Source organism: Pelobates fuscus, chromosome 4 (assembly GCF_036172605.1).
Source record: "Pelobates fuscus isolate aPelFus1 chromosome 4, aPelFus1.pri, whole genome shotgun sequence".
In the NCBI taxonomy this organism is placed as follows: domain Eukaryota; kingdom Metazoa; phylum Chordata; class Amphibia; order Anura; family Pelobatidae; genus Pelobates; species Pelobates fuscus.
The window spans coordinates 308,310,156-308,382,244 of NC_086320.1; the positions used below are offsets into that span (position 1 = coordinate 308,310,156).

General features: G+C 39.8%; 1 protein-coding gene across 1 annotated transcript; it reads left to right on the forward strand.

Moving 5' to 3' along the window:
* The first annotated feature begins 9,982 nt into the window (after positions 1–9,982).
* THRB (thyroid hormone receptor beta) lies at positions 9,983–35,674 on the forward strand. The gene is made up of 7 exons (XM_063450688.1): positions 9,983–10,310; positions 15,670–15,770; positions 24,937–25,084; positions 26,232–26,437; positions 27,458–27,604; positions 33,541–33,799; positions 35,239–35,674. The coding sequence occupies exons 1-7, from the start codon at positions 9,983–9,985 to the stop codon at positions 35,478–35,480; spliced, it is 1,431 nt and encodes a 476-aa protein (XP_063306758.1). The 3' UTR covers positions 35,481–35,674.
* The last annotated feature ends 36,415 nt before the right edge of the window (positions 35,675–72,089 follow it).

The window sequence follows — 72,089 nt, forward strand, 5'->3', positions numbered from 1 at the left end:
AACATGATAATAATTTCATTTGGAGTGTTACTGTGACAGTAACCAAAATCATATGCACCAAAAAGATATAAAAAAAGAAGTAAAAAAAAAAACTGCAATCCAACAGTTTTTACTGCTTAAACAGACTTCGAGATTTGGTATGTTTTTTTGTGGTTATACCTGTGTGTGTGTATGTATGTATATACATAAAATATGAGACACACACATACCCTGGTCTAAATGCCTATCCCATAGAAACATTTAGAAATTGTGAAGTACAACCAAAAGCACATTACATTTTCCATTTTCAGCAAGTGTGCTACTGTGAAAGTGTCCAAAAAGAATACAGATGACAAAATAGAGTCAGGGCACATCTTTATTTAATTTAGTATCTTATACTCAAATACATGTATTTTTACATGTAATGCTTTTAAGTGCACCACGTACCCAAAAATCTTTCTAGAAATGTCATAATGCATACCTTACAGTGTGTGCATCATCAAAGCTGACTGTTCTAACAATAACATTTAGATTTCTGTCTACAAGTATATGTACTATAATGAGAGTAGAAAAAGTCTATAACTTTTTTTGATATATATTTGTTTTTTAAAGTGTTATACTAGGAATTAAACAAAGAAATGTCTATTCAGGTGTGAATTGTCAGGAAGTCAGTGATTTTAAGGCCAAACTGAAAATTTATATAAGCTAGCTAGGCTTTCAGTTCACTATTTCTAGTTCTGGACTCAAATTTGAAATTCACTTTGAACTCACACTTTAGTAAATAAACCGCTTTGGTCCAAAATTGCTAAACTGGAAACATTTTCTGAGTCAAATATTTTTTTCGGTTCAGTTAAAAATTTCAGTTTAAGGTTGAATTCCCCACAGTTCTCGAGTAAGGCATTTATTTACTAAATTCCAGATAAAGGAAATAAAAAAAACAAAAAAAAAACAGATTGCGAAATGTAGGCTAATTTGTAAAGATCTCCATATCAGCTATAGTCACCGCAGTTACTACCGCCTAAATTTTGCTGTTAAGTAAATACGTCCCCTAAGTGAATAACCCTGTCAGATGACTTTCATCTGCAGATATAAAATCCCTCATATACGTAGCTCTCAATCCACACCAATATTTCATGAAACTGTATCATTACTGGAGAGTAAATGCACATTCCACAATACCTGAAATGATATTTCTGATTTTTAAAAAAATACATTTGATTATTTGATTGATTTCATTAGTGTGTGTGTGTGTGTGTTGTGAATGGTCCACAGTTTACTGGAATCAGAGTTTTAGTCACTTTAGTCACACAGTTATTAACTAAATACCAAAGTATAGTGAATTGAAAGCTGAATTTCAAATTTAAGGCAACAATATAACGAAAATGGTGTGTGTGTTTAAACCTGTGTCATAAAAATGTAAACATATAAATCTGTATTTTCAACTATAATTATGCAGCCGCTACCACACTGTATGTGGAATCCTCTAAAAGCATAACAAATATGTTAAAGGGAATCTCCTGTGGCACTGGAGGGTCCCTCTCCCTCCCACCCACTAATCCCCAGGTACTGAAGGGGTGAAAACCCCTTCAGTCACTTACCTGAGGCAGCGGCGATGTCCCTCGCCGCTGTCTCCTCCTCCGCGACGCTCCTCCTCTCCATTGCGTCGGCCGGTGGGCGAGACTGATCCCGCCCACCGGCCGAGGAGACCTAATGCGCATGCGCGGCAATGCCGCGCATGCGCGGCAATGCCGCGCATGCGCATTAGGTCTCCCCATAGGAAAGCATTGAAAACTAATTTCAATGCTTTCCTATGGGGATTTGAGCGACGCTGGAGGTCCTCACACAGCGTGAGGACGTCCAGCGACGCTCTAGCACAGGTTTCCTGTGCTATAGAGCAGGAAGTGACCTCTAGTGGCTGTCTAGTAGACAGCCACTAGAGGTGGAGTTAACCCTGCAAGGTAATTATTGCAGTTTATAAAAAAAACTGCAATAATTACACTTGCAGGGTTAAGAGTAGTGGGAGTTGGCACCCAGACCACTCCAATGGGCAGAAGTGGTCTGGGTGCCTGGAGTGTCCCTTTAAATAGCATAGAGAAAACAGTGTAGCGCTATGTACCCTTAGATTTAGAGTATACTCGTTTTTACGTTTATCTGTTTGCCAAAAGATGAAAACTATAGACAGTTAAGTGTCTCACAAATTTGCACTAAATCTGCACTTAAACCCCTTAAGGACCAAACTTCTGGAATAAAAGGGAATCATGACATGTCACACATGTCATGGGTCCTTAAGGGGTTAAGGGTATATAGCGCTACACTGTTTTCTATTTGTTAAGGCAACAATAGTTGATATGGAAAGATTCTCCAACTGATTAAGTTTAATTGTGCAATTTAGATTTCAGCTTACAGTTTACTGAATAGGACCCACAGTGTAATCAGTGCTGTGTGCCTTTAGAAGAAGGCACAGAAAAACATGAGTTCTTGTAATCTTTTCATGTTGTTTTTTTTTTTTTTTTTTTTGCTTGTTTCTGTCAAGAAAGGATTAAGGATTCAGGAGGGTCGTTACCTCATAAAAAGTTAAACTGGTTTAAGTACTTTGTAGCTTTGGAATTAGCTGTCATTTACCTCAGAGTGCCCCTTTCCTGACAGATGTATTGTGCTTATGGCTTTACTCTGTAATGTCTGCTGTTGCAGCTTTGCCAAGGTCAATTCATTAAACTAGAATCTTAAATACAATCAACATTTGTGATAATTGCATATTCTGGAGTAATGTTATTGCACAGCAGACTCATCTTCCTTCTTCCTTGGGAGCAATATTGATTTTTTTTTCCCCATTGTCTGGTACATCGTGTTAGCCTGACTTCCACCTGTCTTATTTTGAATGGTAAAAAAATAGAATGTGTTTATTTTTATAGGTTTGCAATGTATTTTAGGGTTTGTGCTATTTCTTCAGATATATAATATTAAGCAAGGGCAATTTGCTAACAAATAGGAAGGTAATGTTTATTTAACACGCCAACATTTCACCTGAAGCAAAATGATTTCAAATGAAACAAAATTACCTCTGGAGTTATTTTAAAAGGAGATGAAGGAGATTAAAATTCTGTTTTCAGTAGAAAAGTGGCTGGAAGTTCTAAAACAGAGCAGTTACCATGGAAACTTTGGAACATTCCATTGGTTTCCAAATTTTTTTTGACTTTGCTGTACATTGCTATTAATGATGAAAATTCTCCCCTGATGGCTGGAAACTTAGGTTCACAGGAAAAACTACCCGAAAACATTTAACACTGCACTGTAAGAATTGCAAATGTTCTTGCCACGAGTAAATTACAGATATAGTCTGACTGGTTATAATAAGCATAGCTATTTTCATTCTCAGCTGTAGTCAGAGAACTTGAAAATGAGCTTGTTGTTTCAAATTGACTGATGAATCACCATTTGCCACATTTTCACCACTTTGGTGAAGGCCTCCATTTTAGTTCATTTTAGTTTATTTTTAATACGTTATATATGGAATTAATAGTAAAATCTGTAAAAACAGTCAGTCCCAAATAATTACATATAAATGGACACTCGCCTGCTGCATTTAAATCCCTATACCAAGCAATGCCTAGGTTGTTCCAATACATTTTCTAAGGAAACTGACTACATAACAAGCCTTATGGGCACAACACTGGTTTCTGCGTGTAATATTTTAGTTATCACCTTTTTTATTTTTGCTGTTACCTAGTGAAACATTTGCCGTACTTTTTATGACATGTACTGCTTTGCTATTTGAACCAAAAGTATAGCACTACAAGATACGAAGGAGGGACAGAAAGTGTGGGATTGTGGAGCAAAATTATACGTAAAGAAAAACAACAACAAAAAAGAGATTAATTAACTAAACCCCACATGGCATAACTCACTGTAACATAACTCTGCATTTAATGTACCTGGGTTGCCCCTTTAACTCTGACTGTAGACAAAACAGAGGGATAGATATATAGAGACAACAGATGCAGAGAGTAACAAAGGAAGGCTGGCAATGTCTGGCCCAGAGGGACAAGTCCAACTGAAGTGTATGGTCCTTCTCACTCAATGCTATGCATAGCAAACACTGACTACGTTTCCTGAGACTCTATTGCCAGCAATGACAACCAGCGTTTGTTAAGAATGGAATTCACCCACTGAGAACACTTTATTGTCCTCTTTTTCTAGTAGTGCCTGCAATAATGTGTTCTTGTTCTCTGGTTACTATGAATACTGTAAATGATGAGTTGTGTGATCATATACTGCAGTACAATTATAAGTAGGAAAGAAGTATTTAGCATTAGGGAGTGGGACAGAAATTGCACAGTAAAGCTAACTATTGAGGCCAAAAGCTATGAAATGCACAAATGTTGCGTTGGTGCCAGGAGTTCCCTTTACTAATTAACTTATCAAGAGATTAAGCACTTGGAAGTATGACATTGTGCCACTAATTGATTGCACTTCACCAGTGTCTAAGACATGGTACTGATACATCTTGTTTATCTTCCAGGTTCCACTACAAAAACTATTTATGTATGTATTTGCAAAACAGAATATGATAGACTTCTTTTTGTTGTAATGTTCTGTTAGAATCACTCTTTATCGCCACTTTTATAAACGCCACCAACCTCTTTTTCTATTCTAGGCCACGCCTTCTCTTTGAGTCACAATAACAGGCCCATGTAAGTGAATTACTTGAATATGTGCCAAGTAAAAAGTCCATACCCACCCTTGTCCAATATTACTAAAGGATTGTATATATTTATGAAATATCTCACATTGTGTTGAAGTAAATAAATGGAGCCTGTCTGTCGGACTGTCTGCCCAGTGATGCAATGCAATAGATTTAGAACATTGTAAAAAAGAAATGTATCCATTTGACTTCCACCCCAAAGAGAGGAGAATCCCCATAGAAAAAGAAAACATTCGCTAGATGTCTAATAGTAAGTGCCTTTGCACTTAGGAAGTTGAGTTTTATTTGTTTGGGCTCTTCTTTTTTGCTGTACTATCTATTTTCAATAAATACCTGCATTTATTTATTTCTAAATTTTGGAGTGGAGGTCTAGTGGATATTTTTAGTTTTCTTTCACTGTCAAATGTAGTGGGAGACTCTACCCTGACCCTGTGGATGGCTGACTACTGTTAAAGGGACACTATAGTCACCGAAACAACTCTAGCATACATGAAGCAGTTTTGGTGTGTAGATCATGCCCCTGAAGTCTTACTGCTCAATTCCCAGCCATTTATGAGTTAAATTATTTTATTTATGCAGCCCTGGTCACACCACCCTGCATGTGTCTTTCACAGCCTTCCTAAACACTTCCTGTAAAGACTCATCTAATATTTACACTTCCTGCACTTTTAATAGCTTGCTAGACTCTGCAGGAACTTCCTTTATGTAATTAAAGTTCAGTTTACATAGCAGGAGATACAAATGTTTAAAGTAAATTTACATCTGATTGAAAATGAAACCATTTTGTTTCCATGCAGGCTGTGTGAGTAACAGCCAGGGAAGGTGTGGTTACAGATGATATAACTCCTAAATGGCAGGGAATTGAGCAGTGAAAATTCAGAGGCATGATCTATACACCAAAAATACTTCATTAAGCTAAAATGTTTTGGTGACTATAGTGTTCCTTTAAGGTAGGACAGATAACGACATTTTTCATATAACACTATAAACTCTAAATGGACTGTGGTGCTCTTTACTTGTCTGGATTTACTCACAACATGCAAACAAATGCACTTTTAACCCCTTAAGGACACGACATGTGTGACATGTCATGATTCCCTTTTATTCCAGAAGCTTGGTCCTTAAGGGGTTAAAGAACTATGATTTTGAAATGCAAAATGCATAAAGTATACAGAGAAAAAGGTAGTTATTGACATGTCAAGCACTTGAGATGAAAAATATGTAAAACATTTTTGTACTTTTTGAAAAAACATTTTTTTTTTGCTTTTTTTGCCGCAAACTTATAATTTTTATGTCTACCTGTCAATTTCTTCTTTGCCCAGTTATTCCTAATAGAGTGTTGATTTGTTTCCTGTAGTCACGAAGCGTTCTCTTACAGTTTGTACTTATTAACAACTTTGACTTCTAACTAGCTTATTTCTCTAGTGTTAATAATGGCATTTCTATTCTATTGACTACCAACTTAATTACTGCAATGATTGTATTCCATTCAACATATTATCTCCAATGTACACAAAAGATTCCAACATCATTTTTTTCATAATATTCATCTTCTGTTGATACATTCAGGAAAAACCTTCACAAACTCTTTACATTAAGATAGAACTTCCTCTGCATGTTTTCTATTACTAATAAATAGTCTCACACACATTCTTTCCACCTCTTATATGACCTGAAACTCCTCACCTAGCAATATCTCAATGTTCCCAATATCTACAACTCTCCACCACTAGTTCTCCAACTTTAGCCATCTAGATATTGAGTCATTAATGGCCCCAGCTCCGTCTTTCCTCAATTAAGTGGTAGAGTGAAAAATAACGAAAATCTGGACACCCCAGTCGGATGACCTTCTGAACTTTTTCCTCTGCCTCTCTCTATTGGTTTTTGCATCAATCAGAAGCACGGATAGAGGTGTTTGTTTATATTTTCCAGCACATATTCTGTCATTGCCCTCTTTGCAGTGTTGTGAGAATGGGAGGTGTACTGAGGTTTCCTTCTTACTGATGGTTCTGTGAAGTTATAATTTAATAAAAATATTCAGCAAAATAGTTGTTAAGTGAACTAGTTTTGCTTGGAATGTCCCTAAAGAGACACTATAGGCACCCAAACCACTTCATCTCATTGAAGTGGTCTGAGTACAGTGTCCCTATCCCCTTAACCCTGCAATTTACAACATTGCAGTTTTAGAGAAACAATGTTTATATTGCAGTAATTAGACAGCCTCTAGTGGTTGTCTTTCAGAGTTTAACTCCATGAAATGACGCTGGCCTCTTTCACACTTTGCATGAGGCTGTCCATTGTCTTTAAAATCCCAATAGGAAATCATTGACTCAATGCTTTCCTATGGGGAAGGCCCAATCCGCTCGCAATTCCCAGATCGCCGTGACATTGGGAGAGGAGAAGTCCGATCCGGTGCCAACTATCTCAGCGCTCAGCGCTGGAATCAGGTAAGTGAATCTTTCTTGACCTGGGGTGGGGTTATGGGAGGGGCACGAAGGCAGAGAGACACAATAGTGTTGGGAATACAGTGTTGTATTCCTAATAATATAGAATTCCTTTAATCATTTTTTTATGGTAGGCCATTGAAATCATTTACATTTTTCGGACTGGGTGCCCAAAGAAACTGAGCATGTCTCTATTACAATGTATATCTCCTTGTACTTGTAGCCACTTGTTGTTATATTGAACAGTTTATATTCCTTACTCAATCATGTATTGTGGCAGCAACCTGTTCAGTCTTTGGCCTCAATTTAAAATGCCCTCCAAATGATTCAGTAATCTTACAAAAACTTTCCATATAATTTATCTACAAAACATTCCCATATACATCATTTGGAAAGTTATGCTAACATTCTTGTATCGTTTGAAATGTGTATCAAAACAAGGCCTTTTGTTGGGTGTTCACAGTGTTGCCAATAGATGAGAAGAATAGGCTTATAAAGATTTATCTCCCACTATGTGGCCAGCACTAACATCGAATGAGTGCACCGCACATGAATCCCAGACACTTCAGGTACTAAACTGTGAACGTTTACAGCAGCTTAGGAAAATACCACACACTGCTGCCAAGTCCTCCGATTAGTGATGCTGACTTACACACAATAGGTACCATAACTTTAGGCATCTTCTAGTCTGCCAAACCTGTTTTATTTATGTCAGAACCTAGTCTCTGACTCCTGTTCTATTACCATGATACCCAGGACAAAACCCACTCTTAATTAATGTTCTGGCCTATCTAAAGGTATCTTGAAGCAATGAGTGAACATAAGGCTCAGTATGAGACATTAATTCAGTTTGTTTGACTTACATATGTTACAGAATATTCCAGGCCTCCCTTCCAAATCAAAGCTTCTCAACTCAATCAATATGAATTAAATGTTCAGGTGTCAAGTCACCATGACTGGCTGTTTAGTAAATAAACACTTTTAGTTGATTTTGTGACTGTTTGAAAGTAAAAAAAAAAAAAAAGAAAGCAGCAGGAGTTACTAAATATGTATTTTCACAATTTCATTGTGGCCAACACAAGAATCTCCCAACATTCGTCCACTGCACAATGCACATTTAAATTGGGATGGGTGGGCAGAATTCTTAGGGGGCATCATCAGTGATATAAGTCACATCATTAGTAAGACACACAATGGACAGGGCCATCCTGAAAATCGGCTTTCTTGTCCAAAAAGAGGGCGGACCAGATTTAAAAAGGGATGGGATCACCAGCTGACAGCAGCCTGGCCAGCCCCCAGCTATGAGGACAATGCAGGGAGCGTTGCTGAAGGGTCCTAGTACCCGCTGCATAGCGTGAGTGTGTTTTATGATGCACTTGCGATGTGATCCCCCATGAACAGTTTCTTGGTGCCCCCAGATGCGGGACACCAGGGAACTAAAGTGGGATGGCGGTACAGTACCCCAAAATCAAGACTGTCACACCAAAAGTGCTAGAGGATTTTTAGAGATGATAAGAGGATTGCACACAAAACAAAAACACCAACAAACAAGATTGACTGACAGGGTTGCTCACTAAAGTATGAAATTTTCAAAATTCAAAAGTGGATTGAAAGTAGATTTGAAATTTTAGACCGGAATTGTAGAACTGGAAATATGCTTGGACACTATGTGATTAACCCTCCTAGATTATTTTATAGCTCAGCTACTTATCGTTTAAAGCTGTGATTCCATCTTAATTTCTCCCAAGTTCTCATTTTCATGAATATACTCACAGATTTACTCACATTCATTATAGTTATTCATTATAGTGTGAATTCAGAGTGAATTTCAAAATGTATTTAAAAAAAAGGGGGAATGGAAAAAGTCAGCTATATAATTCCACTTCAGTTATTATGGTCTAAAATGTAAAAAATCTATTTGATTTGACTTTGAATATGCTTCAATGCACATTTCACTAAATAGCCTTGTTTGATTACCGATAATAAAAATGAAAACCATGAAATATTTTGTACTAATGTTGCCGACTCAAGAATAAATATTTTGTATTGTTCTGCTAAATTAAGCCGAAGAGAAGCCACTTATATTATACTTTTTATGGTTTATATAGTTGTGAAATACGTCTTCCAGATTGCTGGCAAAATCTAGCTTAATGCTACTGTTTTGTAGGTTAAGATTGGTAAAGATGTCAAGTAAAGCACAATCAATACCTGTCCACATCCTTCTGTTTTTTGTTTTTTTTTATAATGTTCAAGCTAATTCTGTAACACCAAATCAATAGAACCATTTGTGGATTAGGGTGCTAAATTGTTTTACCATTTAAATTCTGTGCCGGTTCATTTGGGGCCCCCTTCTGGATTTCTTAAAAGACAGAGTTAAACAAACTGACTTATTGATTTTAGGATTTCTGCAGCTCCTGTCTCACTTGGGTTTTTCCTCTTTAGTTGTCAAATAAAGTGTGTGCACTCATATGTCACCCTACTGAATAGGAGTGTGCAAAGTTATTGACCAAAACTTCAGGATTTGGCGTCAAGCACATAATGTCTTTGTATCTTTAATACCCTCTGGTATCTCCCTCTGCTGCCATCTTCCTTAGGATTTAACCATGTCTCCCAGATTACGACCTTAAACTGTCACAAATCTCTTTTCCAACATGTTCTGTTGGTGTGGCTCAGAATCACCTCTGATATAAATAGGATCTAAGCACGAATGGTGTTGCTCCAAATCGAAACACACAGCGCTCTGAGGCAGACTCGATTTGTCACTGTATATTCATCTTTGCTCGCTTTCATCCCATGTCTATGCATGTTTAAAGTGTGTCTTGTGTACATAAAATAGAAGCTGAGGCCAGATATCAAAATGAACTACTGCATGCAAGAGATATATGATGCACACCAGGCAGCCTTGTCCAACTGCTGCCTGCAGCCCCCTGAATATTGTACATATATCGAAGATAGTCAGAGCTACAATAATTCTGAATCTCAAGTCCTGCATAACAATAATATGTACATGGAGCAGGCCTGGGCGGTGAATCAGCCTTATACCTGTAGTTACCCTGGAAACATGTTTAAAAGCGAGTACTCTGAATTAGACATGGCCCTGAATCAGTACAGCCAAAACGACTATTTCCCTGAAGACAAAACTACTTTTCCACAAGGGCAATCTCCGATGTACTCTCAGAAAAAAGGTAGGGGAGGTTTATTCACTTCATTTTTTTTTTGTCTTGCTGTGGTAATTAATAGAAATTCCTTTGTTACATGTTGCTTCGCCCATCGGTGCTTTTTTTCCCCTTTTTTCAAAATTTGCAGGTCTTTTTTCTATTTGTTTATTTTTTTCCCCCCATCAACACACAAACTGCATTTTGAAGCCTGTTTGTAATGAAACAAACACAGTGATAAAAGGCTGCTAGGAGAATCGGTCATTTTTACTTTCCTATTCTGCTTTTACATGCAATTTTATACTTTCCATATTTTGTTTCACATTTGAGATTTTTCGTTTATATTAGACAGTTTAATGACAACATTAGCTCTATAGTATGCACATTTTCGTACTGTTAGTGCATTCATGAAATGATGTATTCTATGTGTACAGACAAGTGATTTTGTACGTGGGTGTTTGTGTTAATGTATGGACATATGGAAGTTATATATGTGTATATGTATGTACGTTGGTGCGTGCGTGCGTGTGTGTATATAGTGTGTGCCTAATGCAGTAGTGTATATATGCATACTGTATATGATGCATGATTATGGAAGTTTTGTTTTACTTGTTTTAATGTTTATAATACTGCGATATCACATACTAGATACTTACTTTTGTTTCTGAACTAAAAGATGATACATCCATGCCATGTAGAACTACACATTGCATTGCTTAGTCTACAATCCAAATATTTAATCTATGAGGTTTATTCTCTAAACATCGTATTGCAGTGAATAGAAAACTAAATTGCAAAACGAAGGATCAAAAAGTCACATTGTGGCTATAGTTAAGTTCTATAATTTTTCCAAATCAGCTATTTTTACCTAAAGTTAGCAATTTGGTTTTCAATTCACCAGAATTCCCTATTTAGTGAATAAACTTCCAATTTGTAAGAAAAACATCAGAGTTAAACTTAAAAACATATGAATATGTGTTTTTTTTTTTGTTTTTATACATTTATATTTTCATCTGGGCTTTATGTATTGTTTATCACTGGTAGCAAATTGTAAACAGGTGCATCCTACCAATCGACATGTTATCTGTAATTATATATTATTGTAAAATAAGTCTCTGGATACATATCTTGGAGAGATAATGCATATTTTAGACAAACGTTTGTCCTTAGAGAACTTCAAGAATCCTTTCTTGTACAGAGTTAGTCATAGTGACTTATGAATTGAACTAATTACACAGTCTGCATGGGGAAGGAAGAAAACGCTACTTTTACATTTTACTGGTGGATGGGACGAGCAGTATGAAGTCTGTACAGAATATTTTGCACTGAGAAGATTATCCAAGGAACACAATGCTGCTATTTTTCACCTATGGTGTTTGTAAATCGTGTAGATGTTCTCAGAAGATGTATATTTGTAACAGATTTTATTTTTATTTATTTACGTCATTCTTTCTTTGAACACTCCGAGATAATTCCAGTGTGAAATTGTCAGAAACAAATGTACAATTTTATTTACTAGGGTTTCACTAATTTTGGTAGTATTTTGTGTTCAATATTTTATGTTGTTCTATTAGACAAGAATATAGTTTTTTTCTACTGCATTTAATTAAATGTTTCATTACATTTTAGCATTATTTTTCCAATTCAGCATGACCAATTCATATCACTTGACACATTGTAATCATTATTGATTGTGTGGGTTAAGAGCAATATTTCAGAGACTGCTTATTCTATTACATTGTAGGCTATTTTGTTTTATCTTGCCATTATGGACGATGTCATATTTTCTTTTCTTTTTTTTACTGTTAACGTGGACAACTATAAAATTTGAATTATATCCTATTTTAGAAATGTAATTTCAAGAATATAGCATGTATTTTTTTTTTATTTTTTTACTATTTAGCAATTTTATGCTGTAACACTGGTGCATTTTCTAGAAAGAACAATAAAACAATAATCCAGGGCTTGGGACAGAAGGTGTCTCGGAGGGCTTTTCCTTATTGATCAACATTGATTTGGTCTTAATGAAGACTCAATAGCAGTCATTAAAACACAATTAAGAATAAGAACAGGTGTCTTTATTTCCAGCCATTGGAATTATAGCACTCCAGTGCCCTATAGCACTATACAAAGAATAGCAACTCTGTAATGTGCTGCAAAACCTTTATATTCTCGATTCCCACCTATGCTGTTTAAATGTATTAGTGCCAGTTTTTTTTAAAACTGTCTTACTTTTACAGAATGTTTTTTTTAAAGAAAGAATTCCATCTGGTCACATTTGTCTGAGCCCTCGTCAATAAATTGTTAGGAAGCAGTTATCACTGATTGCTTCAAATCCACAAATGTATGTGTGTGTGTGTGTATATATGTATGTGTATATGTGTGCATGTGTATATATATATATTTACATACGCTCAAATAAATATGTGTGTGTATATATATATTTATTTATTTAAATTATATATATTATTTGTTTTACATTATCTGTCCATTTTGTTCATGAATCCATTAATATAGTTCCTTTCTCATTACTAATATGTTCGTAGAATTGTTGGAAAGCCATGCATAGTGCAATAGTGCAATTCTCTTTACTCAATTCTTCTTCTGGATTATAAATGTAGAGGGGATAAATTAATAACAGCAGCCACATATAGCTGCTTGGGAGTGTAACGCCATCCAATCTCAATAACGTAAGGACCTATGTTACCCCATCTACCCTAACCCTACTTAATAGAAACAAAAAACACAAAACAGCGTCATTTATTTTCAACTTTAAATATAATGGAAAGGGAAAATAATGTCATCTTAGGCTCACACACTACATTAAAACCTGCAATGCACTGTATTAGTGACACATTGCAGTGCTGAGCCCCTAATCGTAAGGCAACATTGGGAGATATGTGTCCTAATTTGCCCAAGGTTAGTGGGAGTTACACTGCCAGGCAGCAGCTGCTATTTGTGATTACTGCCATCAACCCAGACTTTTCCCCAAACTGTAAATTGTACTCTAAGGCATTCAAAGCTCTTTCACATCATACGGTTTAGCAAAGAAACATGTTTACCAACATAAGAGTGCTCCTAGCTGATTAAATTTATATTTCAACTACTTATCATTTGGTAAAGACAATTAAGTTATTGTCTTTAGCAAATGTAAAAAAAAAAAAAAAAAAGAGAGATTCTTTGTAACAATAAAGAGGCAAGCATTTTGAGTAAGTACACTACATTTAGCCTTCTCTGAATTGTGCAAGACCGTTGTGCAAGATCGGAATAAAATTCAAGAAGCAAATCCATGCACATGCAAGTTTAATAAAAGACTACAAAACCACAGCTACAGACCATATATGTGAAATGGATCATATATATCAATACAAAAGTCAGAAAATAAACTAAGTCCATACAACCTTAAGAAGGGGGGGGGGGAGGGGGGATTGGAGTTCAGTAAAAACAAAAATATCTAGACTGAAGTGTCCCTCTAGATTTTTCTCCCTCTCCTTCTTACAGTTGTATGGGCTTAGTTTTATTTTTTTATTTTTTTTCTTATTTGTCATATATAGTCTGTAGCCATGGTTTTGTAATATTTTATAAAACTTGTACGTGCGGGCATTTACTTCGCGGATTTTCTTCGGATCTACGTGGAGTGCGGTTTTATTATCATACTATCTGTAATTAATTTTATGTGGAACTGATACCAGGACCGTATATTTGGATTTTCAATATGCATTGGATGTAAGTGACTTTATTTCTATTTACATTTATTCTATAATTTTGGAGTTATGGCACAAATGTAAACACAGCTCTACATATTATCCTGTCTTTTAGAGCTGTCATTGGGTAACAGCATTAGTAGGTGGAGTTCTTTAAACTGTTTGTTGTTTCCCACATATGTCTACGTATAGGATTATGGTTTTGAATAAGGCATGGCATTTGACTGGGTCAAAGGTTGAGTACATACCGCTATAGGGATAGATCCCAACAAGTCGGGGAGCAGAGCCCAGCCATCTTTAAACTTCACAAGCTGTCACTCTCCCCACCTATGAAGGCTGGAAAAGCCTTTATGAGGGTTTTCTCGCACTTTGAAAGCTCAATCAGAGAGCTCTGATTGGTTTGCTAGTAAGTCAACCAATCAGAGCGTTGAGGCAGGCAAGTCTCACCTCTCTTGAAACTTGCGTGAGAGTATTCCACAGGTCGAGAGAGAGGTGAGACATGAGATGTTCCCCATGTTTATTAAATAATGGCCCACCACTGACTACCTATGGGTGAGTGCAGGGAGGCACAGTTTAGCGAGGCCTGCCTTTCTTAACAACTGAGAAGCACCTGCTACCCAGTTGCTAGTTTATAATCACAGTGCGCAGTCGATGACTGCTCATTTTTTAGTAGACCTCCCACCACCTGCTGCAAAAGTTAATAGATATGGTTTTGATGCAAACTTATCTGGGCTTTCATTTTGGTCAGCCAACCTATTTATCAAGTTTGGCTGTTTGAATATTGGCTGGCAATTAAATTCAGCCAAACTTTGATACAAAATATTGGCCAAAACAGTTAATAATTATCTACTGTTTTTGGCAGATATAATTCATTTGATTCCCAAGTTTGAAATATATTTACTTAGATATCTTCCATTTATAAAAATGTCTACATCTTGGTAATTCTACTATTTAGTTGATCAACAAATACCCAAAGGAACATTTTGTTTTCTGTAATTGAATGTGTAAGATGATACAATCATTTACTGTACTTCAGCTAAACTGCTCCAAATTTTAGCAGCTAAAATGCAGCTAAAATGGTCAAGTTTTCGTTAAAGCTGAATTAGATAAAGTTTACAAACTTGCACTTTTTGCCTAACCCTGAAGTTCACTATGATTCATTGTTTCATTTAAATTTAATATATAATATCCATAAATATTTTGCTGAACACATAGAAATTCATTGCTCAAATCAGTGGCTGTAAACGACAAATTCTTGCAAACTAAAATGAATGCAAATAAGTATGACTGTTCCACAGAGGAAAACGTCCTTTCCTACAAAAACATGTATCCTTTGAGAACTAAATCTGGTCATCATTTTATTTGGATAATTTGAAATTCATTTTGAATTTCCTGCTATTCTCGTGTTAGTAAATAGCCCTGTGTATTTGTATCAAGTTAGAATGTGTTATTGACTGGAGTCAGTAACTCTCTCATATAATAATCGTTATACACCATTAATTATAATGTTCCTCTGTTTCACCTGTTTAGAAGCACTATTTGGACTTAGTTCTCAGAAGAAGATAAGAAACAAAAATACTTGCTATCTCTTGCTTCCACCCTGTTTAATTTAAGTGTTTCGTTTTAAAATTACAATGTGTTGTTTTATTACATGTGCATTGATAAACTATTATTTTTCCTTGCAGGGTACATACCCAGCTACTTGGACAAAGATGAGCTGTGTGTGGTTTGTGGAGACAAGGCTACAGGGTATCACTATAGATGTATCACCTGTGAGGGCTGCAAGGTAAACATTGGATTGTGTTGTCATGGTCATTTATTCCATCCTTGAAGAACTGTACCTCCCACGTGTGCTAATCTGGCTAGACTTGACATAAGGTTTGACCCATGATATTTGCTTGTGTCTAAGATCTAAGAGCCAAATTATTCCAGAACCAAATAACTCCACTTCCTGAAGTCAGACCCAAACATCTAATTTTCCACACACGTACTCTTATATATAGTTAGCCACTTACACACACTAATTAGCCAACCACGCATGCACACACAATTAGTCACTGACAATGCATTCACAACTAGCCCCACACACTAATTCTCAACACAGACTCACATACATAGAAAAACACACTCACTAGACAAACTGTACCCGGGCCTAGAGTAGCAGATGTAACAGGGGACGGGAGGACAAAGAGTAGTGTGTTTCAATTGCAGATTCCAAGGAAGAGCAACAGGGCAAATTTTTCTCCCTAGAACCAGGGGCTTAGTCTGGCCAGTGCATGGGCTGAATTCAGGGTTACCTCCTCACTCTGATCCCAAATATCTGCAGCCGTATCATATTATTAAATCTTTGTATCATGGATATCTATATAAATATATGTGCAAGGGTGTAGGTGCCTGCTTTTGGGTATATGCACGAACCTGTGTATATGTGGGTTTATCTATTGGTATGTGTAATTTTGTGGTATTTTAAAATGTTCCACAACATCCAGCAAAAGCACCTCATCTGCCTCCTTTTTGTTTTATTTAAAAAAAAAAACAGTAACAAAAACCTCTAGCAGTGTCCCACCTTCTTAATAAAGTTTCCTGTTTCCTCGTTCCACCTCCACCTTGTGACCCTGTTCTCAGTATAAGTAGTGCAGCCATGACAGGCTCAACAACTTAATGCACAACTGGCCAGGCAAGTAGAGCGTCTTTACTGGGTGGAATCCTGTAGCCCAGCTTCCCAGTATATGAAGGGTTAAATATGTGTCTATTTATCGAATACTGCTCTGAGATATATGTATGTATTAATGGGCACACATTAACAAATACTAGGACATTCACTAGTACAAGCCTGGAATATTGATTTTATATGTTTTGAAAGCCTCTAGTGGGATGTACAGGGAGCTGTTTGTGGTGTGTAAATAGGTCATATTTTGTATGTGTTTGTGGTGCGGCATGTGTGTCTTGGGGGTGTAATTAATATTTAGGGGCAGTAAAGAGAGAGCGTTTTTGTCTAGGGGCTGTAGTGTGTGTCTATGGGCTGTAGTGTGTGTATAGATGCAGGGGACGTCTGGTACCCTCCCTCCCACCTTCTAGCATGCAAACACACCTTCCACCCAAAGACACACGTAAAAAAAACACAAAAAAACACACACAAATAGATCGTAGACTTAGCCACACATTTTTTTTTTACCCCTGAGAAAATACACACACTGACACACATATAGATGCAAACACTGACACAAATGCAGATACACACATACATAGGCCCAGACATACACAGGTACATACATCCAAATACACAGACATACAAAGACAGATACACAGACACACAGGTGCATACACAGATACACACTGGCACACATACAGATACACAGATACACTCACTGCTAAACATGCAGACACACACTAACACACACAGATAAACAGACAAACACACCCTGACATATATGCAGATACACACAATAACACACGTACAGATACATACATGGACACACATGCAGTTACACAGACACATACTAACACATACACACATACAGATACAGACACAGACAGATACACAGGGCACACACTGACACACATGCATATACACAAACACACATATCAAGAGATACACATACAGACACAGAGATACACATACAGACACTCTGACACACATACAGGTACACAGACACACTTAATGACAAACATTCAGATACACAGGATGACACAGGATGCAAACATTGACACAAACAGATACAGAGGGACACACACTGTCACACATACAGACACACGTACAGACAGATGTGCATACAGACTGAGATACATACAGACACACAGATACACATATAGATACACATATAGACAGATACACACACAGATACAGACACACATGCATATACACATACAGACACACATATACACATATAGACAGATACACACACAGATACACAGACACATGCATATACACAAACAGACAGGTATACTCACGGGATACACACAGATACACATACTGACAGATATACACACAGATACACATTCATATACACATACAGACACACAGATATACAGACAGATACACACACAGATAAACAGACACATGCATATTCACATACAGACAGATATACACACAGAAACACACATACAGACACACAGATACACATACAGTCAAATACCCACAAAGACTGATAAACATGCAGACAGCTATACATACACAAACAGACACACATGGAAAATATACAATTTTAGTCACCCTTCTGTTTCCTACCTGGGGTCCAGTGGCTGTCTTGGGCTGTCTCCCAGTCTGCGCTACTCCTCTCTTCGTCCCTCCCACACGGCACTCTCCGTGTTAGCTAGGAAGAAGTGACTGCACTCATCACAGGGGGCCTGGTCGCGCTTTAAAAGAGCGCAGCACTGATCGGGCCCCTGCAGACTCATTGCCATCAGGTGGCCCTAAGGGCATGGGCCACCCGATGGGACCCCTCATCATGCGGCCCGCGGTGGTAGTACCACGCAGCCTGCACACACCACGGCGGACGGCTGGTTCAAAAGGTGGCTGCTTTGGGGCCCCTAGGAATGTCTGGCCCCGGGGCAGCTTCCCCTTTTACTCCGCATTTAAGACGGCCCTGGTGGTATGGAAGTAGTGGATACAGTGTGCATATAGGAGGGAATATCGCACATGTTTGTGTATTCGTGATTAAGTGTGTGTAAGGGATGTAGTGGATGTGTGTGTAGTGGATGTATTATGTGTGTGTATTTGTGGGGTGGGAAAGGTGCTGTATTGTAATATTTTTACATTTTCTTTTATTTATTAAAAATGATTATTTCTGAAAAAAATTTGCTTTATTCCCCTATCCATGCTTCCTACCTCTGGCCATGGAGAGGGGACCTTTAGATCCCTGGTGTTCTGGTAGCGATACACTTTTACTCCAGTCTGCACCTCCACCAGGTGCAGGCTGAATAGGCTTTTCTGCACCTCCACTAGGTGCAGGCTGAATAGGCTTTTTCTCTGGCTCTTGTCGGAGCATTGCCATGGTAATCATTTGCAACGATCCGAGGAATACTCTTTCTGCAGAGGTACAGAGTAGACGTACTCTCTGTGACCCTGTTTTCCACAGTAAATTGCACTGGGCTAGTAAGGGAGATTTCTGATATTCTCACCAGCAAGGCCAGTGCTCAGTTAGCGTCGGCCCTCCATGGTCTAGCTGGAGACAACCTTTAACCCTTCAACCTTGGCCCTTGGTTACCAGTCTGGGCCTGGCTGTACCACTAGTTATGCCATCAGGATCCTTATAAATGCCTATAATTTAACCATTTTTATTTATCCATTTGTCACCTCAAATGTATTGTTGCTTTTATACTAACATTTCAGACTGTTTATAAAAAATTGCAAGATTATTTTCATCTTTCCAATATCTCTATAAAGGAGGAACACATAAATTAACAATAAAAATTGTGTAATTTTACATAATTTGTATTTTTATATTTTTTTGGACATCAATATATGCACGAAATTGACGTTTTATCATATATTTATGTGCTAGCTATGCATCTCATTTTTCAAATAAATGTTTTGCTTAATATTCTTCCAAACAAAATGTGCTTGTTTGTAAAGGAGTTAAGAATCAATTTGCTGATGTCTTATTAGATTTTTAGAGTGTTTATAGGCACTGCACAGAGACTTGATTGAAGATTAGTTATTTCAATTGCCTGCATTCTTCCCAAGCTTCCGATTTCAGGTTAGAGTAACCCAAATCAATGTTGGTATGTCTCTGGCATTTATAAAAACCATGATAAACATTGTACATACCTGACCAAATGTTGATTTGTAAGTTAATAGAGTCTGAGATATAGAATTTGGCCGAACAGCCTAAATATTAGGCATGTGCATGGGGGAAATTTTCGGTTCAGTTCGGCATTCTGGAATTCGTGACTTCGGCACTTCAACACTTCGGAACTTCGGCACTTCGGAAGTTCGGAACTTCGGCATTTCAGAATTTCTGCACTTCGGGACTTCTACTGCTGCCGCTTAGTAGATAACTCCCTAATTCCCACGGTATTAGGGAGTTATCTACCAAAAGGCTGAAAGACCTAAATTGGTCTTTCAGCCAAATGTACTAATACTAAGTAAATGAGTCAAATTACACAGCGTGGGAAAATTCCAAAGAACTTTCCCACGCTGTCTAAAATGACACAGAGCACTCTGATTGGTGGATTTCAAGCCAACCAATCAGAGTGTTGTGACAGGTAAATATAGAGACTTACCTGTTGATGGCTTAAACCCACCAATCAGAGTGCTCTTAGCCTAATTGCATGGCGGGGCAAGGCTTTATAAGTCTTCCCCTGTCCTGCAGAGCTCAGTCTGCGCGGAGCCCTCCATGGGTGAAGATGGATTTGGGTTTTTTTGCGCTCGTTTTTTTTGTTTGTTTGTTTTTAAGTGCAAAGATTTTAGAAGAAAGAAAACATCAAATGGTGAGTTTTATTTTTTTTACAGGTACTTAGTTAATGCCCCCCCCCCTCATTATTTTTAGGGTGAGGGGGGTAGGTAGGGGTTAGTTTTTTTTTTGGTAGGGGAATGGCTAGGGGTTTGGGGACCCCTAGTCACCTGGGGGGGGTAACATTTTTATTTAGGGCCCCCACCCGCTGCTCAGGGGTGGGGGCCATGGGAGAGGACATTAGGTCCCCCGTTATTAATATTTAGTGCCCCCATCCACCGCTCAGGGGTGGGGGCCATGGGGGAGGACTTTAGGTCCCCCCTATTTTACGGTAGGGCCCCCACCCATCGCTCAAGGGTGGAGGCCAGGGGGAGGACGTTAGGTCCCCCCTTTATTCTAATTTAGGGCCCCCACCTGCCGTTGGCGAGGGAGTACTGATTTGTGAGCTCTCTGCTCAGCTCCCTCGCGCGCCGCAGAGTGATGCCGGTCACCTGGAGCCGGAATATGATGTCATATTCCGGCTCCCGGCATTACTCTGTGGCGCACAAGGGAGCTGAGCAGAGAGCTTGGGCTTTTTTTTTTTAAGTGAGCATCCATAGGCTGTTTAATAGACATGCCCCTACTCGCGGTATAGCAAGTAGGGGCATAATTTACTAATACTAAGTAATCTTTACTTAGTATTAGTAAATTTGGCTGAAAGACCAATTCAGGTCTTTCAGCCTTTTAGTAGATAGCTCCCTAATACCGTGGGAATTAGGGAGTTATCTACCTATTCATTCTTGTCATTACACTGACTGGCTAAGTAACTTGCATTTTATATGAATGTATGTTGCTTGATTGTTGTGTTGCAAATGCTTACAGCTGAATCCTGGCTATGTTTGTATACTTTTTATTTAAAATTGTATACAGTGTAACATTCTTCATTCTTCCACTGGGTAAGTATATTGGTTCGTAGGCAATACTGTGTTTCGGAACTTCGGCACTTCAACACTTCGGAACTTCGGCAACTTCGGCACTTCAGAACTTCGGCACTTCGACACTTCTGAAATTCAGTAATTTCGGAACTTCGGGACTTCGACCAATTCATCTATTCGGAAATTCGGAAGTACCCGAATGTCCGAAGTGCCCGAAATTCGTCCAAATTCACATTCGGACCGAAACGAATTGCACATGTCTACTAAATATGGCCGAATTGCAATTTGCTGTGTGTGTATGATAAATATTACTTGTATAGTAGATATTATGCTGCAACCTTCTAACGCAGGCCCCATCAAAGACACATGGTATACTTTGATCTGGTTTTAATATACTGCTAAAGGTGGTTAAAATATTGCCAAACTCAACACGATGTCCATATACCCTGGAGATAAATATATTCTGTTATATATTTAGCTAAAAGTTCTGGATTTCACTCTTTATGCCTTCCAGCTCATAGTGAGTGAATCAGTGCATACTAGCAGACACAAGGTCATAAAACTTTATTAATGATCACTTTCAATTTTAATTGGTGTCAACAACTGTTTAATAAATACTGAGGCCAAGTTTTCATCCAACCTGGTCCCTGTGTTTATTTTTTTATATTAATACAATAGATGATCAGCTCCAGGGCCATCTAGTGGCTAGTAATGGTATAAAATCTGACTTTTGCTTTCTAACTTCAAGTCCTGGGCTGCAATGTAACTTTTCATGGATACCTCCGTACCTTTCTTAATTTCAGATGAGTGCATAGTTATATGTAAACAAATGTTTGTATTGGCAAAGCTGTATGTGCTGCTTTACATTGTAACATAAGCAGAGATACAGACTATGTCCTAAAAACATTCAGTATATACACAAGTTATCGGAACTTTGGACAGTGAAAGGAGGGAGTAAAACTTTTAGAATCACTGCACTTATAAGAAACTGCGAGCAGGAACCCAGAAATAGAGTACATACATGCACACCTCCCAACATTTCAAATGGACAAAATTGTACACCTTCATTTTAGGAGTGTGAGTGGGTATGTGGTAAGGAAAACGGCTGCTCTGAAAAATATTTCAGGTGACTTACTAATAACATTTATGTAACTAATCTAGAAGAACAATATATCTTACTTCTACTGACTGATTTTTAAACATATTTATGTAGTTTACAGACACATTACTGTGAACATTATCGCTGTGGAGCTCTGTTATACACTCCAACAGTATGTAACTCCTAGAATAGAAGGACATTAGAATAGAAAATAGGGACTATCCCTCCTAAATAGGGACACTTGGGAAGTATGGACATGCACCATAATATATGCAGTTACCATTGTTATGATGCTTATTATCTAAGGGGGGGCAGTCATTTCCTAAGGATTTAATATTATGACTACTTCTTTATTTAACAAATATGTATTTGGGAGTTGTGAACTTAAATGTAGAAATCCACAACTCATTATATATTGCCACTAAGTGCCTCCATCTTGGCTCCTTGTAAATCATTAGTATAAGCTCTGTCCTTTGCACACGACACTCAGCATAGAGAAAAGCATACAGAGAAGGGGAGAAATTAAACAAATATTATGTTTCTCCTCTTCATTTGCAGTGTTTTCGCTGGCTGTTCCTGAACTTAGCTGGATTGTTATATGATTTTCTAAGTCTGTAATAATAATTGCAATAAAAACAGAGCTTTGCATGAATAAAGCTGGAAGGGACACTCTAGGCTCTGCAGCTACTTCATCTCAATGAAGTGGTTATAATCAGGGCCGCCATCGGGGGTGACAGCCAGTACTGTAAGGGCCCGGTCAAGTACTGTGGTTTGCATGGAGTGGACCACATTACAGTACTTCTGCATACAGGGCCACTTAATGGACTGTCTGTCTGCCCCCTCTCCTGTACTGTGTATGTTTAACAAAGCTGACAGATATTTGGTGTTATATTTAGCCTTTATTATTATTATTTTATTATTTATATAGCGCCATCATATTACGTAGCGCTGTACAAAGGGTACTTATAGGCCCAATATCTCCAAACTCCTTGGGCAGTTAGTCACAGGTTCCTAAAGGGGAAAACCATTGATTAATATTCTTTTGTATATATTCTTTTGTATATGTTCATCTGACCCTATGAAAAATTTGAAAGGGTTAAAAACCACACACAAAGGTGGCAGCATACCCGTGCAATTATATTTCGTATGATGATCAACTTCATTTAACCCCTTAAGGTTACATGACATGTGTGACATGTCATGATTCCCTTTTATTCCAGAAGTTTGGTCCTTAAGGGGTTAAAGCTGGCTAATCATCATTGAATATTTTCCCAAAACAAACAGAAGGCAGCAATCACTGTATCACAATATCAATTTGACAGGCATTAGATGTTCAGAGACCGTACTCTTGAAACTGGCATCAGTGTTAGGAGGCCTGAACAATTGTGCTTCCAATACTCAAGACTAAAACTCCATTAGCTTGTCAACAGCATGATTGTCAGGGAAATGATTTTAGTTAAAGATGTCTGTGACATCACACATTTAGACATTTTCTACACAATGAAATAGTGTGGGTAACGTCTACCTTTTACTACATTAAGTGCCCGCAAAAAAATAAAATAAAAAATAAACATATTTTTAAACCAAATAACATAAATAAAACTTAGCCCCCATTTCATCATAGCCTTCACGTATAAATTCAGTATATTTTATACACACCCTCATCACATATTAAACTGTAAATTACTGGCATTGGATTTACATTTGAATGGAAGTGGGATGAGAGCATCTGTGGATCATATACAGGAGCTGAGCTGCAAACTTATATAGCTCCTGTGAGATGCTAAGTCAGCAGCAACCATTATGCAAATGATATTTAAGTTTGGGTGTGCATTCTCATGTGTTTTGGTATTGTGTCTTTGTATTATATCACTTGCAAAGTACACAAATTTGATCGCAATGATGTGCATTGCGTCCAGATTCCATTAAAATACATACTTTGCTAATATGTTTTTCACAATGAAAACAATAGACATATGGTCTTAATGGGGCACTATAGTCACCAAACAACTTTAGCTTAAGGAAACAGTTTGTGTGTATAGATCAATTCTCTACCCTTTATGATTTAAATCACTTTTATTTCTGTTCTCTTTCCCTAAGAGTGACAGCCTGCAAAAAAAAGAAAAGTTTCATGTTCAATCAGATGTTAACTTACTTTAGATGTTTACCTCCTGCTCTGTAAATTGAACTTTAATCACACACAAGACCCTTCTGAAAGGTCTCACAGGCTATTTATAGTAGATAATAAGAAATTCTAAACAGACTGTGCAATAAAGGAAGATTAAATGTTAGATCTCACTTCACAGGAAAGTGTTTTGGAACACTGTGTAAATCAAGAGTGTAACTAGGACTGCATAAACAAAGTTATTTAACTCCTAAGTGGTAGAGAATTGAGCAGTGAGACTGCATGGGAATTATATATACACCACAACTGCTTACTTAAATTAAAATTGTCTTGGTGACTATAGTGTTCCTTTAAGAGGGCAAGAATCATTGTACACAGTTTATCTTCGGAGAAGTAACAATCATTATTGAATCCTCTAGGGCTTCTTTAGAAGAACTATCCAGAAGAACCTCCATCCAAGCTACTCGTGTAAATATGAAGGAAAATGTGTGATAGACAAAGTTACAAGGAACCAGTGCCAAGAATGTCGCTTCAAAAAGTGCATCACCGTCGGCATGGCAACAGACTGTAAGCAACTCATCAGATGTAAACATAGTTCAGATTGTCTCTTGTGTAAGCCACAAAATCTAGCAAAAAATCTTGCCAGCTAAAGAACTGCTTGCAAATGTATAGGTTTTGGAATTGTCATTACTTTTGTTAGAGTTTTATTTTCATTTCCATTACTCAACATAGTACAAAGAATTTTGGAGGCTTTAATAGTTCTTTCATTACAATTTTGGTTTCCAACTCTTTGGCCAATAAAGCTGTCAGTGGCTCCATGCTTAAAGCAAAATTGTAAGGATAAGGTGCAGAATTTATGAAGAAGACAATTAGTAAAACTGTTTTTCCAGTAGCACTTTTACAACTAAGCTTCCAAACTTCCAAACTGGGTGAGGATATGACAATATCTATTTTAAGGAGATTGCTGCCTTATGTTAAAGTAACATACAATGCTCTAAGGTTAGATACTTTAAAGTGGTAGAGTACAAATATATATTGGCTCGTAGGAGGTGTGGCTATATTTGTCCTCAGTTTGAAGCCATATCGGCAAAACTAATCCAAGTGCCATTGATAAGATGTGGACATGGTGTGGACCTTTAACTCCACTTCCAATAGCACCATTGGGGCATCATTAGCCAGCTTGGAACAAGAGTTCCTGGTGGCTAATATGAACTCTGCAAGTATTTTGACATCTGTAGACAGCCAGCCAATGTCAGCACAGCTCCCCACTCTATCCTCCACTCAGACTGCCCTCCCTGACATCTCTAATTCTCCAGCAGAGGATGATCAGGCTGAAGCAGAATCTTTTATATACCATCAGCCCGGGGTTCATTTGCCATCCTGCCCCCCTTGCCAGATCTTCCCTGTGTGGGTTACATGCTAACTGGTTAGAGCTTATCTAGTGCAATGCAGGCAGATACAGCATAGAACCAGGATGTTGATAGCTAGTAGGGCAGATTGTGCCTGTGGTTTGTTAGAGTCTATAGAGCCTATTAAACTATGGGACATTTTCATGAAGAATGTATGCCAAAAAAGTTAAACCAGCAACAACACACTATCCTACCACATTTTATTGACATGCTACTTTTTACTGTCAAGGTAAGTTTTATACACTTGGTGATATATTAATATGTGTTTATTATGTGTGAAGTTATGGGGTTTATTTTTTTGCCAGTGGTCTTGGATGACAGTAAACGTTTAGCAAAAAGAAAGCTCATAGAAGAAAACCGAGAAAAAAGACGCAAAGATGAGTTACAGAAATCACTGGTACAGAGACCTGAACCAACTCAAGAGGAGTGGGAGCTGATACAGGTGGTGACCGAAGCACATGTGGCCACCAATGCACAGGGAAGTCACTGGAAACAGAAACGAAAATTTCTGGTAAGAGTCATAGAACATAATGTAATCACATTACACGGAATTCTAGCTAGTGGTATTTTCACTATGATTGCTACTACTAAGCCTGTTATCGCTGTGTACACAGCTTTCAGTTTGATTTAATGTTACTAGGGAGTTAAAGGGACATTCCAGACCCATAAAATACTTTAGCTTGCTGAAAAGCTATATGTGTGAAGAGTGTGTCCTCTTTTTTTCATTTTGGAAAAAGTACAGATTTCAATAGAAATTGCCACTCTTATAAATTATACTGGTTACACCCCCTGGCTTTTCAAGCAGACAACAGGTCTTGTTGCTTCCTGGTTTGGTTGGCTTATTTGCACTGAACTCAAGAGGCAGCAATTGCTCAGTGCACCTGTCTTGCAAAGACTTTTCATTGAGCTGAATTGGGAAATCTGTGATTGAACAATCACATAAAATCTGGGTGGTGTTAGAAGAGGAGGGCTTGCAAAGGGAGCAGACAAGAGATCTGCAGTTTTTGCAAGGTATGTTAGTATAGTGCCATATAATGTAAAATAGATTAGCAAACATAGAGAATACAATAGGGCAGGAATAGGTAACTTTTGGCACTCTATATGTTGTAGCCACAATGTCACATTGCATGCCCTGTTGTCCATCTCTACTTCGACCCTATCCCATTTGACCTCCAGCAATCCTTGTTGTATCGTTGAGTCACTATAATTTATTTTCCTCTCCCTTGGTGTTCCATATATCACTGCCGTGGGTCCTAGCATGGGGTTGTTGTTGGGCAGTCATCGATTCCTACCATTAGCATTTGCAGATTCTTTTAGATATTCACGATGAGATCATGCCAGCATGGAAAAAAGACAGTTGAGAAAACGATTTAGTGCCATTTCAAAAGTAGATCATATTCTATAAGAATTATAGGATTTCTTATTTAAAATCTGTATTATTTTTTTAAAGTGAAGTAACTCTTGAAACCTGACACCCACTTAAGAAACTGAGTTTGTGTGCTCTTTGTTCTATTCTTTTGATGTACGCCAGCCAGAAGATATTGGACAGGCTCCTATAGTCAATGCGCCTGAAGGTGGAAAAGTCGACCTGGAAGCCTTCAGCCAGTTTACAAAAATAATCACCCCAGCAATTACAAGAGTGGTTGATTTTGCCAAAAAGTTACCAATGTTTTGTGAGGTAAGCTTTTTTAACCGCACTCATATTGATTTATTTAAAATAGTATCTCCAAACTTGTTCTCATGGCCCACCAACAGGTCACGATTTGAAGATCTTACTACCAGTGTGCGGGTGTCCCAGTGAAACTTACATAGCCTCTGATGGACTGACCTGTGGTAAAGCAGGTGCTGTCTAGCCTGTTGGTGCGTCATAAAGGCAAGCTTGAAGAATAAAGGGGATTATTCATTACATGGAAACTCCATGCACCATAACCACTACATCCCACCGTAATAGTTATGGTGCAAGGGGTGCCCAGGTACCCTCTCATAGCAAGTACTCGAACTGTTTAAAAACTGTTTGACAACTCACCTGGGGTCTGGCAGCCACCTGTCTACTTTGTTTTTTAAGAATATTTGAGAGGATGATTTCTTAAAAAATTAGCAACTAACCTAGTTTGTGCTCAAATCGCTCTGTCCCTCTTTCCTAATGTTTCTAAGGTCTCAATGTTCTAGGTTTCTAGCAGTTCTTTATAGTTTATGTATAACAGAGTTCCAAATGTGTGTAGAAATCAGTCTATGTATATAAGATATATTTCAGTTGCCTACATTGTTACCAGTAAGGAACCTACCATTCCTCTGAACAGTTTAATCCCTACACACACCCCTAAAGTTAAAGTGTCCCTCTTTGCCCATTTTAAATGTTAAAAAGTATAGAATTGCCTAAACCCCTATGTCAATCTTTTATCCTCGCTGAACAAAAACAACTCAAAAGATTTGATTGCAAAAATAATTCTCAAAATGTGAAGATGTTTTTATTTAAACCGAACAGAAACAAGGTAATGGGAGGGAGCTACCAATTAAATCTGAATCCAAACTTCAGATTTTACCTACAAATGTTTGTCTGTTCTGCCTGTCTGTCTCTCTTTATGAACAGACTCATGAAAGAATGAGAGAACGAGATAGAAATGCTCAGATAATCTGGAACACGTTTTTCTCTAAAATAATTTGCTTGTGAAAACTTGGAGAAATTCGACTTTTAACTCAATTCCTATTACACAAAGTATTTGATAGTGTTTTTCTAAAGTAAATTCTGGTCAGTGTGCTCCTGTATTAACGAAATACTTTATATGTTTTTCAAAAGTGACTTTTATTCGGAAATGTTCATATTTGGGATTTTTATTCTCCGACCATACAATAAACCATTGTGCATATTTTGCAGAAAATATGGCCCACCAACAATCTAGGATTCATGTATTTCCCTTTTTTTTATTCCAATGGAGATACTGACAAAACCTGGACTGTTGCTGGGTCGTGATGACTGATTTGTGTTAGACAATACATTTTAGGTAAAATTGCCATTGCAAACAGATAATGATTTATTAAAGTGCTACTCAAAGCACCAAAGCAAAGCAAAACTTTAGCTTAAAGAAGTAGTTTCTACATAGACCATGTCCCTGCATTTCCAATGCACAATTCTCTGCCATTTAGAAGTTAAATCACTTTTGTTTCTGTTTATGCATCCTTAGCCACACCTCCTTTGGCTATGGCTTACACAGCCTCCATGAAAAAAAGGTTTCACTTTCAATCAAATCTTACTTTAATCCCACACAGGAATCTGGTGCAGGCTCTAGCAGGTAATTAACCTAGACTCCGGAGCTCATATGTTAACAAAACAATGGCAATTACTTTGCTCCATTCTATTTTTCAAATTGTTCATATTTGTAGAGAAAGGGAAAAAATAAAATATTTTAGCATAAATCATTATCCTGCTTTTGCAATTCAGGAATACAGGGAATAACTGCATCAATGTAGATATGGATGACGACTGCCACTTACAATTAAATTAAGTGAAGCTACCGAGCTTGAGCATAAATATGTTACATGATTGAGTCCCAACACATTGAAATCAAATCTGTTCTCTGCATATTGCTGCATTGAAAGAACCAATGATAACACTGATTTACTGCTTCTGTTCAAGCAGGTATTACCCCAGACTAAATAATTGCCAAATTACATTATGTAGCTTTTCATAATATAATCAGAATTAATACCTAGTTTGTGAAAGAAGTGAGGCACTTTTCACGTATGTTAATTTTCTTCTTTATTGCGATAACTGGTACAACAGAAGGGATTGATACATAGGAGGTAGCTAGTGGCGTACCTATCACGGTCGGGTCCCATAACTTCATGCAGGGCCGGACTGGCCCACCGGGATACCGGGAAATTTCCCGGTGGGCCGCGGCTCCTGGGGGCTGCTCTGGCAATATATGTGCCACCGGGTGGCCGGTCCGGTGGCACACACTTTGAGGGGGCCGGCCGGCAGGCGGCCGCATTGCACGCTGCAGCCTCGCCGTTCCGGCAGCACTGTTAATGCTGAGGGCTGAAGGGGGAGGGAGCATATCTCTACCATGCTCCCTCGCGGTTCCCACAATCCCCAGCAGCATTCGTGCTGGGGATTGTGGGAACCGCGAGGGAGCATGGTAGAGATATGCTCCCTCCCCCTTCAGCCCTCAGCATTAACAGTGCTGCCGGACCGGCGAGGCTGCAGCGTGCAATGCGGCCGGCCCCCTGACTCCTCTCAGGTGGGTGGGGGGGATGGAAGTGGGGGGCTTATTAGAGAGAACGACAGAGGGGGAGGGTGAAAAGAGAGAGAGAGACAGAGGGGGGGTGTGAAGAGAGAGAGAGACAGAGGGGGGTGTGAAGAGAGAGAGACAGAGGGGGGTGAAGAGAGACAGAGGGGGGTGAAGAGAGACAGAGGGGGGTGAAGAGAGAGAGAGACAGAGGGGGGTGAAGAGAGAGAGAGACATAGGGGGTGAAGAGAGAGAGAGAGAGAGAGACAGGGGGGGTGAAGAGAGAGAGAGACAGGGGGGTGAAGAGAGAGAGGGGGGGTGAAGAGAGAGAGAGCCAGAGGGGGGGTGAAGAGAGAGAGACAGAGGGGGGGTGAAGAGAGAGAGACAGAGGGGGGGTGAAGAGAGAGAGAGACAGAGGGGGGGTGAAGAGAGAGAGACAGAGGGGGGAGTGAATAGAGAGAGAGAGACAGAGGGGGTGAATAGAGAGAGACAGAGGGGGTGAATAGAGAGAGACAGAGGGGGTGAATAGAGAGAGACAGAGGGGGTGAATAGAGAGAGACAGAGGGGGAGTGAATAGAGAGAGACAGAGGGGGAGTGAATAGAGAGAGAGAGACAGAGGGGGGTGAATAGAGAGAGAGACAGAGGGGGTGAATAGAGAGAGAGAGATAGAGGGGGTGAATAGAGAGAGAGACAGAGGGGGGTGAATAGAGAGAGAGAGAGAGAGGGGTGAATAGAGAGAGAGACAGAGGGGGGGTGAATAGAGAGAGAGACAGAGGGGGGAGAGTGCCACAGGGAGAGGGGGAGAGTGAGACACAAGGGGGGAGAGAGGGGCGAATAGAGAGAGACAGAGGGGGAGGGAGAGTGCCACAGGGAAAGGAGGGATAAAGAGACAGAGGGGGGAGAGTGCCACAGGGAGAGGGGGGAGAGTGAGACACAAGGGGAGAAAGAGGGGCGAATAGAGAGAGACAGAGGGGAGGGAGAGTGCCACAGGGAAAGGGGGGAGAAAGAGACAGAGGGGGGAGAGTGAGACACAAGGGGAGAAAGAGGGGTGAATAGAGAGAGACAGAGGGGGAGGGAGAGTGCCACAGGGAAACTCTAGCCCTGGAGCTACGGGCTAGAGTTCACTCTCACCACTGCGACCACCAGGGATTCCTGGTGGTCCAAGTGGTGAGAGTGAACTCTAGCCCCATACAAACACTGCCCACACACACCATACACATTCACACACTGCCCCCCCATACACACACACAGACCCCCATACACACATTGCCCCACGCACCCTACACACTGAACCTTTCACGCACATTGCACCCCTCACACATTGCACCACTGCTCCTATACCCTACTACAGCCCCATATCCCAGCAGACCCCAGGTAAGTTGTCAAACTGTACTTAAACGGTTTGACTACTTACTCTGGGAGCGGGTCCCGGCACTCCTGGCACCATACCCACTACACAGAGCAGTAGTGGTTATTGTGCATGGATTATTTCTTTAAATAATCTATAGGTGCCCCTCCTGAGATCAGGCTCTGGATCCGCCACTGATTTATATTATATATATATATATATATATATATATATATATATATATAATTATTCCTATTATATTTACACATATATTAATGTACATTTATATATGCATAATACACTAAGAAATGTCATTGATATGTACAATATGTAATAAGCAGATATTGGCCCAGTCTTGTTGCTAGGTGCATAATCCAGCACAATAACATATTTAAAGTGAAGAGTGCACCCACAGGACCTCAAAATAAACAAGATAACGTCATTTTTTACAGTTGTGCCCTACATACATTCACCATTTCAGTCCCATTACCAAGCTTTCCTTATTATGTCAAGGTAGTTGGACTGAAACATTGGTTATATGCAAAGTCACGTCTGCTTAAAATAAATCTGCACTCTTTTTTTTTAAGCCTATATGTGCTTTTTTCACGTTGGAGTAATAATTTTAATTTATCTTTTCTAACTCTGTATCTGCACACTATGCTGGCACGACGCATTATGGGGCTGGTAAATAATTTTTTTCCAGGGCTGCTTTTAATTCCCAGTCCGGCCCTGACTTCATGGCCCGCACTTGCCGGGTGACCTGCAGGAGGGGAGCACTGTGCTGCTCACCTCCTAATGCTGTATGTTCCAAGGCCGAGTGGACTGCAGTCTGACAGGAAATGCTCAATGAGAGAGCTCTATCTGTAAAACTGGTTACTGCGGTAAGCAGGTACAGGAGGGGAGGAGGGAGAAACACACAGAGGGGCTGAGGGGGAGGAATGAGACACATGTGGCTGGGGGGAAATGAGACACATGGGGAAGGGAATGATACACATGGAGGGGCTGAGGGGAATGAGACACATGGAGGGTCTGGGGGGGGAATGAGACACATGGAGGGTCTGGGGGGGAATGAGACACATGGAGGGCCTGGGGAAGAAAATAGACACATGCAGGGACTGGGGGAATTGGAACACAGAGAGGGGCTGGGAGGGGGGGGGAGGTGAAACACATGGACTAACTGGGGAAGGGAATGAGACACATGAAGACGCTAGGGGGAAGTGAGACACATGGAGAGGCTAGGGGGGGAAATGAGACACCAGGGAGGGTTGGGGGCATAATGACACATGGAGGGGCTGGGGGGAATGAGACACATGGAGGGATTGAGCTGGAATGAGACACATGAAGGGGCTGGGGGGGAGGTGAAACACATGGACTAACTGGGGAAGGGAATGAGACACAGGAAGACGCTAGGGGGGAAGTGAGACACATGGAGAGGCTAGGGGGGAAATGAGACACATGGCGTGGCTGGGGGGTGGATGAGACCCTTAGAGGAGCTGGGGGGTGGATGAGACACATGGTGGGGCTGGGGGATGGATGAGACACATAGAGGAGCTGGGGGGTGGATGAGACACATGGTGGGGCTGGGGGATGGATGAGACACATAGAGGAGTGGGGGGGTGGATGAGACACATGGTGGGGCTGGGGGTTGGATGAGACACATGGAGGAACTGGGAGAAAGGAAATGATACACATGGATGGACCCCAGGGCTATTTTCGCATCGGGGCCCAGTGGTTTCTAGTTGCTCCACATACATTTTCATCAGCATAACGGTTAAAGTCAATAAATGTGAAAGATTCTCTGCGAAATAAAGGAGTTTCATCGAAAATGGCTCTTTATCAGTCTGTACATTTTGTGACGGGTTCAACTTTAACTTACTTTGGGAAGAAAGAGAGTTTTATAAACCTTATTTTCTTTCTTTCAGAAACATTTGTGAATTGTGTTCTGAAAAACAAGTTCAGTGAACGTGGTGATGTGGCTGAGCCAAATGTGCCTTCCAGTTACAGAAGTGATCATATGCTTTGTGTGTGTTTCATTCTCAGCTTCCGTGTGAAGACCAGATCATTCTGCTTAAAGGTTGCTGCATGGAGATCATGTCCCTACGAGCAGCGGTGCGGTATGACCCAGAAAGTGAGACTCTTACACTGAACGGGGAGATGGCAGTCACAAGGGGGCAGCTGAAAAATGGAGGACTCGGAGTAGTTTCAGATGCCATCTTTGACTTGGGTGTATCTCTGTCTTCGTTCAATCTTGATGATACCGAAGTCGCCTTGTTGCAGGCTGTGCTGCTCATGTCATCAGGTATGGTGACGTAGTTTGCGGCCTTTTCCAGTCAACTACAGCGGAACTGAACATTGTTCTTGTAATGTGTGTATAGCCAGGAGATATGATACCAGTGAACTCAGATATACAAGACAGAATTCTGGCACGCAATTCTGTGCTCACAAAGATTTGTATTTTACTTTATCGAGCTTTGGGGCATATCACAGCCATTACTTTGTTTACTAGACGTCTGGTTCTTTCTGGGAGTTCTGGTTCAGTTGTTTCTTTCCTATATAAGAAAGCTGTCATATGAATTACATCTCCCAGAAACAATCCTGAACCCAGAAAGCCCTGCTTATAGAATAAACTCAGAACTGCTTATAAGAATTAAGTGAGAATAATGATGGGATGTGTCATGTCCTATTTTGGAGAGAGCTCACTGCAGAAGCTGCCAGTAGGATTTGCAGCAAATGCTAGAACTTCAGATATGAATAAAAAAAAAATTAAATTATTGTTAATAATGTGTTTAAATGTTTAGTGCAACATCTAATATATTATCTAATGCGTTGTCTTCATATATTGGGTCCGGCCTGGAGTCTCCCTTTCAGCAGATTAGTATCACTTCCTGATTCTTTTACTATTGTTAAAGCAGCACTGTCATCATCTGGGGACTTTGCACAATTTGCAAAGGTCCCCCAGTGGTGACATTGCCGCTGGGGGTCTGGTGGCTGATGGAGGCAGGCTTGATGGGTTCTACTTACCTGAACCTGTCATGCGCGGGTGCTGCCATCTTGTCCTCTTCAGCGCATGAAAACAGCATTCAGATAAAGCCAGTTCTCTACGTTGACACTTCTAGACGGCGGTAGCTCTGCCCAGTATCTAGGCATAATAGAAATACTGAAACAATGTAGTGCCTAATTTCTCTTGGTAGGGTTGGAATTTCTGGTAAATTTCCACACATTCAATATAAGTATTTCATAAAGATTCTATCTTAATGAAAAACTCTTTTTTTAGGGGGATGACAGTGCCACTTTAAATTTTATTAGAAAAGTAAAGGAGTCCGGGTTATCAACTTCACAAATATTACAATTGTGAATATTTTAGCTGCATTTCCACTGACTATTTTGCATAATCTTTATCAATGTGCTTGGAAATTTGAGTAAGATTTTGCTTTTGCCTATTAATTACACAATTATCATATTTTTTATTGTTAGTCATAAGAATAATTCACATAAGTGTTGTATAACTAGGTAGAACTCTAAAGACTTTAAATAATTAATCCTTGTAGTTCCAGAGGAAAGAACACATAAAACCAGATTTAAGGATTAGCGCTTAATAAGTAATGCTATTCAATGTGTTATAGTTAATTGCGATTATAAAAATGCAAGTTCGTTTTGTCATTTTCCTAGATTTTGCAAGCAGTGGTTTATGATTTTTTTGCTTACATATGACATTTTTCTTCTTTCTCTCCCATGTAGATCGCCCTGGTCTTTCCAGTGTGGAGAGAATAGAAAAGTGCCAGGAAGGTTTCCTCTTGGCTTTCGAACACTACATTAATTATAGGAAACACAACGTTGCACACTTTTGGCCAAAACTGCTGATGAAAGTCACCGACCTCCGCATGATTGGGGCCTGCCATGCCAGCCGGTTCCTGCACATGAAGGTGGAGTGCCCCACTGAACTGTTTCCCCCTCTGTTCTTGGAAGTGTTTGAGGATTAGAACAGACTGTGCTTCTGGATTCTTGTCACTAGTGGGATCTCCCCTTCCATTCCATTGCCTCCGTCACTTTTTCTTTTGTTCTCGTCCGTTCTAAAAAGACATGGATAAAAATGTTCCTCTGATGCGGGTACTCGTGACTATCGTGTTTTTTTTTGTTATTCTGTCCTTTTGATGTGAAGTTTATCCATGGAAGTATAACCCCTTTCGTGCTGAAGTGGCTGTCAATACATTTCACAACTGTGCGTTTGGCGGTCCTTCCAGTTCTAAAGTGGTTTTTTGGAGAAAAAAAAAAAGAAAGAAAAAAAAAATAACAAAAAAAAAATGTATATTAAGTTGCATTCACCAGCACTACGGATCCTACACAGAAAAGGTATTCTGAAATATTGTGCCTGCGGTTAAAATCCCTCTCGACCATCTCCAACGATGATCAATCACTCGTGCAATGAGCGGCAGTAATAGTTTATTACCACAAATACACGGTTTTCTCAAAGAACAAGGCAGATATTTGGTTTTATCACTAGATGATATTTTTTTAATTTATTTTTTTAAAGTCAGTTCTTAAGCCCCTCATTTGGTTCCTATGAGAAGTTGTTCTCTTGTAGTTGGGATAAATTAGTAGCATGGTTTTTTTTTTTCCATTGGTTTGTTAAGTAAGAAGTTTTAGTCCGGTAAAATCCTAAATAATTAATACCTTTATACTATAAAAAAAAAAAAAGAAAAAAGACCATGATAATCCTGAAAAGAATGTATTTTTTTACGCTAGCTTTCCTTTTCTGATACCCACCTTTTTTTTTTCTTTTTTTTTTTATATCAAATTAGCTAAACAGGTCTGGATGTTAAGTATGAAACTGTTGTGAACTCATGTTATTTAGTCTGTGTTAATAGGATGACTTTACAGATCTAGTTCCTTAATTCTGCACATTCCCTTCTCAGGTATTTGGAAGCAAACCTCTTGGGATACTCGTTTTCTCTCGTTTCACCTTTATCATGGTCCCTCTACTTCTTTGGGGTAGAACGAATCATGACAGGTCTTAATGTAATGTGCTTTAAGTCATTCTGTGACAACGGGGCACTCCGAGATTTGGTAACATCACATCAATGTACTCCTAAGAGCCGAGATTTGATGGCATCTTAACTCCTGAAGTGTGATATTGCCATATATAGTATATTACTACCTCCTTCATCATTCACATGCTTAACAGTGCCTAGCGGGGAAGCAGCAACTCACAGCCAATATGACAAACTGCTTTTCTTCTTTCATATCCGTCTATATAATATCTCTGGTAGCTTCGTAGTTTTCTTAAATTGCTTATTTGTTTTTTAAAGTCAGCAGACAATATAACCAGTTAGGTCACGAAGACTATATATAACATATGACTGACAGCAGTAGGATTGGGGTAGCCCTGTGGTTTTATAATATGCGGAATATATCCTCAGCAGGACATGTTTAGCTATTGTGGTTTGGGCAATCTGACTATCAGTTCAATTGAAAGTGATCTTGACCAATCATAGCCAAAATCTACCTCTCCCAGCCAATCAGGTATCCTGAGAGTCAATACTTCTCAATGTTAGAATTATGACCTCAGGACTTCCCATCAGGGACATATATAGCCCAATATTACAGACACTTGTTCAATGGATTCTACCATGAACAGTTTTTTATCCTTTTCCCATTACATAAAGCTATACATTTGTAGAGCAATATACATACTAGATACATAGTTTTAGCTTCTTTGCTCTCTGTTTCTTTACAAATAGCTTAGATTTAGTTTTTTGTACTCTTTCAGTCTACAATGGAAATCCATTCAATCTTATCTGATAGCAATGATATTTTACCAACATCTCTTTCATGTTACTTTGTATGTATAAGCAGACAAATTCACATTTGACATCCATTGGAAAGCTCTGCTATATGAAAATATAAAATAAGATCCAGCTCTAGATTATAGCAGAGAAATCAGACTCAGATCACAGAATATGCAAGTACAAAGAAGTGTAAAACTGGTTTGCAGCCAACAAAATTCTTGCAAAAGTGCAGAATTGTGGAATTAAGGACTTCAGTGATATCTGAAATAGGGTCTGGACTGCTGGCAACCAGGGGACCCAAATAAGTGTCAGAACATTTGATAATAGTTTGACTACTTACGGTACGATGGTGCCAGGGAACTACTGGCAGCAATAGCATTGCTGTCGTTGTTATGGTGCTGGTTTGACCAATTTACAGTTTTTTTTTGTTAGGAACATTGCTTGATCTCTATAATAGATTGCTGATGGAAACACAATCTCCTTTTTACTTGCATGATTTTACAGTCAGATGGAAAAAACAGTAAATGAGAAATCCATTAAAAAAACAAAAATCATAAAAAGTAAGAAAAAAATCATAAAAATAAAAACAAATGTATCCAAATAAGAGAGAGAAACCATTATATGCATACAGTTGTTGTTTCGTGATATCATTTTTCAGTTACATCATTTTAATACTCTAAAACTATCGATATTATACAAAGTTGCTTAAAGTAAATATTTCTTTCTTTTAAACAAAGACAAAGTAAAGCTCACTGTATTAGGACATAAAATGTTTCTCATTACAAAATCCAGTAAATAGCAAGTAAATAAGTAAATAGCCAATGCTGTTTTATATATATATATATACCGTACTATATTTTTTACATCACTGGCACTATATAAAAAAATTGAATTTTTTATGACTGCTGCAATTGTTTGCAGGTATGGACTCGTTTTAAAGAGAAAAACATTAATATACATATAATTATATATTTTTGAACATTAACAGTGTCTTTTTATTGCCAGCTGAATAAAAGGCAAAGGTTAGTTGACAAGTTGCCTTTGTATTGAATTAAACTTAGTGAAATCCTAAGAATGGCACTTAAACACTGTGAGCTTCCTTGTCAAACTCTCTAGGTTCGCATAAACAATAGTTTTTCCCTGCCAAAGTTCCAAAAAGTTTAACGTCTATTTTCACTACTAGAAATCTGATTACCAAATAAATACCTAAATAAATAAAGCAAACCTGAAATGTTCTACAAAGTATTAGTCCAAATTAAATTAAACTAAACAAAATTGATTTAACCTCATTTAATCTTTACGAGGTTTATGAAAAAATTGTTAATAACCAAAATGCAGAAGTGAATCCAAAATAACCAATCTAAAAACAAAGTAATTTGTTTCAAATTTTCAAAAGTTGTGTCTTTTTCTTTTTCTTTTTTCAATTCAACAAAATTCAATTGGCCTGATATATTAAAGGGACACTATAGTCACCTGAACAACTTTAGCTTAATGAGGTTGTTCAGGTGATAACTATAGCTCCCTGCAGCCTTTCTTATGTAAACACTGTATTTTCTGAGAAAATACAGTGTTTACATTGAAAGCTAGGAACACCTCCAGTTGCAGTCAGTCAGAGTGAACCAGAGGGACTTCTGAGTTGATTGAGGCATAAAACTCCTCAATCCACTCAGATCTGCTGTCAGCAGAGCACAGGGCAGCATGCAGACACTCCCACTGCATGCAGACACTGAACTTTCCTCATAGGGATTCATTGATTAAATTCATCTCTATGAGCAGATGCTGATTGGCCAGGGCTGTGTTTGAATCATGCTGGCTCCGCCCCTGATCCGCCTCTTTGTTAGTCTCAGCTAATCCTATGGGGAAGCACTGTGATTGGATCAGGCTGTCACATATCATCAAACTGCTGTGTTTTTACAGTCTAACAGCATGCAGATTTACAGCTTCTGGCTTGAATACAGTAAGATTTTTACTATATTTATGGAGGCATGAGGGGCCCAGGGGGGCTAGATGATGGTGTTAACACTATAGGGTCAGGAATACATGTAGTTGCACTGGTGACTATAGTGTCCCTTTAACGTTGATTCTGTTGAAGGGATTTTGTAGAGGCAGAAAAGCACTTAAAGGACCACTCTAGGCACCCAGACCACTTCAGCTTAATGAAGTGGTCTGGGTGCCAGGTCCAGCTAGGGTTAACTAATTGTTTTATAAACATAGCAGTTTCAGAGAAACGGCTATGTTTATCAATTAGTTAAGCCTTCCCCCAAAGCCTCTAGCGGCTGTCTCACTGACAGCCGCTAGAGGCGCTTGCGTGATTCTCACTGAGAAAATCACAGTGAGAGCACGCAAGCGTCCATAGGAAAGCATTATGAATGCTTTCCTATGTGACCGGCTGAATGCGCGCGCAGCTCTTGCCGCGCGTGCGCATTCAGCCGACGGGGAGGAACGGAGGCGGAGAGGAGGAGGAGAGCTCCCCGCCCAGCGCTGGAAAAAGGTAAGTTTTACCCCTTTTCCCCTTTCCAGAGCCGGGCGGGAGGGGGTCCCTGAGGGTGGGGGCACCCTCAGGGCACTCTAGTGCCAGGAAAACGAGTATGCTTTCCTGGCACTAGAGTGGTCCTTTAATGATTTCATCACTGTTTACGTACTTTTGTTCACGTCACTTCACAACTGCCATCTACTTCTTATTAATTTATATTACATATAAAATATGAGCTAAGGTATCAGCTATATGGACTCATGTCCATGACTGCAGATCAATATCTCTGGGTCTGTTCACTAAACAGTAAGCTTATATTAAACAATCAGCCTATTCAATAAACAAACTTGCAAAATCTAAACCAAAATAGCAAAATAAATATTTTCAACTCAGTTGTGATAGAAGTTTTCTACAACTCTTCTACGCCCATCTAGATTTTACAAGGAGATTTTCTATTTTTTTTTTTTTTAGAAAAGACATCTTTGAGTGATAGACTGTTACATACCATTCATTGGAACCCAGATAACTGTCCACAGTATATTTTATTACCATGACAACTTTTCTACGTAGTACAGACCCAAATCATACGTTTAACTACATTTATTTTAATGTTAACCATATTACATTTGAAGAGAGAGTCACTGAGCTAATTTTCCAATTGAACAAGTGGTTGCCATTTAGATAATTTAGGTTCTTGACAAAAAATAAGACAGCAGAGCAGCTGGTCTTTAACCATATACGCTAGCCTAGAAATGTGTTAGTTTAATTTCCAGACCATTGATGAGAGGGCCATTGTAACAAAATGGCAACCTTTAAAAACAGCAGGACCTTGAAACTCTTTAACTTTATTAAAATTTGTTTTGTTTATTTTTTTTCATTATTATTCAAAAACAAACATTCTCTATACATATAACCACATGTCTACAAGTTGAGCTCATAAATAAGGAAGTCAGTTGAATCCATAATGAGTAAGCTCTGGGCTATTTGTCAGGTAGTGAACTGGTTGAGGGCCTCACGTTGGTTGAATGCGAAGTCAAGCTGAAATGCTCTGGGAATGCACCCTTTTATTTAGGAGTAGTATGCCACAATTTCTGTTGTAGTTTCTTGTAGATGAACAATGATCTGCTGTGGTGCCATCAATTAAACTGCCAAACAGGCAAATACTTAATATTAAATATTTCATTCACAATATTAACAAATAGTGTTTGTTATGAAGTGATCTACAACTGAGGTATATCATTGGTTCTCCAACCGTGAGACTACACTTTCCCTGTACACTCAATTTTATAGGGACCTAGATCACTTCATCTTAAAGTTGTCTTGGTGCAAAGTCCCTCTTGTTTTACCTTACAGAACGGTTTGCAGGGTTTAAATACCTCTAGTGGCTGTAGTAAACCTTCCTCCAAACAAAACACATGAATATACATTATTTTGAAAAAAAATAAATAATTAAGTTTCATTAAATGAAATAAACTCTTAAAAATGAGAAGTGAATATTTGATGACAGTTTCCCTTTAAGTAATATAAATCTTTTTAAGCAGTTTGGCCTTTAACGAGTAATCAGCATTCATCCCTTACAGTGAACAAACATTGAAAGAAGAATGTATTGATCCTTAGCAAGAGTAAAATTATAGACAATCCGGAAAATATTTACAGGGAATAAACTTGAAGTTGTAGAAAACTCTATGAAATCTGAGGCATTGAATTTCAATGCAATGAAATCAACTATAGTGGTGCAAATAATTGAATGATGGCTTCAAATCAAAGCTTCATCCCAAGGCTGAACAACTAGACAGACAGTTGTTACATATTAGGCAACCCAAAGCACTTATTCTTGAGTCTCGTAATACAGGTTTTCTGTCTTGGGGATAAACATTGTTTGAATAGCGTTCAATACAGACAGTCATGTTTAAACTGACAGACAGAAGGAACATGAAGGAAGTGTCTATAATTTAACTTTACATTATCTTTTGGGAAGACATGCTATGTTTCTTGCTGGACCGAAAGATGGACCGTACACATAGATATATATTTGTACACATAAATAGTTACATGCAGGTGATGTGTAAAGTGAAATAAGAGAGTATACACATATATTTATATCTATCCATACTATATATATTTATACAGAAAATACATATTTAAAAAATGCTACTAGAAAACGAAGTTACGCATGAGATTTATTAAAGTAACAAAGCACACATTCTCCGTGAATTTTTCTATCATAGCAATTCCTTACATTTATGGCTAGCCGAATCTATTTGGAGAATTAGTGTTTTCTTGCATGTTAGCAGTTCCGAGACTCACGTGCCTCTTTCTGTCTAACCAAAAACAGTTATTGACCTGGGAGAGTAGTGATTCTCAGTTAATACTTTTAGAACCTTAGAATAAATGCATTGTGGAATAAATAAATCTTTATTTTGCTTTGCTATGATGACTGAATTTATTTCACAGTTTTCTACATTTTATTTATAGGTGATATTAAATAACCAACCACCTTTTAGGGGGTAGGAAAGTGGGTTCCTTTAGGAACCCTTCAAACAAAGGGTATTACCCTGACTTGACTCGAAATAAATGTATCTCCATAAAAATGAAGAAAAACACTTAGTTTTATATAAGTGCTCTATTAGGTATACTATAGATGAAAAACATACAAATATATATTTTTTATAAGTGTGTCTGTCACTAGGAACAAAGATATATTCTCCCAAGGGAATGTGTTTAGTTTACAGAGAATAAAATTACTATGGAATGCATTACCAAGAGTTATACAAGTCTTAAAATTAACGTCTAAGATATAAACCCATTTTAGCTCGTAGCCAATTTGGCCGAACAAATCACTACCAGCTGTGTTGATTTTAAAGGTAATAGCAAACCCTTTAAGGGCTCCCTAACCAAAAAAACAAAACTGAATAAACTATTTTTGTTGTGGTCCATGACCCCCAAATGCCAAAAACGAAAAAAGCTTAAACGTACCTTTTTCCAGAGGAGGCCAAATTCTCCCCATCACCTTGATCTTCATTGTTGGGGGGTCAGGCAATGCTGAATGATGGGAGAACACAGGTGGCTTTCATCAGATGCCAATTTTGCACAGATTTGATATGTTCCGAGCTGACTCATATCACTGAAGTGGTAACGACGTTTGGAGTAACCCTTTAAATGATGCTGTGATTGGCTGAACTTGCAGGAAACTTTCAGCCAAGCAGAGGCAGCATTCTCACCTCCTCCCAAAATTCAATGTATAGTTGAGTTCCTTCTAAGGTCATTCGAGACATATCTTTGGCTCACAGTGTTAGCGACAGCATTCTGGCACTTAGAGAGTTTGCAGCGTTGCCTTTGAGAATTGGTTAAAAAGTTAACCAAATCTTGGTGATATCAACAGCTCTTCTATATGTCATATATGAAAACTAAATAGGAACTAAAATTACTATTTCAACATCAGGCATTTTTGTCAATGTGGTGGTCCATCGTGGAATTGCATCAAATGTTACAAACTGTAAGTGAGCATTACTTATAAAAACAAGGCTGCACAGAGTTTGTACTGTCAGCAACCTATCAGAATCTGAGATTCTGATAACTCTCCACTTTCCAATGTGCAAAAAATTAAAAATATTCTTAGAATTCTCTTACGATACGGTGTGCCCAGTGTGCATTATGAAGAGCAGTGAGAAGTCTTGTATTTTGTTTTTATTAAAAATAAAGAGTTGTATGGAATTGTTGAAATTATCAGCAAAAGGTACAGTTTTAATTTATGCATATACCGTTGTGGATAACTGTGCTACTTTATTGTTACAAATAAGCTAGAAACCCAAACTTCAAATTCTTAGCCAAATCTATTTCTTAGAAAGGTTGAGTAGTCAAGTGAGCAAGACTTTGCTCATCCATGTTTTTTTTTTGTTTTTTTGCCACTTAAGACTTATGGGCAATGTGAGTCTTAAGTACTCTTTTAATCACTGTTGCCACTGTGGAGTTTTGATCTTCAGTTGAGATCATATATGCCTTTTTTATATTTACTTTTTCTTTTTTAAGATGTGATTGCCTTAAACTGCAAACCAAATGCAAAATAGCAGGAACATAATTCAGGTATTAAAATAAGCAAAATATACTACAAACAGTACACTCCTAACCATATACAACAGCCCCTTTCTCTAAAATCCACAATGATACAAAGGGATAGGCATAATGAAAAATACCCAGCAGATCACTGTGAAATCTGACTGACATAGTAAGAGGAGCAGATTAAAGAGCACTCAATGGGCTTCTTTCAAGTTATCACTTTGTGTAGTTTTTATATTTGCTATTATTCTTTTGGGAGTGAGGACACAGGGTATTTAGCATTATTAGACTATCCTATACTTCAAGTTGTGACTTTAAGATTGAATTTAACTTTTACATCTCTGTGTTTCTTTTTAGCAGCTTTCCCAAATCCATACAAAAGTTCTGTCTATAAGATCATGCAAACTTCAGGAGTTATTTTACTAAATCAATGTTCCGCAAGAAATGCATTTCATTGCACACTGTTATGTTACCATATCTCGCAAAAGAAAGGGTTTATTTTTCTAAAGTATCGTATGCAACAATAAAATTGAGAGGGAAAATCAGCTCATCAGAACACCCCTCCCAGTTATCACTTATAAACGCAAGTTAAATCTTAGTGTTGTTGTTACTCTTTATATTATGTAATGTTGAGTATGTATGTATATAACTGACCTCCTGCATGTATCACAGATTTAAAATCGTCACTTTTGTAAAGGCTAAACCTTTTTCATGAATGAATTCAAATATTATAAAGTTTAAAAAAGTATTAGATAACTATAAGAAAGTTTTAACTAAAGAAATGTACTTCCCATTCCTTGTGTACAGCTCCAGCTGAATCCTAGTCTTCATATTAAAATGAAAGTGTTGCATTTCACTTTTTACAGTTTTGTAAAACCATTGTAGTTTTTTGCAGATTTGTAAAAACAGATTCAGAACCCATCCATTGAAAATCTCGCTTTGTTATAGATTCTATCTGATAACTGTAGAGATATAGATCACCATTAGATGCACCTTACACAATGATGTAAACCTTACTTCTTCAGCGTGCAAGGTGCTATGTATCACACATTTCTTTCGTTTTTTATTTTATTTCTTTTTTTTATATTATCACATCATACAAATAGAAATGTGTATACCAATTCTATCATGGATAACAACCATCTAGCACCTTATCTGTTACAGATTACCAGTTCCGTTATCAATGGACAAAGTGTTAGGGATACTTAAATGACCCATCTTTGGTTTTATATAGCTTGGTGGTATGCAATAGCTTCCCATAAAATGGGGTTTAATTGTAGTTACCAAAATTATTTGGGAAAATCCTTTAAATAAAATAGTCTTTAAATAAATACTTTATACTCCCATTTATGTTGAAGAGCTACTTTTTTATTATTTAATTCAGTGGGGTCATAAAACGCTACACTCTAAACTCAAGTAAAATGTTATTTTTATTAATTACGGTTTTGAACACCACAAGAATTGTGAATTAGAAATAAAAGAATATGTACAATATCTCCCACCCTGTGGTTTGGGAGATACAAAGCTAGTATTTAGTTTTATTTGAGAGAGAGAGAGAGAGAGAGAGAGAGAATATTCCCTATATGCATAATTTTTGTAAAGAAAGATTTTATTATATAATAAAAAGAGGTATTTATTTTCAGCAAAATATCCCCAAATTAGCACAAAATATTTTTTCATTGTAGAAATTTGCTGCACAAAGTATAAAACATTAAAAGGAGATAAAAAAAAAAAAGGTTTGGCCTTAGCGTTTTTTAAACCATGTTAAATTGTCAACAATTTCAAACGGATGTTTATATTGCGTGTGTGCATAGTATCAAGTAGTTTTGTGAAGTTTGTCGATGGAAGAACTTTCAATGCACCAAAGTTATTGACTGTCTCGTAAGATATATTGATGATTATCATACTCACTAACGGTTTCTTGGCCAGATGGCATCACCACTATTGTGTCTTATAGACATTGCTTCGTATCCATATTACAACCACAAGACAGTGGCAAAAAAATAAACTGATAAAATGATGATCTGGATTCTATACTATTTAATGTTTATCCTTTGTAAAATACTGGTTTTTGAATGATTACAATATCCACATGCATTGTAAGTTCTTCTAACTATAAACTATAGCTAAAAGCTAGTGACAGTTTGTAGGATGTTCTTGTATATTGCACAATATTATCTGCTTCAAGGCTATTTTAAGTGTCTATTTTTGCACAAGACAATCACACGCTAAGCGCAATTATTGTTGTAGTATGTTTTGAAAGGTTTATTTGTATGCAAACAGGGAGAGACAAAAAGTGCAGGGCCTGAAGACATGACATTACTGTTGTAAATGTTTACTTCAATGTAAGGTTCACCACATTATATCGTCTATGTAACGATCTGCACATTTGTGATATTGCACATGTAATCCAAATTACAGTCCCTCTAGGACAGTGGGAAGAAACCTATATCTCTTAAAATGTATATGAGCTAGAATTTTTATGATACTTGGCACGTGACTGGTGAATGCCCATATAAATTATAGTTCATCATTAATAACTATGATGAGGGTTGCTTACCTCAGATTCTGTTCATAAATCTGGCGTGACTTCTTTTGTTTTGGGTTTTATACAGTAAATGTATTCATTACCACCAGATTTTATATAAGCTTTGTTCTGAAACAAATATCCAAAAGGTTTTTGGATTAATAATCATTTGTCAAAAAAAATAACAAAAGTACAAAAAAAAAGAACAAATAGAAGCAGGATGCAAGATTGAAAATTTCTAAAAGTTGTAATGTATGCAAGGACTAGAGCCATTTTTTAAAAATATGGGTAATGTGAAATCACTCTGTATAATGCATGTTAACAAACTGAAGCCTTTCCTATTGTATGTATGTGCATTTCTCCTGTGCTTGTTTCATCATTGTCACTGCTTTGACACAGTTAAGTGAATAGAGAATCGTCTGATTTCCAAGGTCTAAAGTAAATAAGCTTTAATTTCCAGAGTGCTATAAGTAAAAGATTGTGTGAGATTGTAGGGTATCACTGTAGAGAGCAGAAAAATAGCATTTTATAATAAATTGGTGTTTTAAAATACAGAGGAGAATCGGCAACCTTTATAAATTTTAATGTAGCTTTATTTATATCTGGGTCCTAGATTAGAATGAAACTTAAAGAGACACTCTGGATCCATAAAGCACTTTAGCTTGCTGTAATGCTGGATGTGTGACGAGTGTCTCCTCTGTTTTCATTTTACATTGGAAATTAGCATTTTTAAAAATGAATTACACCCGCGGCTGTCAATCAGACAACAGGTTGTTACTTCCTGGTTTGTTTAGCTCAGTGGAGCTAAACTCAAAAGACAGCAACTGCCCAGAGCACCTGCCTTGCAAAGACTTCTCATTGAGCTGCATTGGGAAGTCTGTGATTGGACAGCCACAGAAAGTCTGGGCGGGGTTAGAAGGGGAGGGCTTGCAAAGGCTACAGACAAGAGAACTTCAGCATTTGCAAGCTGTTTTTGTTATGCCCCAGTGATCAAATGCATAATCAAATGCATGCATGTTTTCGTTATGGGTATATCTGCTAAACAGTGATTTTCTTTGTATTTGGGCTGTGGAGTGTCCCTTTTAATGGTTATATGACCTCAGTTACAATGACCCTAGGAAGAGAAAGGGGATTTAAATCTTGTTTTGGCCAAGCATAATGTATTGTTGCCTCTCTGTCATTAATAGTATTCAAAGTAATATGTGAAGCAGAATGGCTACCTCCCAAACTATAGCATCAATAGGATGGTGACTGATTTAAACAAAAGTAAACAGGAAAGCAACACATTAACATTGTTTATTTTTGAGGATTGTTTCAAATTAGCATTGATTTATCTCGATATAACTGCAACACATTTAGTCAGAAGATGAGATGACAATTTTGCTGTACTTTACCTTGTGTGCATTTTCTGATTTGTTTGTACGCACGTAAAAAAATAAAAAAGAATAAAACCCTTTTACAATAGCAACAGAATGGTTTTAAAATAAAAGGCAGAAAAACAAATGGAGCTAAAAACGTTTGTAGTTTTTCTTTTCTGCTCAAACCGTACAGAGCACATGCAAACTCATAGACTATATTTGCAAACAGTGTTAAGTTATATTGCTAAGATTGTCATTTTTGTAGCATAATAAATCTATATATATGTATATATATAAGTATATGCAAAATCTGTGATTCTTAATATTTGAAACAATTTAGAATAAATAAAGTATGTGTGTTTTGGGGAAATAGCCCTATATATATAAGAATGAATTTCATTAAACAAGCACAGCTGTTCTTGAGCTTGAAGACAAAGGATTCATTTTTTGTTAAATACTGTGTTCTGATGACTTGAGAACCAACATGCAAAATTTAGACCAAGGTCAGCAAAGTTGAAAAAAGAATTCCTAATTTTGCTAAATCTAATGTTGTTTTTTCCACTCTGCTAGTCACGGGGTTTATTCACTAAAGGACAATCGGGGAATTCAAAATTAATTCAAAGTGAATTTCAAATTTAAAGCCAATCTAGCTGAACTGGAAGCATAACTGACTTACAGAATGTTTGCAGTTTGGCTAATTTGAAATTCACTCTGAATTCGCAGCAATTCTAACTATTGTCAGTTAGTCACTTCAAATCACTGACGTGAGCAGTGTGCAGACATGCCGGTAAAATCAACAATTCTCAATCAGATTTTGGATATCCGATAACCAGGAGGCAAGTCTATGTATTAGAACCATACTAGCACTCACTAAGAATTCCGTTTTGACCGTGTTACTTTATATTGCTTCTAAAATCACCTTTATTTGAATGGGATCTGTTGCATTTATTCCCTTACTTGTGACTTCAGTAAGGATATGATTGCCAAACTAGCACAGCACTATCTCATCCTGTGCAAAGATTGTCTCAACTTCATTTTGGAAATTCAGAAATATCATGCATTTATTACAAATAATTCATTCCAACCCATACATTTTTCAAAAGATTGAAACATTCAAAATTGCGCTCAAACTCCCACTACTTTTTTGCGGCAGCAATGACTACAGTACTCATCAGCCCCAAATTATAAAACAAAACAAAGAAAGATTCAGCAGATTAAAGTATTGCAGAAGAATTGTGCAAAACTGTGGGATGTTACTAAGGTACAGTGTCTAGAAAGAAAAATGAAGTGCTCTAAGTATCAAGTAAATAAAAGTAAATTCATCTGTCATTTTATTCTTATTTCAACCAATCGGTGTCCACTACAATTATCACATTACTATAGAGTATAATAGATCTAAATTAGACATTCAAAAGTAATAAGTATAAATGTATGATTTACCATGCTCTCATATATCATCAAATATGATACACACAGTCCACTAATATCATACACTGATCAGCCACAACATTTAAACCACTGACAAGTAAAGTGAATAACATTGAGTATGTCATTACAATGGCACCTGTCAAGGGGTGGGATATATTATCCAGCAAGTGAACAATTAGCTATTGATTTTGATTTGTTGGAAGCAGGAAATGTAGGCAAGCTAAAAGATATGAGTGACTTTGACAAGTGCCAAACTTTGATGTCTAGACAACTGGGTCAGAGCACATCTTTTCCTTTAGATCAGGTGGATGGCCAGGTGTATGCGTCTTTTATCTGGGGAAGAGATGGCAGCAAGATGCACCATGGGAAGAAGGCAGGCCGGCAGAGGCAATGTTATGCTCTGAGCAATGTTCTGCTGGGACACCTTGGGTCCAGACATTTAACTAGGTGTTTTGATTTGACACGTACCACCTACCTAGAGATTGTTGCAGACCACGTACACCACTTTATGGCAATTGTGTACCCTGATTGCCTCTTTCATGAGGATAATGCACCCTACCACATTGCAAACACTGTTCAGGAATGGATTGAGGAACATTACAAAGAGATCAAGGTTTTGTCTTGGACTCTAAATTCCCTAGATCTCAATCCGATTGAGCATCTGTGCAATGTGCTGGAACAACAAATTATCCATGGATCCATGGAGGCCCCAATTCACAACTGGCAGGTCTTAAAGGATCTGCTGCAAATGCTTTGTTAGCCTGATACCACAGGACACATTCAAAGGACTTGACAAGTCCATGCCTCAACACATCAAAGCTGCTTTGGCAGCATTAGGGGGACCTCCTCAATATTAGGCAAGTGGTTTTAATGTTGTGTCAGATCCGCATATAGTCCATTTCTAATAAATTAGCCTCAATGAAATCTTGCAACTTAAAAAGTTAAAGTCTTTTCTCCCACACTTGTTCCGGTATCTCTGTGAATCTCATACACTGTTCTATACTTAAAATTAGTAAGATGTTCCTAATGAAATACTTGGCTATACATGTGTTGATAGAATATTCATTGACCTTTAATTATAACAAAATTATCATCATTTCCGTCTAATAAATGAATACAGTATTGGTCATATTAACACAAGCAAATGGTTTACTTTACGCCAAGGGTTGGTAGATGCCCAGCTATTGAAGAATTCTAACTCCTATAATGCTTTTCCAACTTTAAGATTCTCAAAGTAAGGGAGTTGTAGTTTAACAGCAGCTAGGGATCTACCATTGGCCTCTTCTGTATCATAAACTTGAAAACTAAACTTGAACTTGAACTTGAAACTTGAAGGTATACATTAGCAGATCTTTCTGCAGTTTTCCATTCGATTTTAGATATTAGCAAAGAAACAACTGTACTGCCAAGCAAGATTCTTTTAGACACTTGGACTTCAGCTATTGAAGGAGACAGATCATCAGTGTTTTACCCTGTGTTGTATTGGAAAATCAAGAGTCCTTGATTCTAGAGCGAGTCGAGGTTTAGCTTTACTATGGAGCACTAGAGAAAACTTTGAGTGGGAGACAGGAGGTTGGCACTTGGAAGGCATTTTGTAATTCATCCTAGTCTGAGACTATACATATGATTCACCCAGGTTTCACAGCTAGCAAGACATACAGATGAAGCAATGAGCAAAGCCTGTGCCTCCATACAGCAGCATTGATATAATTCACCCAGGTCTCACTGCTAACAAGGCTTGCACCTGAAACCATAAGCAAATGCAGCATTTTTGCTTAATTTTATCCTCCTCTTCTTAATTTCTAGTTGTATTCTTCTCTACCACCCTCCCAATGAGTAGTACTGATTTATTGACAAACTATTACTACCTTCCTTGTTCAATTACTTGTCGAAATACTACCTTCCTTGTTCAACTCTTGTTTTAAATAATGTTTATTTTCTTAGTGTAAATCCACATGTAGTCTGGCTAATTGATGTTCGCTATTTATACATTCCACCCTATCTGCTCTCTGATTCCCTTATCCATTTCATCTTTATTATATGTTCCTTGCTTTTGCATCTCATCTAAATATGTTCATGCTTCCTCCAACCTTAATTGCTCTATATAACCCCAGACTCTTTCTTTCAGTCTATGTCTCACTATAGCAGCATTCATATGATTCATTGAGGTCTCAAAATTAACAGTGTCTATCGTTCTCCTTTTCTCTTGCCCCACCACCTGTCACCATGTTCCCGTCCCTTGCCTTGAGATCTCTCTATCCTTGCCTTGTGCTTACTATTTCTCTTAATAATCCTTCACAATCTCCTTTTTTGGAAACACCTCCTCTTCTCATGCTGTCTCAGTTGGAGCCGCCCAAGACTCTACTTTCTGTCCCCTTCTGTTTTCTCTCTACACTGCCACTCTTGGCAAATGTATTGATTAATTTGGATTCTGCAATTTCCTGTATGTTGATGACACCCAAATATACCTCTCTTGTCTTGACCTCTCTCCTGCTATCCTAAATTTAGTCTCCAGTTGCGACTCTTCTGTCTCAAATTGGAGGTTCCTCATTTCTAAAACTCCATCTGTCTAAAACTGAGCTTCTTATCTTATAATAATAGTCATCTGTCACTCTCCATGTAAGTTGATGGTACACACATCAGGCCATCCTTGCAAGATTTCTTCCTACATCTTATCGTTAAATCTGACCTCATATTCAGTCTGTCACCAAATCCTGCCAATTCCACCTTAAAAACAACCCGCATCCGCCTTTCCTTACAACAGATTCTACTAAGGAGCTGGTCCATTTTCTGGTAATTTCTCACATTGATTACTGTAATTCTCTCCAAATTGGTCTCCAAAGACACCATACTGCCTCACTACAGTCTGTAATGAACGCTGCTGCTTGGCATATTTTTAGCTCCTGTCGCTCGTCTCATACATCACACCATTGTCAATCATTACATTGGCTTTCCCTATAACCTAAAGGATTCAATTCAAAAGAGTAATACTTACCTGCAAAGCTCTCAAAAACTCTACCACTTCTACTAAATCTTAGCTCCTTCTGCAAAATCTGAGTGTGACTGTGAATTCTTATTATTCATAACCAGTAATGGTAGGATGATATAGTCCACAGATAAGCCAATATACATAACAGCTGGAGTACATTTCCTTACAGCAGTTGGCGTCAAACTGAATTGTGCATTTTTCAATCCCATGCTGCTACCAAAAGAGCAGGTAGTGGGTTCAATCACTGTACTATAGAGTACAGGAACAGACAGGGAGAAAATCTGGAGAGAGGAAGTATGAAGACAGTTGAAGGTGTGTGTGTGTGGGGGGGAGGGAGGGAATATGAGAAAAGAGACTGTCACGGCAAGGGTGCATAATTCATTATCATTATTATTATTAATTGTCCTTTAATGTAATTTGTGTAGTGCATAGATGACCTGCCTGCCTGGTAGAGGTGGTCAGAAAGTCAGAAGGTTTTTAGCCTTAATTCCTCTGTGAAGCTGGGACTCCCACAGAATGATAATTAAGCCTCATTTTTGTTATATTTGGAATGTGACAAGTGCCAACTTCTAAATAAGCCCAAACATTAGTGGCATAGCATAACCATAGGGGAAGGGATTGTGATGTCCACCATATTGGGTCGCAAGTAAGGTGTGTAACATATCTGTGGAATGGAAAAGTAATAACAAATACGTAGATTATTATTTCTGTGGCAGGTACATAAAAGAAAATAGAACCAAATATTTCCATTTAGAATGATGTGGGTCTGAACCCAAGGGGGTGGTCACTTATGCCTCGTTACCACAGAGTGGAATGGTTTGGGTCGGTTCTGTATGGTAAGCTATTTTGAGTGTTTTCATTATGAAAGTGGCCCATACAACTGAACCGAACCCCACCATTCCTGGTCCCCCTTCAGATTTAGGGCCATAGGAAATGGAACGGTATGCTTAGGGCGGAGCTACTAGCGTCACACTATACAATCCATTGATTGGCGGACATGAAAACGTCAATGCGCGCGACAAATGACACGCTAGGCATTTTTTCCTCTGCAGAGAGGAACAGAAGCTAGAGGAAGTATGAAGACAGTTGAAGGTGTGTGTGGGTGGGGGAGGGAGGGAATATGAGAAAAGAGACTGTCACGGCAATGGTGCATAATTCATTATCATTATTATTATTCATTGTCTTTTAATGTAATTTGTGTAGTGCATAGATGACCTGCATACCTGGTAGAGGTGGTCAGAAGGTCAGAAGGTTTTTAGCCTTAATTCCTCTGTGAAGCTGGGACTCCCACAGAGGTCAGATGACAGAAGGGGTAATGTAAATTGTATAGGAATGTGAAAAGGGTTTTACCATATAGATGGATCCTGTAATTAATCAAAAGCTCTACAAGGTGTGAGATTCTACGCTTGAAAAGCTTGATTGTCTGGCTTCAACCATATGGCCTGTACCTCTTAGTTGATGGGTCAATCACTTTGATATGTTAATGGCCATTAGCCTTGTTCCAGTATTATATCCAAAGGAAAAAAACATTACTATTTACCCACAGAATGATAATTAAGCCTCATTTTTGTTATATTTGGAATGTGACAAGTGCCAACTTCTAAATAAGCCCAAACATTAGTGGCATAACATAACCATAGGGGAAGGGATTGTGATGTCCGCCATATTGGGTCGCAAGTAAGGTGTGTGACATATCTGTGGAATGGAAAAGTAATAACAAATCTGAGATGCAATTATTATTTCTGTGGCAGGTACATACACTAAAATAGAACCAAATATTTCCATTTAGAATGATGTGGGTCTGAACCCAAGGGGTTGGTCACTTATGCCTCATTTCCACAGAGCGGAATGGTTTGGGTCGGTTCTGAACGGTAAGCTATTTTGAGTGTTTTCATTATGAAAGTGGCCCATACAACTGAACCGAACCCCACCATTCCTGGTCCCCCTTCAGATTTAGGGCCATAGGAAATGGTACGGTACGCTTAGAGCAGAGCTACTAGCGTCACACTATACAATCCATTGATTGGCGGACATGAAAACGTCAATGCGCACGACAAATGACACGCTAGCCATTTTTTTCTAAACCCCGCATGGCCCCTAGCATTAAGACTTACAGTGGAAATGCTCGCCTGAATAGGCTGAACCATTCTAACCCTTCCAAACTGTACCGACCCGAACCGTTCCGCTTAGTGGAAACAAGGCATTATTGTCTCTATAGATACGCCTTAACTTCTTGGGGTCAAAATCTAATTTTGAGTGAGTCACCATCTTCCTTGCACAGACCCCCTGGGCAGAATTTTTTACTTTGAAAAACCTAAGGAGTAAGTGATTAGGACTTCTGTTATTTTTTTTTTTTTTGTCAATCTTTATTTTTGTAGTGCTTATATGTACAAACAAGCCTGTGTTGCCAAGACAGCAGGCACAAGCGAATGAGATAGTACATAATAAATAGTGTCATGACAAGCAGAAAAAATTTTTTGTTCACATTTTTTTGTTCACATTTTTTTGTTCGTAAATTTTGGTACAAACGTCTAAAATTTTCTCATCCACATTCTAGCAAATAAATTACTTGTTTTGAGTGAGATGTGATGCAGTCTTCAATTGTGTATTCTTCTTTTGTCCTAAATAAATAAAAACGTGCAGTCTTTCCGAATGGTGGTCCTTTTGTTTTGCATACATTGCACTGCCCACATTTGTAAAAACCCTTTTGGTTATTAAAAAAAAAATTGTTCTGGGTCAGGGGGCTTAAAACTATGGACCAATTTTTGTTTAACTGTAGGTGCTCCTCGGAAAATAGTTTTGGGTTTGGAGGGTAGAAGTTGGCCTAAAACATGGTCTTGTAACAGTAAGTACCAATTTTTATGGATAGTTTAAAAAAAAAAAAAAGGTGTGATTGAGCACTATAGTTAAATATCAAGGGACGATTAAAAGTTTGCTCTTTAATTTTAGTCCTATGTATATTTTTTCTGCATTGATTGTTTTAATAGTGCTTTGTCAACACCTTTTCCCTTCAAACTGTATTCTAGATTTTTCTATCTGTTCGTGACATAACTGCCCATCTGTACAGTTTTTCTTGATTCTTTGGAACTCTCCAAAGGGGACATTGTTGTGAATATAAAAGGCTATATCTAAAAAAATCTATGTTTTGAGGGCTATACTTATATGTAAAAGTTAAAATAAAATCATTGTGGTTAATATGATTTAAAAATTGGAGTAGGGGGGCGGGGCCGGGCCGCCGAGCGGAGCGGTCGCAGGGAAGCTCAGCTCCGACAACTAACGATCCACTAAGCTTGTATAATCAAGATTTTGATTACTCACATCACCCACAACTGCGACCCTCGATGGGAAAAGGCGGAACCGGGGAGAGGCTTGCTCCCGTAGTTCTAGTCCCCCGGGGGGGAGATCTCTGCTACCTCAAGCGGGACCTTCCTGGTGGTGAGTGGAGTGGACGGCCGCCGCTCCACTATCCTGCCTAACGGAGCCCAACAGCCACGCTGCAACTGTGCGGACCCGGTCCCGGTCCCCCCCCCCCCTCTGGGCCGGGGGGGTGATCCCGGTCCTCACCCCATAGCCACAGTGGGAGGCCATATCATAACAGGCCGCTGCATAGGCCCGAAGCCTAAATCCAAGATGGCAGAAGCCATGTGTGGACGAACTGACTCACAGAGCCTGATGCGGACCACCAATCCCTGCTGGCCAGACACACAAGGGAACCGGCAACGAGTGAGCATTGCAGGGCCCCAACTAGAAAACTACCTTCAGAGGCCGAAGGGAGACGAGGAGGGGAGACGCAAAGCAAATGGCAGCACAGCAAACACCGATACCGGCGCCATGCACCGAGCTACTTATCTACTGAAAGAGCCGAAAAGCCGGAGCCCGAGGCACAACGCTGCGTCCCCCTCCAACACATCGAGCAACACCACCCACCCAGCAGTACCTCAAAAACGATACCCCAAGACTATGGACAGCAAGGAACTAGCACTGGCTAACAATAGCCAAGCGGAACAAAAGGACGGTACACCACTTACGACCCAACCTCACGGAACATACCCACGATGAGGCAGCACACCGGCCCTCCATTCAGGACTCCCCCGTGTCCAACTAACGCCGCAAAGCCATACACACTGCCACAGCTGTCATGGGGCGGCTGAGAGACACTCAGAGACGCTAGCTATACTCTTATCATTACAGTGATCGGATCTCCCTCATTGTGATGGTGTCACTGAATATTTGGGAATCGTTATTCTTGTTCTTATTGTTCTTATTTTTATTATTATTTTCTTTAGCGCTTCTCATACCACCGACAATCTCTACCATACCCTCACGCAACAGACATGTCCGTGCACACACATGAAGACTGGTAGGTATCGCTTACTTCAAACGCTTACACGAGGCTCTTCACAGACATAACACAGCAGACTACCCGACCATTCAATATTATACACACGCAGGGGCTCCTGCTTCTACGGGCTTGGGGTGACCAACTTAAGCCAATGACTCAATCTACCTGATACCGACAACACGATCATATAACCGAAGCCTAATCGACTATCATTCCTGTTATTATATCAAAATGTGGACAGTATCTCGCTCAACCAAGCTTGATGTAAATATGCATGCCTTTTTAACACTGCTAATCCTTCACCTAACTTAGAGACACACTAGAATTATTACACTCTATGTTTTACCTACTTAGATAGACATGTAATGTTATAAAGGATTGGTATATGACTAATCAGTCCAGATGTCACTGTAAGGAATGCCTGTCCCTCTTTGAATACTTAAAAGTTTACGCTACTCGAGAACCTAAACAACTGCTAATTTGGTCCTTTAACTAAAAATGTGCCTGACTCTCATTTACCACAACCTGTAATTCAAATGCTCAATATTGTACCCTGATGTCGCTGTTGTGGCACACCAAAGCTTGTGATTACTCTTGTGCACAACAAAAATAAAGAATTGAAAAAAAATAAAAAAAAATTGGAGTAATTGAGATTCTTCCCCATCCCAGATAAAAAAAAGCAGTCATCAATGTACTGTTTGTATATGACCAGATTTGCCACCCAGGGATGTCCTTCCCAGATGTAAAGTTGTTCCCATAAGGAAATAGAAAATATTGGCATAACTGGGGGCAAATCTGGTCCCGATTGCTGTACCTGTAATTTGTAAAAAAAAAAAAAAAAAAAAGTATTTATTGTGCCAGAAAAAAATATTGAATAAAATTGATGCATTCTACCAAAAACTCTATTTGTTCCATATTCATCTCCCTTTATAGAGGGTATATCTAATTGCTTTTTGGCCCAATTCATGTTTAATAACAGTGTATAGTAATGTCATGTCACATGTGACTAACCATAAGTTTTTGTTCCATATTTTCCCTTCTATTAATTTAAAAAATTTGGTGCTGTCTTTTAAGCAAGAGTCCGACATTTTAACATAGGGCTGCAAAAGAACATCTATATAATGTGATAGATTGGCTGTCAAGGAGTCAGTACCTGAAATGAGGGGTATGCCTGGGGGTTGAGTTTAACTTTTATGAATTTATGGGATAAAGTAAAACATGGGTCTTATAGGATAGGTTATAGATACGTAATCGTATTCTTTTTTTGTTAAAATACCTAAAAGTTGGCCTTTATCTAGTAAACTATGTAACCTCTGTTTAGTTTCTACTATTGGATCCTTCTTTAAAACTTTATACGTTGCTTTATCCTGTAATATTCTATTGCACTCCTCCTCATAATAAGTTAGATTCATCATTACAATTCCCCCACCCTCGTCAGCTGGCTTTATTATTATATTTTAATTATCCTAAAAATCTTTCAATGCTCTTCTCTCTTGCATTGTTAGATTATGTATAGTGATGTCGCGAACATAAAATTTTCCGTTCGCGAACGGCGAACGCGAACTTCCGCAAATGTTCGCGAACGGGCGAACCGGGCGAACCGCCATAGACTTCAATAGGCAGGCAAATTTTTTTTTATTTTTTTTCAAATTAAGGTGTTTTTATTTTGTTAGCACAATAAGATGAGACGCATACAATACAATGAAAAAGCGTGAGATTGCCTACGCAGAGGCTAACTTTGCATAGTAAGTGTACATTAATGAACAATAGATAGTTACAAACTTCGCCAGTTTATACAGGTCTAGGGCATGTCAAGCCATAACAGTATCACATAGATAAAGTATAACCTTATTCCGTGAAGTCGGCTGTATGGTGTTTTAGAGCCATAGTCGAGGGTTCCGCGCTATGGTTGGCGCTTATAATATTGCGACCTATTCAGGAGGTGTGTGTGGTGGACCCGGAGGTCCCCTCCTCAGGTGTTACATGAGGTCGTGTCAGGGCGCTCAGGCCCCTGTGTTGTTGGTGTTGTTGGTAGTGTGGGACCTAGGTTCAGGTAGGGCCCATACTTCCAGCTGGTGTTATGGCCCTTTCAACCCTACTCCGTCTCTTTGTCCGTTGTGGGGGACCCTCATGTCTCCTGCGTTCAGCTTGTCATGCCCCACCTTGAGCCTGTGGAACCTATTGTGTCTGTCCGTAAGTCTTGCCTATGTCCTTGAGGTGCAGTGCACTAGTCTTGGTCGTCAGGTGTCGATGCGTTTAGTGCTACAATGAGCGGAGGTTCTTGTGTGGCTCCGCTTGTCGGTCAGTCGGTTGTCCGTCAGTGTGGGGTGGGTGACAGGAAGAGGGGGGGGGGGAAAGGGGGTATCCTCCCGGAGGCCCGCTGTCGGGGACTGGTGGTCAGATATGAATGCCTAATGCGAGTTTCGTATGGGCCTAGTCTGTCTTTGTAGATGTCTGGGGTCCCTGGTTCTGTCGGGGTCCCCCTAGTGTGTCGAGGAATTTATCCTCTGAGGTTGTCAGGATCCAGTGCGTCCAGGTGTCTAAGTATCTCTGTGTCCTATCCGTGGCCTTCAGGTATAGGTCTTCCGTCACCCTGAGGTCCTCCATTTTCGCAAACCATTCCCTAAGGGTAGGTGGCTCAGTGTCTCTCCAGTGCAGGGGGATAAGTTGTTTGGCAATGTTTAGTATTCTTATGGTCATTGAACGTTTGTAGGTGTTGCTAGGCACCGTGTTGTGGTGTAGGAGCATGGCTGCCGGTTCGAAGGGCAGGCAAATTTTAAAACCCACAGGGACTCTTTCTGGCCACAATAGTGATGGAAAAGTTGCTTCAAGCGGACTAACACCTGGACTGTGGCATGCCGGAGGGGGATCCATGGCAAAACTCCCATGGAAAATTACATAGTTGATGCAGAGTCTGGTTTTAATCCATAAAGGGCATAAATCACCTAACATTCCTAAATTGTTTGGAATAACATGCTGTAAAACATCAGGTATGATGTTGTATCGATCAGGTAGTGTAAGGGTTACGCCGGCTTCACAGTGACAGACCAAACTCCCCGTTTAACGCACCGCAAACAACCGCAAACAGTCAATTTGCACAACCGCAAACTCCCCATTTGCACAAGGTTGGATACTAAGCTAGCCATGGTATCACTGATGTCATTGAAGGTCTCTTCCTCCACCCAGCCACGTACAACACCAAGGGTCCCCGAAAGGTGAAAACAAGCCATCCTGTATTTTTTTTTTTAAATGTACACTACTGTTACACCAGATATGAGTTGCACTGGTGTGACACTGTGCCCTGGCAGGCCCTGAAACGCACACGTGTGAAGGAAACTGACTGCTATTATTTCACAGTCAAATTTCTAGGTTTTTTTTTAATGTACACTACTGTTACACCAGATATGAGTTGCACTGGTGTGACACTGTGCCCTGGCAGGCCCTGAAACGCACACGTGTGAAGGAAACTGACTGCTATTATATTACAGTCAAAAAAGTTTAGTTTTTTTTAAATGCAAGCTATTGTGACACCAGATATGAGTGGTGGCACTGGGCAAGTGGGCACAGTTAAGAACCAACAGGGTGTCAGCGCTATAGGATATAAAACATACAGTATGGCAGCACTCCAAACCAGTGATACAGAAGTACACACAGATTAAATAACAAATATTTACCAAAAAAGCGCGCTAAACTGATCTGTAAATAGAAAATGACAACAAATAGTGCAGACTATCTGAACAAGGTCCAAAATATGTGAAAGGGGGGATATGGGGAAAGAACTCACATTTACCAGAGCCCTATCACCCCAGGCTCTGGGTTTGCAATGCTCCACTTGAGAGGGAAAATTCCCACACTGATTAAGCTCCAAGCTCACTGGAAACCGATAAAGCTGTGCAATATAGGACAGAGAGAGGCAGGACCTCCAATTGAATAGTATCAAAGACAATGTATTCAAAATAAATGGTTAAAAACTCTTACTTTGCGAGTGGTGGGTTATGCTAACATAGCTACCCACATAAAAGCATGTAAACAGCAAGTACAAAATCACTTCCTGGTTTCGTCCGTCCCGATCACGTGATCACTTCCGGGTCCGCCTCTCTCGTGACGTGTGTGTGACGCGTTTCGCCCGCCTCCACAGGCTCAGTATACGCTGTGAGCCTGACACACACGCTGGCAGGCAGGCAACTGCAATTAGATTACACAGAAAAAAAAAGCAGACTGATGTTCTAGCCCTAAAAAGGGCTTTTTGGGGTGCTGTCCTTACAGCAGAGATCAGATGAGTCCTTCAGGACTGTAGTGGACACTGAATACACTAGCCTAGCTATCGATTTCCCTATTAAATCAGCAGCAGCTACACTGTCGATCCTCTCACTAAGAATGCAGCTTCCGGGGGGCGGGGCCTAGCTGTCATGGAGGAAAGACGCACTTTGTGTGAGCTCCCTCAATATCTCACTTTAAGCAGCTATCAACAAGCGAATTTCACCCCAGAAGGGGATGACCCAGCAATGTTGCTCCTACCTGACCGACCCTACATGCTTAATAGCAGTCAGCAACTCAACAGAGTCTTACTTACCTCTGCGTGGCAAGTGTGGCCTGGTGCTCACCGGGCGGGAGAGGCGGCCGATCTCCCGATCCTGGGATGCCCAGCAGCAGCTACTTCCCGGCAGGAGCTCCGTTACCCCCCCCTCGGACCGGTGGGGGTTATCCCGGTCCACCCCTGAGAGGCTGTCTGGAGCTAATGGACGCACAGAGCACAGCCGCCCAGGCTGACATACTCATCTGCGACTCTCCCAATATGGCGGCAGCCGCGTGTCCTCCTGGTACCAGCAAAGCATGGCAGGATATTGAGTCTAAGCTGGACAGACTCTTAAATCATTTTTGGAAGCAAATAACAAGCAGGAAGCCCCAACAAGCTCCACCACAGCCCCAACAAGCTCCACCACAGCTAAGCGAAGCAGTCCCCATTTAAATCCACCAAAGCAAAAGGCGTCGAAGACGGGACCGGAGGCACAAACAGAAATGCAGAGCCTGCCCCATGTCAAGCACTCGCCTCCACCTTAAGTGACAGCCATCTTTCACAACAATGTACTGCTATATACTCATACCCTCAGTGCAACTAGCCATGATATACGCACGTTCAGCCTAGCATGCTCAACTATAACACACTTCTGTCTAAAAAATAAAATAAAAATAAAAAGAATACAAAAAAAAAAGAATGCAGCTTCCTAATGAATCTAAAATGGATGCTGTCCAGGAGTTGGGATGGTCTGGGAGGGAGGGTCTGCTGCTGATTGGCTGGAATGTGTCTGCTGACTGTGAGGTACAGGGTCAAAGTTTACTCAATGATGACAAATAGGGGGCGGACCGAACATCGCATATGCTCGCCATCCGTGGCGAACGCGAACAAGCTATGTTCGCCAGGAACTATTCGCCAGGGAACTATTCGCGGCATTTCTAGTCAGGATAGATGCCTCTGGAATGGGAGGTACGGGTTGAGATGGTACGCATACCAGTGTCTCAGGGGCCAAATAAGTACTTCTGGACAAAAGTGTCTGATGGGTCTGGGCAATCTGGTCCATAAGGTGATCCTGTTCTTAAAATCTTGCCTCATAGGAGGCCATTTGCTGTCCTAAACCTGCAGGGCCCATGGTCCTATCATAATGTCATGATGTAATACCCCAACATGCAGAGTTTAGGATAGCAAGGGACAAGACTAGGATATAACTTATTACCTGGACTTAGAATGGCCAGACTAAACGTCAGACAGAGATAAAGCGTAATCAGAAACGAGACGAGGTCATGGTAACAGAGAGACTACGAAAACAAGAACAAGCCAGAGTCAGGTAGATGGTAATCAGTCACACGGGCAAACAAGACAGGAAAGGGTTAAAGATAAATTCAGATTCAAGAACAAAGCCATGGTCAATACCAAAATAAACAAAATAGATCAAGGAACGCACTAAAGGGTACTGACACAGAAACCACGATAGGACAAAGTGGATAGGGCTAGGGAAGTTTAAATATCCTTTAAGATTTGATTGGCCCACATCATGCTTACGCCCCCAAAACGTTTGTGTGTGGGGGTGCTGGAATGACGTGGGCCAGTGGGAGCCTGAATCAACTTTTGGCTCCCACTGCCCATTTAAGAGCGAGCTCGTGACTCGAGCCGTGCTCCTAGTGCCAGGCGGGCCACGTGACCGATCACTGCGGTCAGTGCACGCGGCTAAGTCAGAAGAGGAGATCAAGCCGCATGCGGCTCGTGTGGAGGCAGGAGTGATCCAGCCACGCGCGGCTCAAGCTTAGGAGCCAGGTCGGTCCCAGGACAAGGTAAATACAGCCACAGCCACTTATCCCAATCACACACCTTTCCTAACGTCCTATCCCATTAAAAGCATGTTACCGCGTATTTAATAAAACAGATAGACCCCCTACTTCATCCAGGTTACAGATCGATGGTTCGATATTCTGAACCCTCTCTGATTTACTGTACACGACTATTCGATATTCCCACAAATTTTATATAGCATTTTATGTTTGTTTGAGATCACCTTAAAAATATTGGATATCGCTAAAAATCATGATCACTATATACTTTCTCTACAAACCTCTAAAACGAACCAAACTACTAATCCATCCGTTATACCACTTTATCCCACCTAGTACTAGTGCCCAGTTAAAATACTTGACTCTTACTTACCCACACTCAGTCATGCCACACACATTTCACCACTACTCTCACTGAATCCCTCTGACTACGGCTAAATTCATCTTCTACATCAGAACACTACTCCTAAGATTGGGTTGTATCGATGTCTCGGGTCTTTCATTTAGAATAGGGGCAGCTTCGGTCTCCTTCAACACTGACACTCCAGTGCATATTATTAAAGGATTGGGCAGATGGAAATCCTCAGTCTACAACCGATATATTCCTCATCCCGAGAAAGAAATGAGGAAAGCTTTTAAAAGTTTGGCTTTGTAAATTTGATGCAATAAGTGTGTTTTTCTTTAATACCTTTTCACCCTCTTTGCATGAACCCGATTTACATATATTACTAATATGTTTCTGAACATATATATTATATTATTCACTCACTCACTCACTCTCTGGGCCAGCCTAAGACATCATGCTGCCTAGGTCCAACGATAAATGACTATGGGGGATAATGTATAATAAACACAGGTTACTGGCTATGGGAGGATAATGGATAATAAACACAAATTACTGGCTATGGGGGGATAATGTATAATAAACACAGGTTACTGGTTATGGGAGGATAATGTATAATAAACACAGGTTACTGGCTATGGGGGGATAATGTATAATAAACACAGGTTACTGGCTATGGGAGTATAATGTATAATAAACACAGGTTACTGGCTATGGGAGGATAATGTATAATAAACACAGGTTACTGGCTATGGGAGGATAATGGATAATAAACACAAATTACTGGATATGGGGGGATAATGTATAATAAACACAGGTTACTGGCTATGGGGGGGATAATGTATAATAAACACAGGTTACTGGCTATGGGAGGATAATGTATAATAAACACAGGTTACTGGCTATGGGGGGATAATGTATAATAAACACAGGTTACTGGCTATGGGAGTATAATGTATAATAAACACAGGTTACTGGCTATGGGAGGATAATGTATAATAAACACAGGTTACTGGCTATGGGAGGATAATGGATAATAAACACAAATTACTGGATATGGGGGGATAATGTATAATAAACACAGGTTACTGGCTATGGGGGGGATAATGTATAATAAACACAGGTTACTGGCTATGGGAGGATAATGTATAATAAACACAGGTTACTGGCTATGGGAGGATACTGTATAATAAACACAGGTTACTGGCTATGGGAGGATAATGTATAATAAACACAGGTTACTGGCTATGGGGGGATAATGTATAATAAACACAGGTTACTGGCTATGGGAGGGATAATGGATAATAAACACAAGTTACTGGCTATGGGGGGATAATGTATAATAAACACAGGTTACTGGCTATGGGGGATAATGTATAATAAACACAGGTTACTGGTTATGGGAGGATAATGTATAATAAACACAGGTTACTGGCTATGGGGGGATAATGTATAATAAACACAGGTTACTGGCTATGGGAGGATAATGTATAATAAACACAAATTACTGGCTATGGGGGGATAATGTATAATAAACACAGGTTACTGGCTATGGGAGGATAATGTATAATAAACACAGGTTACTGGCTATGGGAGGATATGTGATGTAATTCCAGTAAAATACAAGTTTAGCAGGCTAAGATTGCCACAAGGCATATGTATGTATATGTGTTTGTAGTATCAGTTGGTTAATTACACGTAGCTAAGATACTGTCATCACTGTACTGACCAGGTGCAGGAATGTAAGAACTGGAATTACGCGTCCCTCTCCTTTGTATCAGATGAGCCACGTGGTTAGACCGGATGGATGAGTTTAGACTCTATTCATTAAATAGGTTAAGGGTATGTGTGGGTGTAGTTAATTGTGGGAGGAGCTACAGTGCTATATAAGGAATGTACTCTATGTATTCAGTACTCAGACTTTGCTGTATTTTGGTGACGCTAGTCCCTCTGAGTCCCGATCGGTGATCCAATAAAGAATCTCTTCCTTCCTGAAGAAACCTGTGTCCATCTCTCTGTGCTTGGCTTCCGTCAGTTTCTCCGGTATCATTTGGTGCATTGGCCGGGAAGCTCATCGTTCAACGGTAGCTGAGAGGCAGAGGCGTGAGACGGTCTATCTTTGCCCACGTTCTCTACGGCTGCACCCCTGAACTTCTGCGTGGACCTCCCTTCGTCTCGGCGCCACTGGTCTGTTGTCCAGGAGATCATCGGCCTCTACGTGAGAAGTGCTGGGGTGTCCCCGTCGATGAGTGTGAACTCAGGTTCAGGAACGAGGAGGTAAGATAACTGCTGTTTTAGACGGCAGGACCCGCTAGGGGTATACCGATTGTGCGGTAGGCCCAAAGGGGTTTTTGAATCTGTATCTGCCCCCTCTGTCGGAGGGAAGGAGCGAAGGCGCACCGCTCGATCGAACGCTCTTTAGTCAGACCGTTTGATTTGGTTAGTCAGGCGGGGTCCTGGTGTAAGATAGCCCTAGCCGGACACCGGTGTCTTGTCTAGACTAGCGTTCTAGGGTGTATATTACGTTCGCTAGGTCGGAGGGACCGGGAGACTAAGCGGCGCCTGTGTAAATTCGGTTCGCTAGTTCTCATCCTATCTGGGCTAAGTGGGAAGGCGTGTAAATTTGGAACCCACTAGACTTTTGATAGTACGACTAAGAGGCGCCTGTGTAAATTCGGATCTCTAGCTCGTTGTATAGTGCGACTAAGAGGCGCCTGTGTAAATTCGGTTCTCTAGCTCGCTATGTATATGTGGTGATTGGGCAGTGTGGCTAACCAAAACGGGTGTATATAGTTTTAGGTAGTCCATTCAAGGTACTGGCCAATAGTTTAGTTGGGAATTGTAAATGTGTTAACGATTGTTTTAGTAAAGTGTATATCTTGTTAGATAGCGCGAGCTCAGCCGTCTAGCGAGAGTGTTAATAGTGTGTTGCTGTATTATAGTGCACGGTACCATAACCCTGTATATTTACTGACATTATATAATAAGTACTAATCATTGTCGTCCATTGCATGTTTTAACACCATAACCACTAATAATTGTATTGTGACCTTAACTTGTGCTTTGACCTATGCTAACCGTACTGTAACCGCTATTTGTAAAAGACGATGTTACTGGGGTGTGTTATAGACGGGTAATTCGTATATAGAGAATTATAGCGTGGGTGACTGTGTAGTTACGCCAAAGGGCATAATATTGATTATATAGTGACTGGTGTAGCAGCTGTGTGTGTACGGGAATTCCCTGAGTGTTTATTGTTATTGTGTACGTTTCACTTGGTAACCGTACCACGTGGTGCTGTTGCCAGAGGAAACGGGTGTGACTGTTGAATAGTACGCGTGTATAGTAATCGTTGTCAACGACGTTCCACTGTTAAATATGGGCGCGTCGCAGTCAACGATTCCGGATCCCTTAGGATGTATGGTTAAGAATTTTAAAAAGGGATTCAAAGTTTGTGATTTTGGGGTTAAGATGTCCCCTGTACGTTTGGTCACTTTGTGCACTAGGGAGTGGCCTACTTTGGTTGCGGCATGGCCGCCACGTGGCAGTTTGGATCCAACTCTGGTACAGCGCTTACACGTGGCTGTATCAGGTAGGCCTGAACTTTACGGCCAGTTTCCTTATATTGATTGTTGGAGACAGGCCGTAAATGACTCGCCAAAATGGCTCCGGGCATGCCACGAGGAACAGTGTCGCCTCATGGTAGCTAGGACTTGTTCGTCCACTAGGGCTGGTGTTAGGCCCATTTTGGACACGCCCCCTGAGTCCGAGATCCCTTTGCCGCCCCCTTACTTTCCGGTAAGAGGAAGTGACGCAAATACAGGAAGTCCTGTAACCCTTCCCTCACTACCCCCATCCACTTCCGCTTCCTCCTCCAGTACAGGATCCACCCCCCCTCGTACTAAATCTCCCCTTCCGGAACCAGAACCCACCCCCATTAGAAACGAATATCCTGATTTGGCGCCACTTCAGACTTCCGGTCAAGCTTCATCTAGCTCGGCCCGAAGTGTTCTATTCACTACCTTTTCCCAAAACCAACCTCCCACATCCCCATACCCTATCTCTCCCCGACCGGAACCCATGACTGACGCTTCCCTACGTAGCCCCATCCAAACCCGACAGTTGACTGGTGCCCAACAATTAAAGCACTATCAGATGCCTCTTCGCTTAAATCCCGGGTCAGCTTATATCGATGCCGCAGGTCAAGTGGCACACGCTGACCCTGTCTTCGTATATGTCCCTTTCACCACTACCGACCTTTTAAACTGGAAGACCCATAATTCCTCGTATACTGAGAAACCACAAGCCATGACTGATCTGTTCACCTCAATAGTACAGACACATAATCCGACATGGGCTGATTGCCAGCAGTTATTAATGACTTTATTTAACAATGAGGAAAGGACAAGAATAAATCAAGCAGCCATTAAAGCATTAGAGGATAGAGCCCGTGCTTTGAACCAAGCTAATCCAGCAGCATGGGCCGCAACACATTATCCCAACACTGATCCCGATTGGAACGTAAATGGTGCTGATATGGTTCAACTCAGAGCCTATAGAGACGCTATAATTGCTGGCATGAAAGCCGGAGGAAAGAAAGCCATTAACATGTCGAAGACAGTTGAGGTGATCCAGAAAAGCGATGAAGCGCCCAGTGTCTTTTATGACCGATTATTGGAGGCGTACCGCTTGTACACCCCCTTTAATCCGGAAGACGCAGACAATTCCCGAATGGTTAACTCCGCCTTTGTCAGCCAAGCTTACGGAGATATTAAGCGCAAGCTACAAAAGTTAGAAGGGTTTGCAGGCATGTCAATCACCCAACTAATGGAGGTAGCTAATAAGGTGTATATGAATAGGGAAACAGAAAGCAAGAAAGAGGAGGAGCGCAAGATGCGTAAAAAGGCTGATATGCTAGCGGTAGCGATCGCAGGCGTAGATAAACGGGGCCCAGATAGAGGCAATAATAGATGGAGTAGGGAGCCTTTGAGTAGGGATCAGTGTGCGTATTGCAAGGAAGAAGGGCATTGGAGGAACGAATGTCCGCAAAGAGAGCAGTACGAGAGAGACCAACCCAGGGCAGGCTACGGAAACTTTAGAGGCAGAGCGAGAGGTAGAGGAGGTCCCGGAGGGAGTAATGGTTATAGAGGGAGTAATGGGAACAGAGGAAGTGTTAGGGAAGACAGGTATATTCCAGCAGCGCAAAGGTCTCGCGATAGAGAAGGTAGGGACTTTGTAGGATTGGCTGACACGGTCATGGAGGACTATTGATACCGACCGGGCTCCATCCCCCTTGGTCGAGCGGAGCCTATGGTCGATGTATCAATAGGGGGGAAAAGGAGTGCGTTCATGATCGACACTGGTGCTGAACATTCAGTGGTGACTAATCTAGTTGCTCCTCCATCTGGAAGGACTATTATTGTGATAGGAGCAACTGGAAGAAGTGCTGAAAGACCGGTTCTTAAAAGTCGACTCTGTACATTGGGAGGCCACGTAGTAAAACACCAATTCCTTTATATGCCTGAATGTCCAGTCCAATTGCTGGGACGTGATATGCTATCCAAATTACAAGCGCAGATTACGTTCCTACCAGATGGAACAACATCTTTAAAGTTTAATGGACCTTCAGGTATTATGACTTTATCCGTACCAAAGGAAGAAGAGTGGCGACTTTATACAGTGTTGACTAGCCAAAACCCTAGGAGTGATGAGACATTGTTTAACATACCAGGAGTTTGGGCAGAGAACAACCCACCAGGACTGGCCCGCAATATTCCACCAATAAAAATTGAACTGAAACATGGGGTTTATCCAGTGAGCCTAAGACAATATCACATTCCGCAGAAGGCTAAGAAGAACATCCAATCCTATCTGGATAAGTTCATACGGTATGGTATCCTAAAATTCTGTACTTCCCCCTGGAACACCCCATTGCTGCCTGTTCAAAAGCCCGGCACAGATGAGTATCGACCTGTGCAGGACTTAAGAGCAGTCAATGATGCGGTTGTTAGTATACATCCAGTTGTACCCAATCCATATAACCTGCTTGCTTTAATTCCGGGCGGGGCTACTTACTTCACAGTCTTAGATCTCAAAGATGCCTTCTTTTGCCTCCGAATTGCCGCAGAAAGTCAATGTATTTTCGCTTTCCAATGGGAGAACGCTGTAACGGGCTCAAAACGCCAAATGACTTGGACAAGACTGCCCCAAGGGTTTAAAAATTCACCTACCCTATTTGGTTCAGCCCTAAGTCAAGATCTATTGGATTTCGAGTCCATCCCAGGAGAGTGTGTATTGTTACAATATGTAGATGACTTGTTGATAGCAGCAGTTACAAAAGAAATCTGTCAGCAAGCAACGCACGATCTACTACACATTCTCTGGAAGGCAGGATACAAGGTGTCTAGAAAGAAGGCTCAGTTGTGTTTGCCAACTGTCAAGTATCTAGGATTCCATATCTCTGAAGGTCAAAGAATTATGGGGCCAGAGAGAAAAGAAGCTGTCTGCCAAATACCAATACCCAAGAATAGAAGACAAGTGCGAGAATTCTTGGGGGCAGCAGGCTTCTGTAGGATATGGATTCCCAGTTATGCGATACTAGCAAAACCTCTGTACGCAGCTATCAAAGGTACAGAGCACGACCCCTTCTTATGGACCCAAGAACAGCAAACGGCATTTGAAGATGTGAAGAAGGCTTTGATGAGTGCCCCAGCATTAGGTCTACCTGATCACACACGACCATTCTACCTGTATGTACACGAGCAAAGAAGAATGGCTGTGGGAGTATTGACACAGTACTTGGGATCATGGCAAAGACCTGTTGCCTACATGTCTAAACAATTGGATGCAGTGGCCAGCGGACTTCCACCTTGTCTAAGAGCCGTAGCTGCAGCCGCCCTGCTAGTAGCTGAAGCCGATAAACTCACTCTGGGTCAAGAACTTTATGTACGAGTCCCACATGCAGTACAGACGTTGTTGGATTACAAAGGAAATCATTGGTTTAGTAACAGCCGTATGACCAAGTATCAAGCAATGTTGTGTGAAAACCCAAGAGTGCATTTAGAGACTGTAAACACCTTAAATCCAGCTACCCTTTTGCCACAACCTACTGAAAGTCAACATGATTGTTTGGAAGTAATGGATGAAGTATTCTCAAGTAGACCAGATCTTCGTGATTTTTCCATCCAGAACCCCGATGTTCAATATTATACAGACGGCAGTAGTTATGTGAAAGAAGGGATCCGCTATGCAGGATATGCAGTAACAACCATAGACAAGGTGATAGAAGCTCGGCCACTGGCGAAAGGAACATCAGCACAAAAGGCAGAATTAATAGCACTAACACGAGCGTTACAATTGGCTGAAGGTTTAAGAGTAAATATCTATACGGACTCTAAGTATGCGTTTTTAACCACTCATGCCCACGGAGCTTTGTATAAAGAAAGAGGACTACTGAATTCAGAAGGCAAAGAAATCAAGTACGCAGCTGAAATCCTACAACTATTGGAAGCAGTGTGGGAGCCGAAAGAAGTCGGTATCATACATTGTCGAGCGCATCTGAGAGGAGATGGTGATGTAACCAAGGGAAATCGGATGGCAGATAGTGCAGCTAAGCGTGCTGCTGAATCAGGAAGACAGGAGTATGTAGGGCATATAGCTGCTCTTATACCAACTCCACTGTCCCAATGGACTCCAGTTTATACAGCTCAAGAAGAGGAGTGGTTAAAGACTGAACCGGGAAAGTATCTGGAGAACAAGTGGTATCAGCTAGAAGATGGAAGAATAGTTATACCAGCATCGCTAGCGGTAGAAATTGTCCAAAATTATCACAACGGGACACATTCTGGGAGAGACAGTACTGAAGAATCTCTTAGAAAACATTTCTACATACCAAGATTGTCCAACTTGACTCAGGCCATTGTACGCAGATGTGTAACGTGTGCTAAGAATAATGCAAGACAAGGACCAGTAAAGCCACCAGGAGTTCAGTTTATGGGGGGACTCCCCATGTCCGATCTACAAATAGACTTTACAGTGATGCCTAAATCGGGTGGACATCGTTACCTGCTGGTAATTGTGTGCACCTATTCAGGCTGGGTAGAAGCATGTCCTACTCGTACAGAGAAAGCAGGAGAAGTTGTGAGATTCCTGCTACGAGAAATAATACCCCGATATGGACTACCCTGTTCTATAGGATCGGACAATGGTCCAGCTTTTGTTCACCAGTGCCTACAACAACTGACTCATATGCTTGGTATAAAGTGGAGGCTTCATACTGCATATAGACCCCAGAGTTCTGGTAAGGTAGAGAGAATGAATAGAACTATAAAGAACCAGTTGGCTAAAATGTGTCAGGAAACCCAACTTAAGTGGAACGTTCTCTTACCTATAGCCTTATTGCGAATCCGCAGTACCCCTACCAGAAGGATGGGCCTCTCTCCTTTTGAAATCATGTATGGGCGACCACCTCCCGTACTTGGTAACTTAAGGGGGGACTTGAGTCAGTTGGGAGAAGGAATTACCCGGCAGCAGGTTGTAGAGTTGGGTAAGACTATGGAGGAGGTACAGAAATGGGTACAAGATAGATTACCTGTGAATATTTATCCCCCTGTTCATAGTTATCATCCAGGAGATCAAGTGTGGATTAAAGAGTGGAATAATGTACCGTTAGGGCCCAAGTGGAGAGGTCCTTATGTTGTTCTTTTGTCTACCCCTACAGCGATAAAAGTAGCAGAAGTGACTCCGTGGATACATCACTCCAGGGTTAAACCAGCAGCAGTCGATTCTTGGCAAGTTACAGCAGATCCAGAGAATCCCTGCAAGATCCGGTTAAAACGCACTACTCAGTCGGAGTAACGAGGAATTATTGTGGATTACAAATTTTATTGTTACAGGTGTGAGTGAGAAGGCCATAATAAAGCCTGTCCGCTTACCATCACATAGTGTATAAGCCAGGAAAGTCT

Coding starts and splice junctions, on each gene's coding strand:
- THRB (XM_063450688.1), top strand. CDS start 9,983: ATGAACTACTGCATGCAAGAGATATATGATGCACACCAGGCAGCCTTG. Junction 27,605..33,540: donor AGTTACCAATGTTTTGTGAG/GTAAGCTTTTTT, acceptor TTTCATTCTCAG/CTTCCGTGTGAAGACCAGAT. Junction 33,800..35,238: donor TGTGCTGCTCATGTCATCAG/GTATGGTGACGT, acceptor TCTCCCATGTAG/ATCGCCCTGGTCTTTCCAGT.